The sequence below is a fragment of the Oryctolagus cuniculus genome, chromosome 10 (assembly GCF_051225735.1).
Source record: "Oryctolagus cuniculus isolate XC-2025 breed Fujian yellow rabbit chromosome 10, ASM5122573v1, whole genome shotgun sequence".
Taxonomy (NCBI): Eukaryota; Metazoa; Chordata; class Mammalia; order Lagomorpha; family Leporidae; genus Oryctolagus; species Oryctolagus cuniculus.
The window spans coordinates 36,980,088-37,052,176 of record NC_142876.1 but is presented as its reverse complement, the minus strand read 5'-3'; positions in this window follow the sequence as shown (position 1 = coordinate 37,052,176).

The window sequence follows — 72,089 nt, the reverse complement described above, 5'->3', positions numbered from 1 at the left end:
ATCCCATATGGGCACTGGGTTCTAGTTCCAGTTGCTCCTCTTCCAGTCCAGCTCTCTGCTGTGGCCCGGGAGTGCAGTGGAGGATGGCCCAAGTGCTTGGGCCCCTGCATGCACATGGAGACCAGGAGGAAACACCTGGCTCCTGGCTTCGGATTGGCTCAGGGCTGGCTGTAGCAGTCATTTGGGGCGTGAACCAACAGAAGGAAGACCTTTCTCTCTGTTTCTCTCTCTCTCACTGTCTAACTCTATCTGTCAAATAAATAAATAATAAAAAAAGAAGTTCCTGGAGAATGCAAACTATAAAAAAAAAAACTGTATGTGGATTTTAAGAGATTTTGCATAAAAAATTTAGTTCCATTTCTCCATAATCTCTTTTAAGTATCCTAGTATAATCAAAAAACTACAAAACCAAAGCTTTAAACTACAATGATAGCCATTGAGATTACCAAACAAAATATCATGCACATATGTGTAATATGAGGACATAAAACTGGTTACAAAACAAGATATTGCAAAAAATGATCAGAAACAAAATGAGTATTTAGCCCAATATTTAAGATGCCAGTGTGGATATCGACAACCCACATTCGGAGTGCCTGGATTTCAGTTTTCTGCTAATGCACACCCAGGGAAGCAGCAAATGCTAGCTTACATAGTTGGATCTGGGCCACTCATGTGGAAAACCAGGATTGAGTTTATAGAACCCAGCTTTGGCCTCTTTTTCTCTCTCTCTGGCTCACAGCCTACTAAATAAATGAAATAAATATTGTTTCAATGGTAAAGGGGATTCCAGATAGAATCAATTTCAACATCCAATAAAAATGTATAATTACAATTTGAAAATATGTAAATGCTTAAATACATTAGACACAGCCGAAGAGACAACTGGAAAACTGAATAATATCCTTGTAGACATCATCTAGAATGCAATCAATGGTATGTTTCTAATACCTTCCTTCTCAAAAATAATCTCTGATTTCTAATATTCACCAATTACAAATATTTTCAGTTTAAGTATATTCAAGTTAAATGGTTTAAAACTGGTCCACTATATATATATATAATATTAATTATACTGACAGCTGACTTCTCAAAACAATGCAGGAAACCAGATGGTGGTAAATAGTGCTTAAAACATAATGACTAGAGGTGGCATCATCCCCCTTGCCATCAAAAAAGGCAGAGATCCTTTTGTTGAGCCCTGTTGTCTAGCACTGCTCTTTTCCACTAAGGGAGAAATAATAGATAGTGAAAACTCTCTCACTCCCTTTAGAGTGAGATCAAATTATAGAGAGGAGGGATCTGGAAAAAGTGATCCTTTAAATATGTGCCTTGAATCCTAGCCAATCTCTTGAATAATAACTTGCAAAATTCATTGAAGAGCATAATGACTATATGGAGAGCTGAACTCTGAAGTGGAATATGACTAAGGCTTCACAGTGATTTCCTTGTAGTATTCAACTGAGGCAGACCAGAAGAACACTGCAGAAACTTGGAAAATGACACTAACATCCAAATCACAGCCTATAAAAATAGTCCAGGCTTTCTGTTCTGAACTTTAATGGATAAACAGTTTCCTAAAATATATGCTTATAGGAAACATACTATTATAATAGACAAAATGTCTAGAAAAAATAGTATTCATCATACCAAAAACTAAGTAGATATAAACTATAATGATAAAAGGCAATCAAAAGCAGTAATAGATAACACAGAAGGTGAAATTATCTTACAAGGATTTCAGCATAAGTGCCATGCAAAGACTTAATGTGCTTAAGTATTTACTTAATGTAAATACCACAAAAATAGTATAACTGGTAATTGTGGACAGCCTGAAAAATATGTTTCAACAAATAAATTCAAATAATATAAATAGATAAATGGAATAAACAGAAGACCAAAAATAAGAATCAAAATATATTTTAGAATTCACAATTCAATAGCTAAAACAATAATGGTTGATGGGTTTAATTATAAACTGAAGTGATAGAAGATTGAAGAAACTTAAATATAGATTGCTAGAAATTGTTCAACATGATCAACAGAGAGAAATAGATTTTTTTCAAAATGAGCAGAGTTCAGTAAAAATAGTCCAGGCTTTCTGTTCTGAACTTTAATGGATAAACAGTTTCCTAAAATATATGCTTATAGGAAACATACTCTTATAGGTTTGTAATAAATCTATACTATATATATAGTATATATACTATATATATATAGGTTTGTAATAAATCTATACTCATATTCATATCATGTAAGCCCCAAAAGACAGGAGAAAAAGTGCAAGGTAGAGAGAATAAAGTAACAAACAAATTTGAAAGTGAACAATAAACCTGGAGGAATTGTATTTTCCAATATTTTTTTTTTTTTTTTTTGACAGGCAGAGTGGACAGTGAGAGAGAGACAGAGAGAGAAAGGTCTTCCTTTGCCGCTGGTTCACCCTCCAATGGCCGCCGCTGCAGCCGGCGCACCGCGCTGATCCTGGCAGGAGCCAGGAGCCAGGTGCTTTTCCTGGTCTCCCATGGGGTGCAGGGCCCAAGCACCTGGGCCATCCTCCACTGCACTCCCTGGCCACAGCAGAGAGCTGGCCTGGAAGAGGGGCAATCGGGACAGAATCCGGCGCCCCAACCGGGACTAGAACCCGGTGTGCCGGCGCCGCAAGGTGGAGGATTAGCCTATTGAGCCACGGCGCCGGCTCGTATTTTCCAATATTAAGATGACTCTAGGTGATGGCGCTGTGGTGCAGTGGGTTAAAGCCCTGGCCTGCAGCTCCGGCATCCCTATGTGCTCCGGCATCCCTATGTTCAAGTCCTGGCTACTCCACTTGCAATCCAGCACCCTGCTAATGAGCCTGGGCCAGCAGTGGAGAACAGCCCAAGTCCTTGATGTTGGAGACCTGGAAGAAGCTCCTGGCTCCTGGTTTTGGATTGGCTGAACTCTGGCCATCGCTGCCATCTGATGAGTGAACCAGAGGATGGAAGTCCTCCCACTTGTACTTGTCACTGTAACTCTTTCTTTCAAATAAATAGAATAAATATATTTTTTTAAAAGTGACTAGGGGCTGGAGCCGTGGCTCAGTTGGTTAATCCTCCGCCTGTAGCGCTGGCATCCCATATAGGCGCCTGGTACTAGTCCCAGTTGCTCCTCTTCCAGTCCAGCTCTCTGCTGTGGCCCGGGAGTGCAGTGGAGGATGGCCCAAGTGCTTGGGCTCCTGCACCCCATGGGAAACCAGGAGAAGCACCTGGCTCCTGGCTTTGGGTCCACACAGCTCCGACCATAGTGGCCATTCGGGGGGTGAACCAACGGAAGGAAGACCTTTCTCTCTAACTCTATATGCCAAATAAAAAAAAAGTGACTATTTTGATGCATTAATTGAGAGAGTGTGGTAACAGCATAATGAAAGAAGGATAGTCTATGGAAAAGAACAAAGAATCCAGAAAAATGTTTGGTTTACAATACAACTATTGTCACACATGATTTTTTACATACATGTAAAAATAATTCAATGGAGATAGCATTTCAACAAGTGGGGTCGAAACAATGGAATATATATATATATCTATATATACATAATTTTTTATAAAAGCCAATCTAGACCTCATACCTGGTATGTAAATTAAATTGGCATTAGGTTGAAATGTAAAACCATAACACTTTTGAAACACACACATATACACTCATATGTACAAACAAGACTATCTGTGACTGAAGTTTAGGAAAAGATTTTTGTAAACATGTGTGTATGTATGTGTGTATTTGAAAGGCAGAGCAGCAGAAAGAAAGGGAGAGAGAGTGAGAGAGAGACCGAGACATAGGGAGACAGAGAGAGAGCACACACACTTCCATCCATTGGTTCACTCTCCGTATGCTCACAACTACTAGGGCTGGACCAGACTGAAGCAGGAACTACGTGCAGGTCTCCCACAAAGCTGTCAGAGGCCCAGGACTTCAAGCTATGATCTGCAACTTTCCCAAGCACATTAGCAGGCAGCTGGATCAGAAGCAAGATAGTCAGGACTCGAGCACATATTCTGATAAGGATGCATCATAAGAAAACCGGCTACTCCACAATGCTAGCCCCAAGAAAACATTTCTTGAATGTGGCAACAAAAATATGATACAGGCAAGGGGAAAAATAGAACTCATCAAAATTAAAGGCTTTTGTTCTGTTAATAGAGGGCAAGACAAGCCACAGACTAGGAGAAAATCATTGCAAATCATATATCTAATAAAGGACTTATATGCAGCATACACGAAGAACTTTCTTTTTTTTTAAGATTCATTTATTTATTTGAAAGAGTTAAACAGAGAGAGAAAGAGAGGCAGAGAGGTCTTCTATCCGCTGGTTCGATCCCCAGTTGGCAGTGACCATCAGAGCTGTGCTGATCCAAAGCCAGGAGCCAGGAGCTTCCTCTGGGTCTCCAATGTGGGTGCAGGGGCCCAAGGAGTTGGGCCATCCTCTACTGCCTTCCCAGGCCACAGCAGAGAGCTGGATCAGAAGAGGAGCTGCTGGGACAGGAACTGGCGCCCATATGGGATGCAGCACTGCAGGCAGTGGCCTCACCTGCTATGCCACAGGGGCCCCCACAAAGAACTTTCTAAACTCAATAATAAGAAAGAAAATAAGCTAGTTACAACCTGAAAGCCTGGATCTAATGTTTTTTGAAAATTACATACCAAATATCTCGTGATCTCTCTCTCTTATTCTCTCTTACTCCGTCTTACTCTCTCACCCTCTTCCCTCCACCGGCCTGCCAGGCTTCCCACACCCAACAACAAAACTTTCATCTAACTCCAGTGTTTGGTGTGTTTTGTGGCAGCCTTACATTGGTGCCATGACTCAGATCCAGGCTCCCTCACTGACCTTGCTTTCCCTTTGGGGATCTTTGAGATGCTTTGGGGTTTTGGATTTCTGCCAGTCACAAAACACGCCCCTAGACCTCCTTCCAGGCCACCAAACATTATGTGATCTCCATCCACACACCGGCCTCTCAGATTCCTGAGATTTCCAATGATGTAGCAATGGGTAATCAGTACTTGATGAAACAGCAATAGATAATCAGTACTTGTTATAGTCCTTAAGGTTCTGATAAACTTTTTCCCGTGACTTCTATTGTATTCAGTACTTTGGGATGGCTCTGTGAACAGTTGAGGCCAATAATGTACTACAGGTTCCAACTGAGAGAAAGTATGGTTAATCGAGGTTACTAAGAGCAAAAAGTAATTCAAATCAGTTGTGTTTACAGGAGATGATAACAGAATGAACCAAAGCCTTCACCAACCAGGCAGTTCACCAAATGCTGCTACAGGGACATACATGGCTCCCTATCCAGAAGACTATGGCTTGAGACATCGCCCATGTCAGCAGGAAGACAGATCATCATCTCTCCACCCCTCATGGGCTTATGAGGCTGATGTAATCGCATACATCACCTGCTTTATAAAAAACAAAGGGGGAAATGTTAGTAAAACAGTGCTATCTTAGCTATGGTGCCATCTATGCCTCAGACAGCTTTTTAGGCCCTGGCCCCCAGCGCCACCTTGCAAAGTAGGCTTAGGTCCCATGGCGAATCACTGTTGTCAGCTCCACCCCCACCCTAATGGAATTTGCTATTCCTACTTCCCTGCCCGCCCCCCAGCAGAGGTTTAAGAGAACCTTCTACATAACACATGCTCTTTCTTGATCTCTCTCTTTTACTCTCTCTTATCCTCTCTTACTCCCTCACCCTCTCCACTGGCCCGTTGGGCTTCCCCCACCTGACAATAAATATTTCCTCTGAAAAAAAAATGACATACCTGTAGGAAAAAACATAAAAATATTTGATGTCATTAGACATTTTTTTTAAAATTTATTTGACAGAGTTAGTGAGAGAGAGAGAGAGAGAGAGAGAGAGAAAGAAAGGTCTTCCTTCTGTTGGTTCATGCCCCAAATGGCCACTACAGCTGGAGCTACAATGATCAGAAGCCAGGAGCCAGGTGCTTCCTCCTGGTCTCCCATGCAGGTGCAGGGCCCAAGCACTTGGGCCATCCTCCACTGCACTCCTGGGCCACAGCAGAGAGCTGGACTGGAAGAGGAGCAACCGGGATTAGAACCTGGAGCCCATAATGGGATGCTAGTGCCACAGGTGGAGGATTAACCAAGTGAGCCACAGTGCTGGCCTAGACATTAAATTTTTACAACTTAAAGCCAAGGTGAGATATCACTCCATAACCGTTACAATTGCAAATATATATATATATATATATATATATATATATATATATAGCAGAACAATTGCTTCTATTATACATTTCTGGTGGGAATGTCTAATCGTATAGCCATGTCAGAAAACAGATAAAGTTAAGACACACTTATCAAATCAAATCCCTGGATATTTGCTCTAGAGAAATGTTTAAGCAAATTGTGGTACATTTACAACTCTGGAATTCTACTGAATATTAAAAAGAAACAGACTACTGTGCCACACAACATATTGGAGAGAATCTGGATCTGGATGCTAACTGAAAAAAAGTTGATTTCAAATGTTACATTCTGTTTAATTCCACGTATGTAACATCTCAAAATAAAGCATTTATGGCAATGCAGAAAGGATCTGTGATTTCTAGAGTTTAGTAATAATAATGAGGAGAGACTATAATTAAAATGTAGAAAACAAAGACCTTTTTTAGCAGAAAACACAATGGTTTCATTTCTGATGTCCATGGTGGTAATAAGAGAATAAATTTCATAAAATAGTATAGTAACAAATGATCACATTTTAAAAAGTGATGATATCTGAGTAAGATAAAAAAATTTAGTTAGAGTGTCATAACTTAGAGTGGGCATTTGGTACAGCAGATAAAACTCTGCTTGCTACATCTATGTCACATATTACAGTGTTTGGGTAGGACTCCTGGATCCCTTCAGATTACAGCTTCCTACTAATGTGTATCTTCAGAAGCAACAAGCGATGGCTCAAGAAACTGCCACCTGTATGGGAAATTGGGATCCAGTACTGGACTACTGGTTTTGGGGGTATAAGCAGGTGGAACTTCCCCCTCTCTCTTACTCTTGCTCTCTGTCTTTCAAACAGAACTAAATAAATAAACAAATTTTGTATAAAGTCATAATATACAAAATTTTGCTACCAAGTTAATATTTCTAGTATGGTTATGGAAAATGTTACCATTAATGTTATGTAGATGAAATATACATTAATTATCCTTGTACTACTTTCCAAAATACAAAATGAGTCTACAAGCATTTCTAAACAAAAAGTATTACTAAAAATATTTTTCTAATAAACCATAAATTTCTGGAATTCTGTTTTTAAGAAGCTGAGTGATTATTGTAAGCAATTTTTTAAAAGATTTATTTGTTTGAAAGACAGAATGATAAGTGGAAGGGAGAGAGGAAAAGAGAGCGCGCGTGCACAAGAGAGAAGGAGAAAGAGAAAGAGAATGTCTTCTATTTCAATCCCCAAATAGTCACAATGGCCAGGGCTTGGTCAGACTGACCAGGGGCCTAGAATTCCATCTTATTCTCCCACATGCGTAGCAGAGGCCCAAGTACTTTGATCATCATCCACTGCTTTCCCAGGCACCACAGGAGGGAGCTGGATCAGAATCAGAGCAGCAGGGACTTCAATATGGGTTGTTGGCCTCAAGCAGTGGATTAACCTGCTGTACTACAATGTTGATTCCTATAATTAATTTTCAGAAAGTATTTAGGTAGGAAAGATCTTTCTGCCAAGTCCTGAGAAACTCTCTGTCATCCCTATTATCTCTTGGTCATCCCATTCCCACACTCACATACACATGCACAGATCATTTTAAATTATTATCGTCCTTGCTCAATGGTTTAATGATTTCCCAAATATTAACTCATGGCTCTCCAAATTGTCAAAGGTAAAATCTCAACTTCTGAAAATCTCAATCAATTCACTCATCAGGATTTTGTAAGTATCAAGTCATTCTCCATGTTCATTACTTAGAATGTAGTATTCTAGAGTTATTTTTATATTTAAATATTGTAGTTCTCATGTGTTACTCTAAACACAAACTTTATTGATCAGAAGGTGTATTAGATTGCTTACTTTACTACCTGTTAGGCATCAGAGTACAGAAATTTGTCTGAATTTGAAGCAGAGATGTCTAACCCTTTGGAGAAACTCATCCAACTCTTGTCAAATTCTCTTGCCAAATGGATTTTTTCCTACCTCTCTCCCATGTACCTGCAATACGGACAAGTTTAGCAAAAAGATCCAGTCTTTTCCTAATTGTCCCTGTTTACTCTATGCAAAATGCCATTCTTTGGTAACATCAAACATCCCAAGATAGATTTCTTCCATATTAAAGGTCCATAATTCTTCTTAAAAAAAGAAGTAATTCCAGACTTTATCATACTCTCTGTCTCTCTCTCTCTTTCTCTCTCTCTCCCTCTCTCTCGCCCTTCCTCTTCCTTTTAGACTGCCAAGAATGAAGAAGGAAAACAACAGTATTATAAATGAAATGTAACGTGTCCTGTTACTATCAAGCAAATAGCAAATTTGGTCCCCAACCTACTTAGAAATGAAAACCAGAACCATTTGTGATTGAAAGGAAATCCAATTGAGTCCCATCATTATAAAAACATATTAGCATTTTGATGATTCTGTAATTTTCAAGCATTGTTGGAGCTATAGTATTATCAAATCTGCAGTTAAAAAATGAAAATATGGATTTTCATAAATATGGGATATAGACATATACTGAAAAGTGCATACATCCTATAAATGTGAATTTTTGAGTATCTTTCCTACATAATTTTGTAGATCTTTATGCTTCTACAGAATATGAAGAAGGATTTAAAAAGTGAAATAGAATAGTTAAATTGAACAAGAAGATCCTTTATCAAAAGCTTCCTTCATCAACCTCATGACACCATTTCCTATGCAGTGTGCATTTCATTACCTTCACTTACAAGTCCATGTTCCTTACTTAAAACAATCCCCATAAAAAATAATCACTTCCAGGAAGCCCTCAGAAATAATGTGCTGTTTTGGTGTGCTCACTGACCTTTTGTAATGCTTTTCACAAAGAGATTGTATGGCTCACCTTTCACACTTGTTCAGGAGGGATGGCTGCACTCTGCATCCATATGACCCATATCAGTCTATGCAAATAGCATATGTTAAAACATTTTTTAGACACAGGCGTTTAAGACCCAGGACTCGGCAGTGAGGCACAGTGAAGAAAGCCAATGCTGCCAATGCTGGCATCCATATGGGTTCTTGTGCATGTCCCGATGCTGTACTTCCATCCAGCTCCATGCTAATGGCTTGGAAAAAGAAGCAGAAAATGTCTCAAGTGCTAGGACCTCTGCATCCATGTAGGAGACTCAGAAGAAGCTACTGGTTCCTGGCTTCCACCTGGCTCTGCCTTGGCTGCTAAGGCTACTGGGAGAGTGAACCAGCAGATGGAAAATCTCACTCTCTGTCTTTCCCTTTGTCTGTAATTATGACTTTCAAATCATAAATAAATCTTAAAAAAAGAATTAGTCTTGAGAAACATAATTATGATTCTTGAAGAGAGGATTCATACAACAATCAGAGTGCGATGGTCCAGAGAAGCATGTATTCCAGGTTCTAATAGCACCTCTCCAAAGTTTACCTTAAAATTTTGACTCTTTATATGTCTTTGTGTGTGTGTGTGTGTATATGTATATTTTCCAGGTGTTTTATTCATTCATTAAATTCAATGTGCTATGCTGAGATATTTCACTTGGTTTTATCAATTATTATATATTATAAATTTTGTAAACTAGAAATTGGTATATAAAGAGAAAAGAGAGTAAGAGTACGGATATTAACAGTACCAGTCAAAGGGGAAAAAGTATTAAGTGGGTCAGAAAGACACTGAGAATACACATTTAAAATGTTTGGTGAAAAAATATAGAAACTATCAAAAGTGACTTTCATTTATACACAAATATCCTTTAAAATTTTTGAAACTGAACTCATAAAATTTTAAAGAATTTAATATAAAATGCCATTTGTCATTTTTACAGAAGGAGCCAAATTATGCTTATTCTCTTTCAAATCATCATCCATGGTAGAATGTGGAGTAGACAGCAAGATCATTTCATTTCTCCAGTGAATGATCAGAAATCCTTCAATAGAATCCCATTCAAAATACATTTAAACTTTCTTCATCTTCTTAAAGAAACCTGAAAAACAGGGAGAGATATGTGAGTATAGACGAGCTGGCTTCAGTATTCATTATAAAAATGAGCCTATAAGTTCTGTATCAGAAAATAATCAACATTGTCATAACAAAAACCATTTCTAGAGTTCAAAGTTCAAACTATCTAAGATTTCCTATATCCATAATACAATCATTAGTAGAAAGAAAATTTATTTGATAGTTTCATTAAAAGTGTCCATTTAGTTCTACGAAGGTCTCTCTAGTTCAGAGTAAGAAATATAAACACAAGCACTCTTGTGTTTATGTTATTTATATACATAATGATGAAGAGAAATGTATATAATAAACACTCTAAGCAGCCTTAGTAAGATGTAAAAAATCAGTCGAGTGACACAGAAAATGATTGTAAATCTCTTCCATACAGACTGTCTTCCTTCCTAAAAATATTGTTGTGTTTAATACATTTTTAATACAGAGTAATTTCTTTTATTTCCTTATTTTGAAATTTAAAGGCAAAAATAAAGAGACAGAGAAAGAGGGATCTTCATGTCTTAGGTCACACCCTAAATGCCCACAACAGTCAGGACTGGGCCAGGCTAAAGCTAGGAGTCAGGAACTCCACTTGAGTCTCCCACAAGTCTGTCAGGGACTCAAGTATTTGAGCTGTCACGTTGATGCCACACAAACCTCTGCATTAGCGGGAAGCTGGATCAGAAATTCAGCTGAGGCTCAAATCCAAAAACTCTGATGTTGGATGCTGGGCATGCTAACATAGAGCCGAATATCTGCCCCAGAAAAAAGATTTAAATATAGATATATAGCTCACATATAGCTATATATATACACACACATATATATATGACATTTACATATATGTACTTTCCTATATGTCACTGTGAATCTATGAACCTATATGATCTCTATTTAGTAAATTCTATATTGTTCAATGACCAAATAATTTTCATTATAATAAAATGTCATTGGTGGTAAAATAACATTATGGCAATATAAAAATAATTTACACTATAATAATAATATTTAACCAAAAATTCTTGTAGATATTGTTAGGTTTTATATATATATATATATATATGCATTTATTGTCTGTATGTATATATTGGACATAGACTCACTACAATCATGAATTAGTAACAAGAGTAAACATTTAAAGTTAACAATTCTTCCAAGATAACACAGCACAGATACAAACATTGTAACTGTGTCTGGTTATACAAAACACATTTCACTAATATTAACATATTAGAAAAATGCAGTTTGCATAGTTTGCATTACTATTTTTTATTAAAAGGCTTTAACCTCAACACTATGAGAATTATCTATCATAAAGAAGCATTACCAAAACAATCCAAGCTAGTGATTAATGTAAGTTTTATTTTCCCATAATATTTACAGACAAATTTTTTTTTTTTTTTTACTGAAATTCAAATAAAAGAGACACAGAGTTAGGGAGGCCCATGGGTCCCATGCACTGCTTCTGCTCAACTGAATGCTATGCTAAAATTTACAGATTCTCTGTGTATAAAGGTAGGAATTTTCCTTATGGTCAGAAAGTATTCTGATTTCCTTCTGAAATAAGAAAGATAAAATACACAGTGAAAAATGAAATTGAACATCTTCTATGCACTCCATTCTTTTTAGGACAAAGCAAGTTAAAAAGGGTTGATTAGAATAAAGTGTACTTCCTGCAAGATGTTTTAACTCAGCGCAACATATGACAGATATTATCCCTAATTCCTAGAGCAGTATGTTTCTTGTCTTCTTGGCAATCAAATTCTCTTGCGTTTTCCTTTTCATTTCTGTGACTAATCCTTACTACTCATCATTCTCTAACTAAACTAAAATAGTTGAATTAAAAGGACTAGAATCTAGGCATCTTTCTTATTCTGTCTCTCTTCTTGGATAGTTTCAGCCAAGACCACAACGGACACATTTGCATTGATAATCTCCAATATTTGTACAAGCCTATATGACTCCACTAGATCTAAAACACAAATATTGTCAAAATGTCTGCTTCACATCTTCACTAATTCTGAACCTGGGTAACTCCAGCTATACTAGTCAAAATCATGGGTGTCAGTTCTGGTATTTTTTGCTCCCTTTTTTATACAGCAATAGACTGAATGTACATGTTCCCCGTCCCGCCAAATTTTTATGTTGAAACCTCATGACCAAGGTGATGATTTAGGAGGTGAAAGTCCTTTGGAGGTAATTACAGGATGAAAGTATACCTTACGTTACAGGATTTTGTACCATTATAAAAGAGACTCCAGAGTGTAGAGTGCCTCTTCTGCTGTGTGAGGACACAGTGAGATGGCGTCATCTATGACCCAGAAGCCACACCCTCAATAGACATCAAATTAGCACCTGGATCTTTGACTTACCAGCCTCTGAGCTGTAAAGAATAAATTCTGTTGTTTATCAGTTACCCGGTTTATATTTTTTTGAGGCAGCTTAAGCAGACTAAGTCATATGCCACATTTCATTCATCATAATTCATTTCATTCTGTCTCCTAAACATTCTTAAAAGTAAGCACATCTTGGGGTCAGTGCTGTGGAGTAGTGGGCGAAGCCACCATCTGCAGAGCCGGCATCCCATATGGGTGCCGGTTCAAGTCCCAACTGCTCCACTTCCCATCCAGCTCTCTGCTATGGTCTGGGAAAGCAGTAGAAGATGGTCCAAGTCCTTAGGCCCTTGCACCCACATTGGAGACCTGGAAGAAGCTACTGGCTCCTGGATTCAGACTGGCACAGCTCCAGCCATTGCGGCCAATTTTGGAGTGAACCAACAGATAGACGACTTCTCTCTTTCTCTCTCTCTGCTTCTCCCTCTCTCTTTGTGTAACAATCACTTTCAAATAAATAAATAAATCTTTCAAAAAATAAGCACATCTTCTCTTTTCTACTACCACTCCAGGTTAAATTAGTATTAATTTCCTAATATTCATTCTTATTTTAAAGATTGTATACATTAAAATCTGTGTTATGTAAAAAAGATAAAGAAAAAGACAAATTATGCTACCCATCTGCTTAAAACTCTAATAGGTAGGCTGGCGCCCTGTCTCACTCAGCTAATCTTCCACCTGCGGTGCTGGCACCCCGGGTTCTAGTCCCCGGCTGGGGCGCCAGATTCTGACCCGGTTGCTCCTCTTCCAGTCCAGCTCTCTGCTGTGGCCTGGGAAGGCAGTGGAGGATGGCCCAAGTGCTTGGGCCTTGCACCTGCATGGGAGACCGGGAGAAGCACCTGGCTTCTGGCTTCAGATCTGTGCAGCACACCGGCCATAGCAGCCATTTGGGGGTGAACCAACGGAAAAGGAAGACCTTTCTCTCTGTCTCTCTCTCACTAACTCTGCCTGTCAAAAAAAAAAAAAAAAAACCTCTAATAGGTATATTTCTGTTGTTCTTAAAATATAAACAAAAAATATTTGTCTAAGCTACAAATACATACAGAATGTCAACCTGACAACCAACCGTACCTTCAACCGCTCTTACCTCCCCAAATTTCTCTCTGGTTTTAAAACTATTTTGTATTCTTTTCTGCTCCAGGACCTTCCTCACTCTGTTCCACTGCATATTCCGATCTTCCACACTACCTCCTTGCTTACTGAGTTCATTCCATCTCTCCTTTTAGAAAATTCTTAAAGGAAGCATCAAGAGAGAGGAGCAGATTGCCTTATTTATGTCTCTGTGACACCTTCTGCTTAACTTCTTTGCACACTTATTACAGCTGCATGTAAGTAATTGCACTATTGATACTCCTATGTTGGAATATAGGCTTTTTCCTTTTTGTTCACTGTTTTAACATCAAGGCTTTTCCTAATACTATATTCCCCAAAGCATGGAAAGAACAAGATCAATAAATGCTTTTTGAGTTAGTGATTAAAGGAATCAGGGAAAAAATATTTAGAACATTTACAGAAAACGGTAGTCTAGTTTATCTAAGATGCTATAAATATGTTGTTATCACAGGAAGAATAATCTGAATGATATTTTACAATGATCCCCAGCCTAGTTTATTGTTTTCTTAAGTTTTATTTATATATTTGAGAGGCGGAGTCTCTTTCTCTCCCTCCTTCTGTGTGTGTGAGTGTGTGTGTGTGTGTGTGTGTGTGTGTGAGAGAGAGAGAGAGAGAGAGAGAGAGAAATGTATCTACTGGTTCACTCCCAAAATTCCCACAACAACCAGGACTGGATTAGGCTCAATCCAAGACTGGATGGAGTCAAGAACTCCATCTTTATCACTCACATGGGTGGTAGACACACAAGTACTTGGACTAACATCTGCTGCTTCCCAGGTGCATTAATAGGAATTCTTGATTAGAAACTGAGTCAGGGACGGCGCCGTGGCTCACTAGGCTAATCCTTTGCCTGCGGTGCCGGCACCCTGGGTTCTAGTCTTGGTCAGGGTGCCAGATTCTGTCCTGGTTGCTGCTCTTCCAGTCCAGCTCTCTGCTGTGGCCCGGGAGGGCAGTGGAGGATGGCCCAAGTGCTTGGGCCCTGCACCCACATGGGACACTGGGAGGAAGCCCCTGGCTCCTGGCTTCGCCGGCCGTAGTGGCCACTTGGAGAGTGAACCAACGGAAGGAAGACCTTTCTCTCTGCCTTTCTATCTCACTAACTCTGCCTGACCAAAAAAAAAAAAAAAGAAAAGAAAAAAGAAAAGGACACTTTTTTAGGGACTCTAGTATAGAATATCAGTATCCCAAGCAGCAGCTAAATCTGCAGTGTCAAAACACCTGCCCCTCACTCTCTTTTAACATTTAACTGCCTATAATCTTAAAATCTCCTATGAAGAACTTTCTAAATATAAGTCCAAGCTTGTCACATCTTTTAGCATTTGTTCCAGTCAATGTGGCTCTCAGAACTCATCGGCATTCCAGAGTCCTTCAAGGAACTTATATTTGGAAGACCTAATTCAGGTAATTAGAAAATTGTCATAGACATTCATCTATCTAATTCAAATATATAAAATGCTACTCCAATTGATAACATTTGTTTCATGAATTTCTAGTGAAGCAGGATAGGACATAGTACCTAGTGCAATGCAATAGTAACCAAAGTCATCAAATACCACCCCAAAACTTTATTAACTTGGGTGTATTATTCAGAAAGCCTCCAGGAGTAGGCAGATGGCATTTTCCTATTTGCACTATTCCACTGCAGAGAGCTCAAGTTTAAACTATCAGCTACCTGCCATTTCTGGAATTGCTACAGATAAAAACTCTTTGATGATTTCAGTTTTCTGCTGTTTGCTTGCAGGCTTACAGAGAATAATTGCTACCATAAGAAACACTACTGAAATTGACAATAAACTGAATTTGGCTGGAAGTACATTGTAATTCTGTTCTATATTGGTGAGCTGCCCTGCTGGGGCAAGTGTTTGTTTAAAACCAAAACACCAAACGAAAACCCTAGCTTTAATGAAAATGTTGTAGAGAGAATCATCTTTGAGATATTTATGGCTACTTGGATTGAAATTGTTTATTAGAAAGATAATATTTGCTACTATTTACAGTCTATTATTTGGGGAGTGTGTAAGTTTCTCCCAATATAGTTGGACATGTTAGGAATGATACACAAAAGATAAAGATGTGTGACTGAGGTGCTTTGTGCAAAAGAAATTAAAGAGTGGGAAAAGGAATACAGTGGTTTTGTAGGGAAAAATGATAAGGAAACAAAATATGAGAATAAGAGAAATTAAGTTGAGAAATGTTATAAAAAGTGTAGAAAAAGGGGAAGAAGGATAGAGTGGATCAAAATTTTCATTCAAAATAAAACTATATGAGTCCAGTTGCCACTATTTATTATAACCTCTTCATATATATGTGTTTATCTTCTTTTTCTGCTAGAATAGCTTTTAAATATTATAGCTGTGTTTAGTTACTATACTTATATAAACATTTCTTATACATACAGAAGTATCTGTGTATTACAAATGCTTAACATCAGTAGCAAGCAGACAATAAAGATCCCCCAGTACCATACAAACAAGTAAGACACATTTCAAATATTGATTTTTGAATCTTTACCTTAGCTTGTTTGGGCCCCCAAAGTTGTACTAATTCCCAAAAATCCATGTCAGTAATTTCTTCGTGATTCTGTTCTGTTCTATTAGTCACCTGAATTTCACATGCGATTAAATCTATTAAATATGCTATGTACAAAATACGTCAATGATCACTCTCAAGCACACTGCATATGTAATCTTTCCAACAACCCAATGGAGAGTTATTAATCCCATTTCATAGAAGAGGAAAATTTAATGATGAAATTGCATAATTTCATCAGGAATAATATCTATGTGATGTGGCTCATGTCTTCCAGAAAGGCTAAATGACTAGGACAGAATTTCTTCCTCAAGTAAAGGCATTATAAAATCAGAAAAAGATTTTCAAAGCAACAATTTCTGAACTTTGGACATTGATAAAAGACAAATATCTAACTGAAAAATATTTTCTCAAGAAAAAGTATCTTGAACCTCCCTGAAAATAGAGAAAATCTTGTGTTTCAACCTGCAATATTCTCACACAAATGCCAGGTTTATGAGGGAGGGGGTGTAACACTATGCTCCTAAATCTGTATACATGAAGTACATGAAACATGTTCACCTTCTAGAAATAAAAAATTGTTAAAAAAAACAAATTGAATAAAAGATTGTTTTAGATTCATTTCATTTACTTGCATGACAAAGTTAGAGAGAGAGAGGGGGAGACACAGAGAGAAATCTTCTATCTGCTAGTTCACTCTCCAGATGTCTGCAACAGCAAGGGTTGGCCCAGGCTGGAACCAGCAGCTAGGAGCAAGTGCTGTCCCATATGGGTACAGGAGGAGCCCAAGTGCTTGGGCCATCATTTGCTGCTTTCCCAGGCATATTTAGCAGGGAGCTGGATCAGAAGTAGGGCATCCATTTGGGATAACAGCAATGCATCTGGAGGTTTAATCTACTATACCACAATGCCAGCCCTAGAAGATAATTTTTTGATTATATAATATTGTGGAAAAAGCATGTGGAAATTCAATATGCATTGGTGCTAAAAAATAAATTCCACCAACCAGAAATAAAAGAATATTCCCTCTACCTTATAAAAGACATATACAAAATCCTACAGCTGAAATTATATTTAAAGAGAAAGACTAGATATTTCCCTCTAGAATCAAGAGCACAGCAAAGATGTTGGTTCTCACCACCTCTGTTCAACATTATACTGGACATTCAACAATTGAGTAATCTAATGTAACTAGATCACAAAACAGAAGGTAAAACTTCCTTTATTCACAGACAACACAACCTTCTATCAAGGAAATCCTAAGGAAGCCATAAATAAATAAATAAATAAAGGAATATAGAAGTGCTATATGTGTTCAAAAAGGAGGCAGGATAAAAGATCAGTATAAAAAGCAATTGAGGGCCGGTGCCGTGGCTCACTAGGCTAATCCTCCGCCTTGCGGCACCAGCACACCGGGTTCTAGTCCCGGTCGGGGCGCCGGATTCTGTCCCGGTTGCCCCTCTTCCAGGCTAGCTCTCTGCTGTGGCCAGGGAGTGCAGTGGAGGATGGCCCAAGTACTTAGGCCCTGCAGCCCATGGGAGACCAGGATAAGTACCTGGCTCCTGCCTTCGGATCAGCGCAATTCACCGGCTGTAGTACGCCAGCCACGGCGGCCATTGGAGGGTGAACCAACGGCAAAGGAAGACCTTTCTCTCTGTCTCTCTCTCACTGTCCACTCTGCTTGTCAAAAAATAAAAAAAAGAAAAAGCTATTGAATTTTTATAAAACAGCAATGAATAACCCAAAAGTGAAATAAATATAATAATTTCACTCAAAATAGTACCCTGAAATTAAATTTGAGAAGTTCTACACTGTAAGCTACAAATATAACAGATGCAAAGGAAAGGTCTGAAAACATGGAATGTACATAGTGTACAGTGTACCATTAGTGTTTGTGCCTTTGAAGGTTCAGTAAAGACAGCAAGTCTCCCCCAAAACAGACCACCAGATTTAATGCAATCTGTATCAATAATCCCAGCAGATTTTTTTCATTAATAGACAAACTCATTTATATTTATATGGAAATACAAAGGATTTCTTTTTTTTTATTTTTTGACAGGTAGAGTTAGACAGAGAGACAGACAGAAAGGTCTTCCTTCCATTGATTCACCTTCCAAATGACTGCTATGGGCTGTGCTGCGCCTATCTGAAGCCAGGAGCCAGGTGCTTCCTCCTGGTTTCCCATGCGGGTGCAGGGCCTAGGGACCTAGGCCATCCTCCACTGCATTCCCTGGCCACAGCAGAGAGCTGGACTGGAAGAGGAGCAACCGGGACAGATTCTGGTGTCCCAACTGGAACTAGAACCCTGGGTGCTGGTGCCTCAGGTGGAGGATTAGCCTAGTGAGCCGTGGCGCCGGCCATACAAAGTATTTCAAACAAAACAAAGATGAAAAGGAATAACAAATTTGGAAGACTGATACTGTATAATTTTTAAAATATAAACCACAGGGGCTGGCACTGTGGCATAGTAGGTAAAGTTGCCACCTGCAGTGCCAGCATCCCATATGGACACCATTTCAAGACCCAGCTGCTCCACTTCTAATCCAACCCCCTGCTATGGCCTGGGAAAACAATAGAGTGTGGCTCAAGTGCTTAGGCCCCTGAACTTGAGTGGGAGACTTGAAAGTAGCTCCTGGCTCCTAGCTTCGTGTGGAATCAGCTCCAGTCATTGTGACCACCTGGGGAGTGAACCAGTGGATGGAAGATCTCTCTCTCTGCCTTTGCCTGCCTCTCTGTAACTCTGCCTTTCAAATAAATAAATAAATCTTTAAAAATACATAAACCACAGTAACCAATTCAGTATGTTGCTGTAATAAAATAGGAAAATAGATAAATAAATTGAATCAAAAGTTGAGAAATAAACTCATTATGATCAAGTGAGTTTTGTTTAAGGTGGCAAAGTAATTTGAGGAGGAAAATGCAACTTTTAATTATACTGAACAACTGGATATTTATATGTGAAAAGATGAACTTAAATCTTAATTCCACAACATATACAGCATTGACTCAAAATAGATTAATGTGAATATGAGTAAGAATTAAAAACTTTTATGACAGCAAGCATAAGAAAAAATTTTCATGGATTAAGCAAAGCTTTCTTAGGAATGCCAACAGAAACAAAATTTCTAAAGAAAAAATAAAACAACCAATTGACCATACTAAAAATTAAGCACTTCTGCACGTTAAAATATACCTTTAAGAAAAGAAAAAGAAAGCCATATATTGAAAAAATATCAATAATAATTTTTGATAAGACAAATATACATGGAATTTATAAAGAACCATTGCAAGTGAAGAGTAAGAATAGAAATAACTTATTTTTATAAAAATGGAAGATTTAGTCAGAAATTTCTCAGAGACATATGAATAATTGTCAGCACATTAAAGATGATCATTATCATTATTTTTAGTGTAATAAAATTAAAATTGAGATAGCACTTCACTTCTACTGGAATGGCTATAAGGTAGATAACTACTTTTATGAAGATACAGAGTATCTGGAACCCTTAAATTTTGTTGGTGATAATGCAAAATAGCAGTTATCTTGGTAAATAATTTGAAATTTTTATGTTAAACAATATCTATCATATAAATTTAATTTCACCTCTAGGAATATGTGCAAGAGAAATGTAAATTATATTATATCCACACGAAAACTTGTACATAAATGTTCATTGCAATATAATAGCCAAAATGTGGAAACACTCCTAATATTCATAAATAGATGACTGATGAAACAAAATGTCATACACATAAACATGGGATATTATTCACAAATAAAAAGAAAATAATGATTGGTGCTATAACATGGATAAACCTCAAATATGTTAATCTTTGTGACAATTTAAATACAAAAGAACATATATTACATTTGTCAATAAACAATAGTTTATTGTTTGAAGCTCGGAGTAGGAACAAGTTCTGACTTAAAAAAAAAAAAAAAAAAACTAATAGGGTCCAGCATTGTGGTTCAGCAGGTTAAGCTGCCAGTGGAATTCCTTATGAACCTGGGTTTGATTCCCCGGTGCTCCATTTCCAATCCAGCTTCCTGATAACGTGCTTGGGAAAGCAGTGGAGGATAGCTCAAGTTACATGGACCCAGATGGAGTTCAGGCTCCTGGCTTTGGGCTGGCCCACCAGTGGTCGGTCATTGTGGCCATTTAGAGAGTGAACTAATCAATGGAAGATTTATGTCTCTCCCTCTCTCTCACTGTAACTCTACCTTCCAAATAAATGAAATGCATCCTTAAAAAAAAAGTAAGTGATCTTTCCAGATTGATAGAAATTGTCTGAAACTTATCATAAGGATGTCTGCATTTTTTTAGATTTTAAAAAATCATTAAATTGTCACATATTATGATCAAATTTTATGGTACATAATTTAGACTTCCACAAGTATATGAGAAAATAACAGCTAAGTCCTAGCCACTTTGTTGTATCATGCAAGGATCTATATGCTTTAAACGCTTTGTTTAATAGTCACATCTTTAGAAATATTCATTGTTATTCAGATGAGGAAACTGGAGCTCAGTGAGGTTAAATAGCATGCTCTAGCTTTTTTAGATTCTAGATAAGGACTTTAGCATTTGAGCCTACTATGAATGCAAATTCCATGACTTTAATCACTACATTACTGCCTAAAGCCTCAGAATACTTCTTTACTTATGTCATTTAATAGCACTAAAAGATTCATAGTGCTCCTTGTAATATATCCAATATGACCCTGTGTTCTAGGTTAAATTCTGCATCCCACAACCACCACTCATGAGTTGAAGCCCCAACCTATACTTCCTCAGAAGATGGTATTATTTGACTAAAATGAGATGGTTGGAGTGTGCCCTAGTTCAATCTGATTAGAATTCTTATAAGAAGGTGAGAAAACACACAAAAACATCGGGGATGCACACACAGAGAAAAGAACCTGTGAAAAGAGGCAATGAGAAGGCAGCTATCTGCAAACTGAATAGAGAGTTATCGGGGGCAATCAAACATGTCTGCACCTTGAACTCAAATGTTCAGCCTCTGGAATTGAGACAAAATACACTTTTGGTGTTAAAGTTTCAGACTTTACTAATGGACCCCTTTGTTGGCAGGCAGAGCAGAAAAGCCAAGGACTAAATGTGTTATAAACATTTACCTCCACTGGTAATTGTTTAGGAAATCCATAGAAAATGAATACACTTTGTGAAGCCATAGGATAGTAGGTCAACAGCCAAAATAAACATTGAAAGTACTGTGTTAAAGGCAATTCAGTTGGCAATAATTTCATCCCACTGTACTTTTCCTTTAAATACACAATTTTTTCGCTACATAGATAGAATTTGATTATTATTATATAATGTCATATGTATTGTGATATGGGCATGTTTTCTGTAGGCCTAAATGAATGGAATGCTGGAAAAAAAATCACAATATCTTGTATCTTGCACTCAGCTATAAGCATTTCTAAATTTGTTTGCTTTTTCTCTCATATCTCAGATTTATTCTTTTTAAATTTTCATTTGTTTGTTTTACTGCCAAGGTACTACTGGGTGAAATTTGATTGTAGGTTATATCAGCAACCTAGAGAGTTACCTGAGTGTCCAGTATACCTCTGCTTAATTCATAGTGGAACTTAGCATTTGAAAATAGATATAGAAAACCCCAACAATAAATCTATCTTTCTTTCTTTCTTTCTTTCTTTCTTTCTTTCTTTCTTTCTCTCTCTCTCTCTCTCTCTCTCTGTGTGTGTGTGTGTGTGTGTGTCTTTCTCACTTCCCTTCTCCCTCTTTCTTAAAAGTAAGTCCTTTGCTGTATTGGTATTGATTTCTTCCAGATCTCATTTCAAAATATGTCCTGAAAATTAAATCATCTATTTAGTTCCAATATGACCTAAGAATTTAATTGGATTTGTAGGCAGTAATTTATGTAATATTAATGGATACTTTTTAAAAGTAGCTAATTAACAGCTGACTTCTAATTTTCCTTTTTAAAAAAAGGAAACAGCATATTTAAAAAAGAGAAAAGAGAGAAGAAAAGGAACCACAGAAGAAAGGAAGGAAGGAAAGAAGGAAGTGAAGGAAGACAAAAACCAAAACCAAAACGAACCTTAAACTCCTTTCTTCTCTCCTAGCAGTGGTGTAGATTTAATTAGCAGAAAGAGAGCATCCATTAGGGACATTTGAGGAGCTGCATGATACATTATGTATCTGATTGCCTTATGCCTATAAAAACGGCTAAATAATTGAAATGCAATTCAATAAAATGTATTTTCAATGGGAAACTTAGAAGTTGGGTGATAGATTAAAAGCTTCCTAAAACTTGAAGGTTTTATAAGATACTGCTATGAAAATTCAGAATAAAGATTATCTTTTGCTTCTCCCTTTATGAAGCTAGATTTCTTCATTTTGTGTTGTTTCCATAACAGCCACGAATAAAGATACACTGCATGATTTGGATTCTTTGTGCAACGGCATATAAGAATTCAGTATTAACATTGCAGTTTAACACAGAGTAAGATTGCCTTCTTTGTGGGACCACATTTCAGAAGTTGATTGTACTTCACCCAGGTCCCTATTCATACTGGCCAATCTTTGACTCATCCACAAAAGATAAATGGCATTGTTTTCTTCCAGCCCACAATCAGAATCTCCAGCCCCTCCTACAACTGATTTTTCATGTTATGCAAGGTATGTTGGTGGGAAGGGATTTGCCTCTGAAAAAGGGACTAAAACCATTTTTACTAATGGACCCCTTTGTTGGCAGGCAGAGCAGAAAAGCCAAGGACTAAATGTGCTATACAAATTTCCCTCGAACCTTCATGTAGTAGTTGTCCATTTAGGTCAGCATTGAGGCTAGTTAGTTTGATGTTATAGGCAAACACACTCTTCCTGCTCTAAAACAATCTGGTAGCCCAAACTAGTGCAAAATCTATTTAAGATCAGTTTTGCATGAGATGATGTCCCTGATTCATCTATGTCAGTTTTACTTTGGATGCCTATTTAAAGCAGATTATTGGGCCCTACCCTAAAATCAGATTCTGGATTTTCAGAAGATCCTTAGGGAACCACTAATTTGACAGTAAGATTTAAGTTGGTTGGGATCTTCAAATTTCTTCAGAGAGTAGCAGCATCTTCTGCCTTTTAAGCACCTAAATCTTACAGTCAAATGCCAAAAAGCTGTGGCTGAGAATTGCAAAATCAATATCATAAGGAGTTTTCCCTAGGACATCTTAATGGTCAGCCCCTTTGATTTTAGCCTTAAACCATCAAAGAGATTCTTGAAGGGAATTCTATGATTGCTTTCACCTTGTTAATGGCCCATTAACGCCAGCTTATTGATTTGAGAAAGCCTTAATTTTCTGAAAAATATTTGTTGGGGCCAAAGCATGTGTATTCTGTTCACGACTGGTTACAATGCTAAGTCTGTGAACAAGAAATTACTACAATGTACCTCAGTTCCCACATCTGTGAACTTAACTTTGACAATACCGCCTAACTTAGGTTACACAATTACTCTCTGTATATTGGGCTTATGCTAATGATATTTCCCAGGGCTATTATAAAGGTTTAATATAAGACTGCTACAAAACTAGTTATTTAATATTGTATTCAAATACAAGATAGAATTATTTTTTCCTCTGCACTTTGTTCTGCTAGTCCTAGATATCAGTATTACAGGAAACTGCTAGATTATTTTCCCATTGCTGTTTCTTGTTATTTTAATTTTTTGTTTTGTTTTATTTTTTTTTTTGTTTTTTTTTTTGTTTTTTTTTTGCTTTTGTCCTTGACAGTGGAAAGGCTCTGGTGATGCTTGTTAGTTTGAAGAAACAAACTCTTAATTATTAGTAATCTATGGTGGAGGAGAAGAAATTGAACTACTACAATATAATCACATTTACCTTCAAACATATCTGATCATATTTTGCTAGGAGAATTAGAACAACAATCTCCATTTTCTTAAAAGTTTGCTTTTTATCCAAAGAAATACTTTTATTGAGGTAAAGCTGCGAAGTGGTCATACTTTGCAAATATTAGTCCACAGGAAAATTCTGCAAGGGGAAACTTGAGAGTAGAATAAAGCATTTGGTTAGAAGGTGGGGTAGGGGAAACACTTTTCATGCATGTCAAAAGACTGTCTTATATAATTGGATTAAATTTCCAGTGACATTTAAAATGTAAAGTCTCCCAGCACATTCAATTAATATATTCTGTATTCTGTGGAGTGCCTTATAATACCATTGGTCATTGATATTGGTTAAAATTAAATGTTGAAAAAATTTATCTTACTTTACTCACTTTTGTTTGGTTCATTTCTTTTTACACAAACTTCCCAGATATGTTATATGGATTCAAAATGGAAAATTAATTCAATGGTGTCATAATATTCTTTCTTTTTTAACTTTAATTCTAGAGGAAGATGAATTCATAAAATCAGAGAGCTATTCAGTCAAGGTAAATGAATAATCTCCTCCAACCAAGTGAGTCCTTGGAGCCAAATCAAGAAATTCCATAAATGAACAGGAATATCCAATTATATTTAAGAGTGGCTTGTGTCAGATCTACATATCCACTTTTGGGTGTTTGGACTTTTTTTTTTCTTTTTCTTTTTTAAAGTGAATTTAATGATCCTAAGTACAAATATATAGCTGAAAATAGGAAAGAAGCAATTCGATCATAGGCCTGGTATTTTGCCAAATATAAACAATGGCTTATAATAATTCAATTAACAGAAATGAATTTAATGCTTTGAGGTCAGTTGTCACAACATATCTAATGATACTTCTCAAAGGTGTTTGTCTTTTTTTTTTTTTTTGAAGAAAATTGGAGTAGCCTGTGTTTTAAAAGTTACATAGGTTTGAAAACCAAAATAGAAAGTTTAGTAGAAAGTTTCTGAACAAAAAAAGCAGACTCTATGGATGCAGTTACTAACTACTTAACTTATTCATGGGCCTTGCTCCTCAACATGATATTGACTAATAGGTGTAATGACTTCTGTGAAAAACACATCAAAATTGAACTCACTTTAATACTTCTACATTTGTGTCATTTTTTAAAAGATTTATTTCTTTATTTGAAAGTCAGAGTTACACAGAGGATAGTCAGAGAGAGAGAGAGAGAGAGAGAGAGAGAGAGAGAAAGGTCTTCCATCCACTGGTTCACTCCCCAATTGGCCAAAACGGCCAGAGCTGCACCAATCCAAAGCCAGGAGCCAGGAGCTTCTTCCGGGTCTCCCACGTGGGTGCAGGGGCCCAAGCACTTGGGCCATCTTCTACTCCTTTCTCAGGCCATAGCAGAGAGCGGGATCAGAAGAGAAGCAGCCGGGACTAGAGCTAGCTCCCATATGGGATGCAAGCACTTCAGGCCAGGGCGTTAAGCTGCTGCGCCACAGCGCTGGCCCCTTGTGTCATGTTTTAATGTATTAACTAAATAGGGCAATTTTTTAAGATTTATTTATTTATTTGAGAGGCAAAGTTATAGAGAGAGGAGGAGAGGCAGAGAGAGAAGTCTTCCATCTACTGGTTCACTCCTCAAATGGCCGCAAAGGCCCTGGGTTGATCTGAAGTCAGTAGTTAGCAGCTTCATCTGTGTTTCCCACATTAGTGCAGGGACCCATGGACTTGGGTTGTCTTCCACTGGTTTCCCAGGCCATCAGCAGGGAGCTGTTTCAGAAGTGGAACAACCAGGATTTGAACCAGTGCCCATATGGGATGCTATAGCACCAGCCCTTACATAGGTTTGAAAAAACCAACAAGATGGGGACATAGAATTCAGAAAAGTACAATGGGACCCTTTTAGAGTAAATATGACTGGTCTCCTTTTCAGTAACTCTGCTAAATAAGTAAATCAACGTTTGCAACTATCATAAAGAGCAACATATGGGCCAATAATGTGGTTCCAGTAGACTGATTTTTTATGAGAATGAGCTTGGCTTCAATTGCCCAAATTTTCATTTGGTTTCTTAAGCACAAAGGTGGCTATCAGGAGTGAACAGCAATAAGCAATTTGTTCCCAAGCCAAAATAGAAATTTGGCAACTGAGTGCTCTCATCACTACTGTTGCAGTTCACCTTACACCTGCATACCAAAATGGCCACTGTCTCTGGATATTGATGATTGTTAATCTATTTTAAACTACAGAACTATAGCTCACCAATCATTGTTACTTTGCTAAATATATATATGACCTGTGTGTATATACACACATATATACATTATATATTAATACATATACACGTATCAATATATGCATATATAAATATATATATAAAATGTATGTATAAATATGCATATATTTATACATATATATGTATGTATTCACATATATGTATGTATGCACAACATATGTGCATACATACATATATATAGAGAGAGAGAGTGAGTGAGAGAGAGAGATGTCTGTAGCTAAAAAAAGCAAGTGTTATTATTTTGGAAATGGATAAAACATGGGACTAGGCTGTGTTTACAACCATAAATGTAGTAACTCTAATTATAAAGCTCTGGAGGAAAGACCAAACTTAGATTAACTGTGATCTACTCTGGGGAGTTTTTAATTACTAATCCCAGTGGGAAATAAGCGGTGACATTAAGAAAAAATCTGAAATGGACATAAGTTTGGGTATTAATAAGAGAATTTCCACCTAGGAACAGATGAGATGTATGATAGTGTTGCCATCTGTCGTCATTAGAATATGGATTAGCTTTCCTGCTCTCTTTCTGCCTGTCAGCCTGAGTGATCATGGAAATATTTGCTTCTAAGTTAAGTAAACTAGCTAATTACCATAGTAAAAATCTGATTCTCTAAAAACACAATTGAAAAATTCATCCCAGAAGTAGAGAGAAATTTGTAATGTAATATGGTTTTTTTCAGGATCGGGGAGAGGAACATGGTAAACTTTCTGGACAAACATATACTGTAAATTTCCTATTACCATCTCCAAATATTCAAGGGCTTCTAATGTGCAATAACGAATAATGAACATAAAACGACAGAGTCTTCTTTTCACTTCTTCCGTCTTGAAATTTCTTGCTTTATACAATTCTCTTTTGGTAGTCTATTGTAATAGTCAGTTCTTTGCCAGTTATGCATTGGCTTTCCTACATATATTTGAAACAGATTGAATATCATGGCCAATTTATGTATATTTCAATAGAGGTAACTATTTTTTGTGCATGGAAACACGCAGCACTAGTGTCACAGAACAGTAAGTATGCTTCACTCTTAATGCTCAAGCTCAGCCTCAGCAAAGGAGAAGTTGTTACAATATTTTTAAATTATTTATATTGTTGTTGAACTCCTTTACTTATTGTAGGGTTAACTATATGATCATTAAGTAAACTGAAAATAGATCTTTGTAAAAATTAAGAGTAGAATGGGAGAGGGAGGAGAAGAAAGAGTTGGAGCATATGAGGGAGGTAGAGGGTAAAGTGTCACTATGTTCCTAAATCTGTATATATAAAATACATGAAAACTGCATAACTTAAATAAAATTTAAAAAAAGATCTGCAGGAGATTATGCAATCATCCTTTACTCAACCAAAGAAAGGTGGCATTTAAGCCTAATTCTCCTGGGTGTCTTATTTCTTGGTTGAACAAAATTGAGTCCCATTTAGCTGTCTGTTATGCTGCTGCTCATAAATTGCTGTTCCTTCTCCGCCTCCTCCTTAATTTCCTCCTGTGTGTTCAGCTAATTGCTTGGGAATGCCATTATTAAAATCCAGATTAGAACTTACCTACTAACCCAACTCCCTCTCAATTCTCAAAACACCTGGGCTAAATGTTGCCTTCCTTTAGAAGTTCATTTCCAGATGAACTCTGAAGCAATTCTGCCACAAGTAACTGTGGGACAAGGAGAAGTGAGAGTTCAAAACAAGCATCATTTGGCCCCAAATAACTTTGGATTTCTTTTTTGAAATAAATATGCAATTAATTGAAAACATTGAACAGCTATGACTTCTGCATATCTCCTGAGGTTTACACTCTTTTTCTTAGGCTAGAGAATGTGCCAAGGAAGATAATGCATGTCAAAAGGACATGCATTTTATAGAACAAGTACTACCATGTGATTAGAATTGTATACTATTAAAGAAGGCAGGTACAACTCATAGAGTGGGCTGTAGCAATCTATACTTGATATATTTAAAATATAGTTTGTGGAAAATTTTTGATAAGTTAATGCTATGTTAAGTAATCATCTAGGTTAGAGATCTCGTCTACAAAAATCCTCATCACCAAATCTAGCAATCAACTAAGTTGACTCTAAAATATTATCTAAATTTATTTTCAATTACTTTTATTATGTGAGTTCAGAAATGATCAATATGACCAAAAACGTTTTCAAACAAATTAATAAACTGAAAATCAGCTTCATAAAATTTTCATCTTCCTGCAACATTTATTTATTTATTTATTTATTTATTTTTGACAGGCAGAGTTAGACAGTGAGAGAGAGGGAGACAGAGAGAAAGGCTTTCCTTTTTCCATTGGTTCACCCCCCAAATGGCTGCCATGGCCGGCACGCTGCACTGATCCGAAGCCAGGAGCCTCGTGCTTCCTCCTGGTCTCCCATGCCGGTGCAGGGCCCAAGCGTTTGGGCCATCCTCCACTGCCTTCCCGGGTCACAGTGGACAGCTGGACTGGAAGAGGAGCAACCGTGACAGAATCCAGGGTGCTAGCGCCGCAGGCAGAGGATTAGCCAAGTGAGCCATGGTGCTGAACTTCCTGCAACTTTTAAGGCATGCATATTTTATTCTTTAGCTTCTAACTTTAAAATAAAAATAATCACTATTGTATGGGAAGGAAATTGTTCTTGACATCTAGGTTTGTTTTCTTTTCACTGAGTGCATTTTGCAATCATTCATATATTTGAAATACATAGCTCTCAACCTCTCTGGACCCATTCATACTCATTAATACCCAAATACATCCCAACTAGACCATTCTGAAGCATCACCTGTGATAACAGGTGCTTAAGACTAAATGATTTCTGTCCACTGTGATGGTCCAAGAAGGTCTTTGAACTTCACAATTTCCTGGGATCAACAGATGACAGGAAAGTAAAGAGCTTAATGGAGATTTTTTGAAAGAGATTGGACTTTAGTTAGGAGAAAGGTAGGTGAACTCTAAACCAAAGGATAGCCCAGATTTATCTCTTAATCACAGAAATTTGAACCCAGACGAATTATTAACCTTATTTTCACAACAATACAGAATGGAACTTAAGGAAATAAATATGTTTTATTTATCTTTTCACCCGTGTCTTCAAATTGCATGGATACAGCATGCCTTTTCTTAGAAAATTTACAGGATCCTCCTTCTCAGAAGAACCAAATCCCAAATGTGAAATCAATTAAAGCTAATGTTGGTACTAGGATCTTCTTTCAAATATGCTTTTCATTGTTTCTTGTTGTCCTTTCTCTGCACCCCTATCGAATACCTCACAACACTTTCTTAAGACAATGTTATTTTATAAAGATGCTACAGAATGGATCTGACAACCACTTTTATCTTTATACTGTTTTTAAAAGACCTTTTTATTGGAGCTGGCACTGTGGCATAGTGGGTAAAGCCACCAAATGTTTGACACCAGCATCCCATATGGGCAGCAGTTTGAGCCCCAGTTGTTCCACTTCTGATACAGCTCAATGCTAATTCACCTGGGAAGACAATGAAGGGTGTTCCAAATGCTTGGGCCCCTGTACCCATGTGGGAGACCTGGAAAAAGCTCTTGGTTCCTGGATTCAGACAGGCCCCCCTCCAGCCATTGTGGTTGTTTGGGGAGTGAACCTGCAGATGGAAGATCTCTCTCTCTCTCTCTCTCTCTCTCTAACTCTTTCTAATAAATAATAATTTAAAATAATTTTAAAAAATGATATTTTATTCATCAAAAGAAGGGAGTTGATTATAGCAAGTATTTAAACCATGATTCTCACTTAATTGTATGAATATTTTAGAAAAACTAGGGAAATTTTTATCTTTTAAGATTTACTTACTCATTTGAAAGGCAAATGGACAGTGAGAGAGAGAGAGAGAGAGAAAGAGAGATATCTGCCATCTGCTGGTTCACTCTTCCAATGATAGCAATAGCTATGTACGGGCCATACCAATGTCAGGAGGCAGGAACTCCATCCTGTTCTCCCACATGATGGCAGGGATCCAAATACTTGGCCACCATCCACTGCCTTCCCAGATACATTAACAGGAAGCTTGGTCAGGATTTGATCTGGCACTGGAATAGGATGCAGTTGTCACAGGCAATTGATTGGCTGCACCACAATGCTCACTCTATTTGCAGAGCATTTAAAATCCTAGGCTTAATTTCATACCTCAGACCAATTAAACCCACGATGTGTGGTGAAACTCTGGCATCCAAATTTATAAAACACCCCCAATGATGTCAAAATACAAAGGTTGAGCATCACTGAATTACATGCTAGCCTATTGGGGAAAATAGGACACTTCTAACAGGTTTTGAGTACAAGCAGCACAAACAATTTAGCCTATCCTGAATTCTTGTGTGTGTGTGTGTGTGTGTGTGTGGTGTGTGTGTGTTTTATTTGACAGGCAGAGTTAGACAGTTAGAGAGAGAGACAGAGAGAAAGGTCTTCCTTTGGTTCACTCTCCAAATGGCCGCTACGACTGGCGCACCACGCAGATCTGAAGCCAGGAATCAGGTGCTTCTTCCCGGTCTCCCATGTGGGTGCAGCAACCCAAGCACATGGGCCATACTTCCGGGCCACAGCAGAGAGCTGGACTGGAAGAGGAGCAACTGGGACTAGAACCCAGCACCCATATGGGATGCTGGCACCACAGGTGAAGGATTAACCAGATGAGCCACGGCACCGGCCCAGCCTATCCTGAATTCTAAATATGCAGGTAAATATGATTTTTCACCCGTGAAATAATTTAACATAGCAAAATTGAAAATGGGTTCCACTTTATTTCACCTTTAGAATCTCTACATATCTTAAAGAATTCTATTTTGATAAGGGTAACACTAATTTTACCTGAGTGTTTTTGACCCAAGTCTGGACACTATCTGGGAGAAAGAGGATTCGATTCCATCAAAACAAGATAGTTTTCAAGTTTACCTCAAGATTCCATGCTCTTTTTTGCTAATTTACCTCCTGTCAGTATAACATTGGGCAATTTTGACTCCTAAAGACATTCCTTGGAATTTTAATTGGTTTACTCGTAACCTAAATATCATATGGGAACATAGCTTACTGTTGTTTATCAAGATGCTGAAGCCAAATAGTATATTTTTGTTTGTATTTAGTTCAAACCCTGCTGCTTCAGCATATGTTTTATAAACAAATGGTACCCTACACAGTCTCATAGGTAAATAGAAATTCTTGGGTGTCAGCTGCACATGAAACCATCCACTTTAAGGCAGTCATTTCCTGAACCATGAATCCCAAACAATGAACAGGTTTGAGTTTATCAGCATGCAGCCTTGCCAAAAGGTCTGCAAGAATAACCAAATGGAAACCAGCAGACGATTCAGGAACACCTGCCTGATGCTTCTGTTGTTGGTTGCTTGCCCAAGTCAACCAATTCAAAACAGTGAGCGTGAGCTACAATTAGATCTCAAGATTTGACACGGTTGTTGAATTGTAATGGAAAGCCATATGCCCACTCAATTTGGGGAGAAAATCATGCTGTGTTGAATTATATAGTGCTGATTTTGTCTTGATTTTCATCGAAATAGTAAACCAGGTTCATTTTAACATGTTTTCCAAATATTTTTGAGGACAAGTTTATGGATATTATGATTTACCCTTTAAATTATATCCCTTCCTCTCTGTTTAAACAAAATCTATGACATATTACTGGAAATATCTACTTAATATAGATTATATTTTGAATAATATTTGAGAAATGACTAATGGGGCATTTGGGCAAAACTGTTTTAGAGATCAGAAATTCCACATAGGCATCCTGCACAGGTGACTTATAAATAATTTTTAGTACACCTAGTTGTCTTGTCTACTTCCTATTTTTGCATCTAACTCAATAACTGTCTCTAAGGAAGAATTCTAATATAAAGTATAATTGCTTTCTTATTCCTGAAAAGACAGGTTTCCTAGCTCACTTTCAACCACTATTCTTTCCAGCAAATTTGGTTGTAAACACATGCTTAGTGATCTTTCTGTGGAAGAGATGGGACTTGCCAAACATTTCATTTGCATTTCTACATTTCTCAGGCTCTTTGCCTTTGAGTAGAGGCCATTTCACTTCTGGTCATGGAGCAGTGAGTGAAATTGATGCATATCACTTCTGACTAAGGCAGAGTCAAGGACATGTGGTTGAATCTCATCTTTTCTCCTGCAACAGCAATCTGGGGTGACATATGCTCTGGATGATAAAGTTACAGGATAGGGACAACTCTCCTATCAAAATCACACTGAAATGAAGGAAGAGTAAAGCTTACTGTGTTGCTGTAATTCCATGAATTAGGGCAAACAATATTAAGTATCTCTATTACTATAACTTTTCATCTCAAAAAGGAAAAAGAACAGTGGCATAGTTTACTGCTTTCTTAATGCTGCTGATATTTTTACTCCTCTATACGATGAAATTCAACCTCATTCTGCGACTTATGTTTTGGTCTACTTTTTAATATATGAAGTAGGAAGAAGATTTAGCATGTGCACATGGTCTAATTAATCGAACATTAGAGATGTCACTGGTCTCTTTGAACACCAAAGAGAGTATCGGTCACATAGTAGATTCTCAATAAATGTCTGAGAATAAGATGGATGGATGGAGAAATGGAAAAACATTCTCATTTTAATACAAAATTTCTAGTGGAATTAGAACAATAATTCATCGCATTTGCAATAAAAAAAGACCCCACACACTGAGTACTGAAAGAGCTTCCCCTTTCAAATAACTGTACTTTTGATAATTTAGACACAAAGGACAACAGGCAGGATTGATCCTGAAAGTGATTTTAAGTATCAGAACATTTTGAGACACTTAAAAATCTAATGTGAGTCATTCAAAGTTTCTGTGGAGTCCCAGGCATAAATGTTCAATTGGTGAAATTAAATGAAAAATAGAAATAATGGGTAATTTTGAAAGGACAACATTCAAGGTTTAATGCTAGAAGGTGGAGAAAACCAAGAGAGAGGTCTGAGAACTTCATGAAGAATGTGAATTGGCAGTGCCCGCATTCTTGCACAAGGTCACAGCTCTTACAGTGTTGTGCTTACCTTCTGGGAGCAGCTGTGTCTACAGTGAAAGCCATTGCTACAATACTCTGAGTTCTGATAATGATTCCTTCCTTCCCTTTGTTCCTTTGGGCTTAGTCTTTGAGTGCTTTGCTATCCCTTATTGATTTCTCTTAACCCCACCAATCCTTTGTGAATAGTCCATTAATCTCTCCTCAATTACTCCTGTTTCCTACTCTGACTGATACATTTACTATTTCTGCCCATTGGAACTTCCTGTGCTACTCCAGAGTCCCCACTTGCTTATTGCAATCATGTTTTACACAAGGGAGTTCAGCTGAGGAAGTGAGTGAACATTGAGCCCCTGCTTCTCTTTCCTTCTGTGGGCAGAGGTGCACAGCTCCCTGCATCTGGAATGCTGACTTCAACTCACTCACGAAGAGTTCCATGAAAGCTAGTTAGAGTGCTGATAATCCTGCTCAGCAAACAGAAATACTGAGATGTAGATGCCTTATACCAGGTCCTAGAATGCTCACTGGTAAGTTTTCCTGAGGGAAAAAGAAAAATTGCTGGATATCTGAAGGCTGACTGAGAAGTTTGTTTTTCTTTAACAATATTTATTGATTTATTTTAAAGGGAAAGTCCCAGAGACAGAGGGAGAGAGAAATGTTTTCCATCCTCTAGTTCACTCCCTAAATGGCTAAATAGCCACTGGGACAGGGTTAAACATGGAGCCAGGAACTCCATTCAATCTCCCATGTGGGCAGCAGGAACTTGACTGCTTGAGCTATCATGTGCTGTTTCATAGGTACAGTAGCAAGGATCTGGATCAGAAACATGGTAGCCTGGACTCTAACTGGCACTCTGATATTACATACAGGCATCTCAAGCAATGGCTTAAGCCACTATGCCACACAGTCTGTCCTAAGTTGGAAGTATTGTTAACAGTGTAAACAACAACAAGGTGGAGATTCTGCAGGAAGCAGAAAGAAGACCTTGTAAGAGTTAAGTGTGGGGCCAGTGCTGTGGTATGACGGATAAAGCTACTGCCTGCAGTGCTGGCATCCCATATGGGCGCCCGTTCCAGTCCTGCCTGCTCCACTTCTGATCCAGCTCTCTGCTATGACCTGGGAAAGCAGTAGAAAACAGCCCATGTCCTTGGGCCCCTGCACCCGCATGAGAGTACCAGAAGAAGCTCCTGGCTTCTGACTTCAGATTGGCACAGCTCTGGCCGTTGTGGCCAATTGGGAATGAACCAGCGGAAGGAGGACCTCTCTCTTTCTCTCTCTCTCTCTCTGTCTCTCTCTCTCTGCCTCTCTTTCTCTCTCTGTGTAATTCTGACTTTCAAGTAAATAAATAAATAATAAAAAAGAGCTATGTGTGTTCCTCTTCTTAAAGAACAAGTCATACTCTTCTGGGTACTTAATTCTCTTCAAACCCAATGATATATTATCCAGATTTAAGTAATTATCAAACTGGTGACAAATCATCTACTACTAGATCTTCCAGTCTTTTCTTCCAAAACTCAATGAATAGGATTGATGTTGTGGTGCAGTAGGTTAAGCTATTGCCATGTTAGAGTGCCAGTTAAGTCCCTATTACTCTACTTACACTCCAGCTTCCTGCTAATGTACCGAGGAAGCAGTAGATGACGGCTCTACTGTTTGGGCCTCAGCCACCAGCATGAGAGACCTACATGGAATTCCTGATTATCACTTCAACCTGGCCTGGCCTGGCTGTTGCAAGCATTTGGGGAGTGAATCAGCAGTTAGAAAATTTGCTAATCAGTCTCTCTTCCTCTCTCTCTCTCTCTCTCTCTCTCTCAGCTTTTCAACTAGATGAAAATAAATAAATAAATAATCTGAAAAGAAAACTCAATGAGCTCTAGGTAATTTGTAAAGCTTGTGCTCTAAATTTCCCAGGCTTTTACTATAATAAATCCACTATAAAATATTTTTTATCTGAGGGACAGGTACCACAAAGCCAAATGTTTTATGTCATCTAAAAGTTTCTATACAGAGTATTACTTAAATGAAAATTATTATTTTAAATTCTTCTCTTCTTTTCTTACCATAATTTTATTTTTTAATTTTTTATTTATTTATTTTTTACTTCTTATTTTTTTTTGACAGAGTGGACAGTGAGAGAGAGAGACAGAGAGAAAGGTCTTCCTTTGCCGTTGGTTCACCCTCCAATGGCCACTGCGGCTGGCGCGCTGCAGCTGGTGCACCACACTGATCTGAAGCCAGGAGCCGGGTGCTTTTCCTGGTCTCCCATGCGGGGGTATAGGGCCCAAGCACTTGGGCCATCCTCCACTGCACTCCCGGGCCCCAGCAGAGAGCTGGACTGCAAGAGGGGCAACCGGAACAGAATCTGGTGCCCCGAGCGGGACTAGAACCCGGTGTGCCGGCGCCACAGTTGGAAGATTAGCCTATTGAGCCGTGGTGTGGGCTAAATTCTTCTAATACCAAACAGGCATCATATCATGTGATTTTGAGAAAAAAAAAAAAAAAACACAAACCTTGGTTAAAGCTGAGGTTTAGAATGCTAATTTCTCAGTACCTCAGTCATTGTTTTAACATACAAAAGCCTAAAATACAAAGTATTGCACATTTGTCATTTCATAACCTATATGTATTTTAAAATAATACACTCTAAAGTTTCCATTCTATTTCCCAAAGTAGAGTACCGGCTTGATAAGTTTTAGAGTTATGTATTTTCTTATTTTAAAATAGAATTGCTTAAGTTTTCAGAATTTTGATGCATTGATTTGAAAACTTTGATGTGAGCACCTGTTATTTTTTAAATCCCTTGATGCAATCTTGACTTATATGAAAATTTATAAAAATTGTTTTTCTCTAAGACACAGCATGCTTTTTTCCTAAGGCCTTGTCACAAATCTAATAGTTACTCAAGATTCAAAACCGATTTTTTTACTAAAATCATCAAAAAAACTGATAGCAAAATCAATCATCTCTTCCACCTTAGAATTTATTGAATGTACTGTTTGCATTTTCATTTCATTTTATTTTTTAAATTATATTATTTATTTATATAAATATATTTAAGAAGGGAAGAAATCTAAAGGGCTATGCATGCCACATAATCTTTTCTATAAGAAGTTGCACAAAATTTGCTGTAAAATAACCTAAAGCACACCACTGAAAAGGAATCTTTGCAACTCTAAGGCCATTCACTTTTCGTGCCATTCTTCTTTGTTTTTTCTTATCTTTCATGATATATTTATTAGCAACTATTCACTGAGTTCTCCATTCCTCCTTCTTCTCTGAATATCTAGAGGTCTAACACCATGAATCATAGTCCTAAATACAAAGTTTAATAATATCCAGTACATTGTGCTGGACTCATCAGAGCCCAGAGATCATAGGAAAAGAGTATAGAAAGTTTTTTCTTAATGCTTTAAAATTAAAGAGGAGATTCTAGTAGTAGACCAATTTCAAAATAAAGAATATCCTCAGGATATTTACAGATTCAATTTATAGTGGCAGCATATTCAGACAAGTTAGAGGTTATTCTAACATGTGGATACTTCACTGAACAGAACCTCAAAATCTTTACAGCTTTGCCATCAATAAGGTAGCCTCCCTAGGAAATTTTATTTTTAACTGTTATCTCTTTGAAGCTGTCTACTTGATTTTTCTAAAGTTGTAGATACATCATAAAATTGAGCTGTTTGCAACATATTTCCCCAGTGAAAGTCAATTACTGATTTTGTAGCTCTTGAGGAAATTGTTTTATGTTTGAAAAGCATTCAAGCGAAAGAAAAAAAAAATTCAAAGTTTCCTGTTAAGTTAATGCAGGTATTTTCATAATTTGCTAAACAAATCTCTGGGCTTTTTCTAATAATGAGTTCAACTGGATCTATGTGAGGTTTTATGGTAAAGTATTCACATGTATTTTATATCAGAGATATTTCTAAATATAGGAAACTTTGTGCTGTTTTTTTTTTTTTCAGTGCAATTGCGAGTACAGTCTTTTAGTGTTAGTATTATTTTATAATCTACCTGTAGATTGTACCAAATCTTAAGTGTTTATAGAAAGGACAGTCAATAAATTAAGAAAAGCACTGTTCTAGTCACCATGATAAACAAAAGTAAGGGATTTTGAAATGGATTTTCATTCGATTTCATTATTATACTTTTTATATTCTATATTAACTACTACATATCAGAAAAAGCATATAATATTTGTCTTTTGGGGACTGGTTTACTTCACTAAGCATAATGGTCTCCAGTTGCATCCATTTTGTTGCAAGAGAGAATGAAACAGATATTTTTAAGTTAGTAATTTTCTCAAGATTGTCTTCAGCCCTCAAAACCTTATGACTCAGAAACAGCGGGCGCCCAAAACAATGAAATTGCAAACGCAAGAAAATAAATAGCATGCAGAGCACTAACCTGGCAACACAGCTGAGGTCTTAGCACACTAAAACATTTGGAATATCTACATAGCGAAATCATAAATCTCCCTTATTCTTAATTAAATTGTGCTATAACCAGCATTATCCAGATTTTATTTGTCATATAACGTGAATTGTTCACTATATAGTAACTTCTTAAGGCTTAGGGTGTTGAGGCCATGCTTGCTTCTGTCATAAAGTTCAACATCCAGTTACATCTGGCTAGGGTCTACATCAGAGAAGCAGAAACCCCTCTCAGTAGTTACAACAGAGGGAATTTAATTCAGGGAATTTACTACATTTTACTAATTTGAGAAAACACATGGAAATAGTGAAACAACCTTTAGCCTCAATGTAGGAAGAAATTGTCATCAAAAAAGAGATCTAGCCGGCGCCGTGGCTCAATAGGCTAATCCTCCACCTTGCGGCGCCGGCACACCGGGTTCTAGTCCCGGTTGGGGCGCCGGATTCTGTCCCGGTTGCCCCTCTTCCAGGCCAGCTCTCTGCTATGGCCAGGGAGTGCAGTGGAGGATGGCCCAGGTGCTTGGGCCCTGCACCCCATGGGAGACCAGGAAAAGCACCTGGCTCCTGGCTCCTGCCAGGATCAGCGCGGTGCGCCGGCTGCAGCGGCGGCCATTGGAGGGTGAACCAGCGGCAAAGGAAGACCTTTCTCTCTCTGTCTCTCTCTCTCACTGTCCACTCTGCCTGTCAAAAAAAAAAAAAAAAAAAAAAAAAAAAAAAAAAAAAAAAAAGAGATCCAAAAAGAGTGAAAATGTCTTATTGAAATCCAGACACCAGTGCAGGGCACATGGATCCAAGAGGCCATGCGGCCAGTTCACGGTCCTTTAATGCAGCCGGGAAGCAGGAGCCCCTTGGTTTCGTTCTTCCTCATGTCCTCCAGGTTTTCACTTAATGTCTCCTCTTGGCCAAACCCAGCTGGAATCCAGCTGCCAGGAGAGCCCAGGAAACCAATCCTAGCAGATTCATATGCAAAGACACCTAGATTAGTTCACGTATGTGACTTAGTGGTACACCAGGTCTGGAAAGATGTTTGGGTTTTAGGCAAGATCATGCACATCTTAACACTGCACTGTTCTTTTTCTGGATGATATTGTCTTAGGTCCAACAGAAGAGATTTTAGTCATTCCTGGTTTCCTACCCATAACCTTAATGTTTGTGCTGTTCAATGTTCCTCAGACAGATACTCATTCCAAGTAAAGCCTGCATCATTGCAATTTACACCTTCTAGTTCAACAGCGGAAACTTAGACGCTCCTTTCAAGTAGACGGTTGCCTGTTATTTACTTTTTTTTTTATTTGAAAGGCAGGGTTACAGAGAGATGGGTGTGTGTGTTGGGAGGGGAGAGAGAGAGAGAGAGAGAGAGAGAGAGAGAGAGAGAAAGAAAGCAAGAAAGAAAAAGAAAGAGAGAGGTTTTCCATCTGTTGGTTCACTCCCCAGATGGCTACACAAATGGCTGAAGCCATACCAATCCAGAGCCAGGAGCTTTTTCTGGGTCTCCCATGTGGGTGCAGGGGCCCAAGTACTTGACCATCATCTACTGCTTTCCCAGGCCATAGCAGAGAGCTGGATTGGAAGTTGAGCAACCGGGACTCGAATGGTCACCCATGTGGAATGCCAGCACTGCAGGCGGTGGCTTTACACTCTATGCCACAATGCCAGTCCCGATTACTGACTTTTGTGAGAACTTCTAGGACTGTCCTTGCCATGTTCTCTGGTTATGCAATAGCTACCAGAACTCTGTGACTTCTTTTGTATGCATATTTTTGCACAAAATATTTAATGTGTCTTACTCTGATTCAGCTTTCCTCAGTATTCTTCAGTTCATCATGACCGGGGTTCAGAATATCTGCACCCCAGCTATGGATAGTAGTCAAATTCTTCCCCATAGAGCAACCAAGTCATCAATAATTCAATATATCCTGAACTAATGTTCAATGTCTCTGAACATTCCTATTAGAGTAGCAAACTTCTTGGGATATTTTTAACACACTTGGGAAACTGATCATGTGTGTGTGTGTTTGTGTTTAAATATAAATATATACAAATGTTTATATATAAATGAAGAGGACCGAGATTGCTTCCCTCACTCTCTAATCTAACCCTTAGTGGTAGTCCTTCCAAAATAACCTATCACAGAGCTTTAAGAGTTATAATCTTTTGGGAAGAATCAGGCTTCATGGGTCTTTTGCTGCCCAGAGCTCACAGTAGAACCCAGGTAAACATTGCCACATATAGTCATGTAGTTTTTACACTTGTGTCTCCAAGGTGCCACTCTGAGGTGGTGGTGATGCCCCAGGAATTATACATCAGGGTGACCCTGTTCATGTACATATCAGGTGTTAATAGAAATTCATTAAAAGGTAAAAGAACAAGTCCAGTTGGCAAAGCCTTATAAAATAAAGGAAATTGAATATCATTATGTGGAAATAGGTTTCATGAAGAAATGGATATTGGTAAATTATCCTAAGAATTTTTCTGGTTAAAAAATTGCATTTTGCTTGAATAATAATAGGATATGAAATTGCCAGAGGAATGCTATTAATGAATTAGGGTCCACATATTCTACTCAATTAAATTATATAAAAAAGCATGTTAAACATAATGAAGCATCATCTAATTAGAAGGTTCAAAAAGGTCTTTGAAAATCAGGGATATCATGAACTTTTTGCCTTAGGACACTGTCATCAGAAGTGTCCTTTCAGCCCAAAATGATCATTATTTTTTGCCCTAAATTGCAGACATGTGGGTATATTAAACATTTCTTTCCATTCCTCTTAAGCTTTAACAGAATTTCTTTTAATTTTCTTTATTCTCTGGTGGTGCAATATCAATGACCATTGCACATGGTCTTATTACATTGCATTGAATCTGGCAAAGTTTATCTTCCCAAGCTTTGGTTTATTTCTCATATAACTCATGTCCTTAGAGATTCTAGTCTCTGTTCAGTCCACCTTTATCTTCCTTCTCCCCTTTTTTATTATGCTATCCCTAATTATTGAACATGGCAACATTGACACATATTTATGTGGATTTTCAAATAGAGGGGTTCAGGGAATTTGTAAGGTTGCCACAGAGATGTCAATTCTTGAACAACCAAGAGATGTTGTGGATCACATAGTATGTATTTAAACAATGCATGTCTAGCTAATACAAGGAAAGTTGTCTAGGGTAAAATTTTTGCCTTGAGAGGAGCAAGACCTTACACAGTAGCCCAGAGCTATAGAGTCACCATAGTACAAACTCACATTTCTGTATTCTTCTCTAGAGATAATTGATATTAAGTAAAATAACTACCTAAAATTGTATATAAATATATGGTCTAACCACCAGTTTCTGCAGAAATGCTACATAAAAATGATAATAATAATAAATAATGAAGCTGAAAACAGCAAATGTTAACATTACTAACATGAGGAAGAACAAGTTTTACCTATGAACCAGTACATCTTTTATTGTGGGACAGGTTTAAATGACTATTTATAATTGACTTTTATTTTATCTAAAATCCTGATATTGATCATTGAACACCCTTTCTGTGTCCCGGACACATAATCTTTCATTAGAGCTATGATTTGGTCATACCAGCTCTACAAATGGTATCCTCACCTTCCAAGCTCAGAACTCCCACCTTCCTTTTAGCTGCTCTGTTTTTAACAGCACCTCTTGTAAAATCACCCCAATGTTCTACTGTTTTTGCTTTCATATATTCCTATTTCCCCTATTCTTTGTCCAGCAGATTCCACCTTTTTTATAAAAAAGAAGAAATTCCTTTCTTAGACATTCCAAATTATCTTAAACACACTGCAATATGATTTAAAAACACAAGTATAACAAAATGGCCATGATATAATCATGCAAACATTTCTAAGCAGATATATGATACACATAAAGAAAGAGAGCAGATTTTTACAGATTAACTTTCTGTATGTACAGAATTATGAGTCATAAACTAAGGCATTCCTTTCATCTTTTCCCACATTTTTAGATGTTTTTTATGCTTTCAATATCAAAAGTAAAAAAAAAAAAATACTTTTTCCCCTTTACAGCATGTGAATGTGTGTGAATGTCCCCATGTATGTGTGTGTATGGAAATACACTCCCTCTCTCAATCACTTCAGCTCAGTTTATTTAGTATCTTAAGACTACCTTCCATAAAGTTCTGGGGCAATGATCTGATTGCAAAAGCTGTGCCAATCCTCTTTTTGTAGAATTCTGAAGACCACAGATTTTCAAAAGCTAAATAGCTTTACACTATAGTGTCTCTTGTACAATTTGTGCCTTCTCTACTATCAGTCTTTTCTTCAATATATTTCTCAAACATTAAAAGAAAGATATACTAACTGTCGCTCCCCGTCTTCGTGGAGGAACGACACAGGACACTGCGTTGTTCTTTTGTCTGCTCGGCCCTCCCCGGGTTTGCTGCTGGTTCTTCCTGGGTTGGCTACCGACCCTTCCACCTCCGTGGAAGGGCGGTTCCCCCTGCCACTTTCCCCACTTCCGCGGGGGAGCGGCACACCGCCGGCCGGCTCTCTCAGGGGCTGCTCAGGTGTTCCTTCAGATAGATGTTCCTGGTGCATGTTGTCTCTCTCCTCCTTTATAGTCCTCTTCCACCAGTCCCAACTCTGCTACCCACACGCCGAGTACGCTGCTCTCCTCCAATCAGGAGCAGGTCCTGCTGTTTATTGGTTGAACTGGAGGCAGCTGAGTAGAAGCTGTTTCCTCCTCTCCCAGCGCCATATTGTGGGAGAGCAGATGCATAGAATAAGTCTTAATTCCAGTAACAGTCTAGTCCGAGTTGCTCCCCACACTAACAACTTTATGTTTATTGTAAGACATATTTCTAGTTTCGTTAGCATCTTATTCAAAGATAAATTTTTTGGTGTGTGCCTTTAAGAATTTGATGGATTCTGAAGTGTGATTATATTAAATCTTAGGGCTAGGTTTTGTTTTTCTTTGTTTCTTGTTATGTTTTGAAAACCAGTCCACAAGGCCAGCGCTGTGGCTCACTAGGCTAATCCTCCTCCTGTGGCGCCAGCATTCCATATGGGTGCCAGTTCTAGTTCCTCTTCCAGTCCAGCTCTCTGCTGTGGCCCGGGAAGGCAGTGGAGGATGGTGCAAGTGCTTGGGCCCTGCACCCGCATGGGAGATCAGGAGGAAGCGCCTGGCTCCTGGCTTTGGATCAGCTCAGCGCGCCGGCCATCGTGGCCATTTTGGGGGCGAACCAATGGAAGGAAGACCTTTCTCTCTGTCTCTCTGTCTAACTTTGCCTGTCAAAAAAAAAAAAAAAAAAAAAAAAAAAAAAAAAAAAAAAAACACAGTCCACAAAAGAGCCATGTGTTAGTGTTGATCCCCAGAGTCCTATGTTAATCTATTAAGGAAAGAGATTAAGCAAATTATAGTCTCTGATGGTAGGGCCCTGGAACATCATTAGACTGTTGGGTAGGGTTGCTGTGATCGAGTTCCTGGGGCTATATAAAAGGAGATACATAAATATGAAGGAAAATTGTGCTTCCTACTTCTCTCTGCTTCCTGGCTCATCATGTGATCCTCCTTCCATGCATGTTTTGCACTTATCGAATGCAAAACTAATTAGGTCCACATAATCTTGGACTACAAAACTCCAAAACTGCAAACCAAAATAAACCTTCTTCCTTCCTAGGAAGTTCCTCCCAGATATTTTAGTTAAAGTGGTGAAAACCTTACTAACAACAATTCTCAAACAAGAAATAGCAGGCTTAATTTCACAACAGAGACCAGCAAAAAGTTAAAATTTGCTACACATAACTGAAAGTATTGACATCTTTACCCTCCATGTTTGTGTATGGGCATGTGTGCATTATTTTCTCTACATATAAACATTCAATTTGGTAAAGTAAGGAATAACAGTATTCTTTGATAATTATATTTTTCAAATAAGAATAAGGGATGCAACAGGCTGACTAAAATAGGAATAAAATACCTACTATAGGGAACTGATCTACCTTAGACTAAGACCAAGAAATATGTTACAATATGTGTTATATTAATGGTAAATCTTCAAGGTAGTCTTCCTTCACAGAAATTTGTTCTTCAATGAAATATCTTTTGTTTTCTCATTCCAAATTAATAAATTCATAAAAAAATTCCCAAAGTATAGTTTTTTTGATTTTTACCACCATAGTTTTCATTGTATTTATAACTAAAATTCTCTAGGTTTCTTCTGTAAAATGTTTGTTTTGGAAAACATGTTTGATCAACAGTTTTGAGGTACTGGAATTTGTCTGAAGGAGGGTGTGGTACACTGTATATTATTTGGCTGCATAACTTGTCAATGGGTGTCCCCTGGCAATTTGAACACTGGCAATAACTTCTCAACAAGTGTCCTCAGGACAAAATTTGATCACATTCCAACAGGTAAGTAAAATAAGAGAACGGTGTGATGATAAAGGTCTGCAGAATAGAGTCTCTGATTTTAGACAACTTGGGTTCAAATTTTTGTTCTAATTTCTAGCTAAATACTCCTGTTACTATTATGTAGACAAGTGTCGATTTACTTATCTTCCAAATGAAACAATATTAGATTTAAATAGTTGATATCAGGATTAAAAGGAATAATTCGTTTAAAATGCAGGATATAGGACCTGGGATAGAAATATATTCCTAATATGTTAATTTTTTTGTTTGTAGCGGTAATACAATATGGCTCTGTATCTAAGTGGCTGATCTGACATTGAATAGAGGGAAGAGACTAACAAATAAATATTTAAGACTTTAAATCTATAACTATTTCTCATCACCCAATATGATATAACATGATATGTTGCTGTTTTCCTTAAAATTTTAAATTATACTGTGGTATAGCGGGTAAGGCAGCCGCCTGCGGTGCTAGCATCCCATATGGATGCCAGTTCAAGACCCACTTCCTATCCAGCTCTCTTCTATGGCCTGGGAAAGTAGTAGAATATGGCACAAGTCCTTGGGCACCTGCACCCACATGGGAAATCTGAAAGAAGATCTGGCTCCTGGCTTCGGATAGGTGCAGCTCCAGCTGTTGTGGCCAATTGGGGAGTGAACCAGCAGATGGAAGATGTCTTTCTCTCGGTCTCTCTCTCTGTCCTTCTCTGTGTAACTCTGACTTTCAAATAAATAAATATTTGAACAAAATTTAAATTATGAAATTTGAATGTGAGCATTTAAACCACTGGATATTAAAAAAATTCAAGTATGGAATAGGAATTATTTAACAGAATTCTGTTTTGGGGTGTTAATTAGATCAAGATGCCTTTTGTATTCATATTTTATCCTCAGTATCAAACATTCTATTAGTAAATGCATTTTACTTTCATTAGGACCTTTTCCCACTTGTTCCTGAACATCCTCACCTCATCTGTATTGTTGTTTGCCAGCATACTCTATTAACGTTTGGTCAGAATTCATAAGGGACTATTGTGAAGCAGTTTTCTTTGTCATCTTAAGATTTATTGACAGTCTATTTTATGTACAGCTGTGAACTCAATATTTTTTTCTTATTTGCCCCTTATGAAAATTCACCACCGTTAATACAGCTGCATTGCCTTATTGCCTTGACAGTGCTGGTGTAATTCCCCCCCCCCCTTTTTTTTTTTTTGACCCCTCCCAATCAACTGATCCTGACAGTGAAATTCCTTCCTGGGCGTTGAGATGTTCATCTGAATTGAAGTTTGATGTTCACCCATCACTTCCCTGAAGGCACTGACAGCCTCAGACTTTCATCTGCCTGTCCATTCTTCCTCCTAGCAGACACAAGCAGATTAACATATCCCCAAGAGGCTGATGTCTTTAGTTGCTGAAGCCACTCAATACTTACTACCTGACAGTGTTCGATAGTGAGCCTTATTTATTTATTTTCAAATGCTCCTTGCTAGGATATCTTCATGGGATACATGTGTCATTTCTGAGGGAGCCCCCGGGGGCGACAACAGCTCCAGGCTTCTCAGGTTTCCAGAAGCTGTCAAGACTTACCAAGTGTAATTTGGTGGTGGCCCTTCTCCCTCTTCAAACTCCCAAGTTCAGACCCAGTTTACTCTAAGATAAAGTAATGTAAACCATAGGGAGTGATATTACAGGAGTTTGGGACAGTCATTGGGGAGCTCTAACAATGTGAAATTTGTGGTCCTGAATGATATAAGGTGACTGTCTACACAGACTTAAATCTCAGGATAATTGTGCGTGTTCACTTCTTCATGACAAGAGTCCTGGCCTCAGCAGCGGAGCGTGTCACTCTAGCAACTTCTGCCACTTTGTTGTGGTGATTGGGAATTGAGGCTTGACACTGATGAGGTCTAATTTCCCAGTGGACTTTGGAAAGGGTCTGACAGTTATGTGGTTCACTGTTACTGCATACAGGAGCTATTTATATCATATTTCTCTGTTCAATGAGGACACTACTGGCAGCAGTTGCTATCCGTGTGTTTGTGTGTACACATGCACATGTAAGTGTAAAAATTCTGATCTGTGCTCCCAGAATTCCCTTTTATTTCATACCAGAAAAACTTAGGAGTATCTTGCAACATGGAAAAAGTATAGTTCAAGAAGACTGAAATGGGGAGGGGAAATGCGTTTCCAGGTGAAAAATCCTATGTGCAGCGCTAGAACACCTTGTTTACAAAGCACACTCATTTGATTTGCAAACATCTCTATGAGATATAAAAAATAGGATTTTATGATCTTTTCCATATTTCAGATGAGGGAAGTGAGGATTAGAAGGACTGGGTCACATACTGCAGAGATTTAAAGAAGCCTAGACACAATATCAGCTTTTCCTGATTCCAAGATTCATCTACAAAACCATACAATCTTCAGATATTTTGCCATTCAGTGGGAGAATAAACACATATAGAATAACAATAATAATAAGCCCTAAGCATTATATGTATAACAATAGAGTTATGTAGGAGAGTTAGTGGAGGTATAGAAGAGTGAGAGATAATTCAGCTGAGGGTGGAGAAATGGTGATCAAGGAAAATTCAAATAACCCAACACTCACTGAGAAGTTTTTTGATCCATAAGAAAATTGTTGGCATTCGACAAGCTTCATAAAACTATACACCAACATAAAAAATTGCTTTGGTTAAAGACCAAGGGAGAAGCTGTATTTAACATTATTGTAATAAACTTTGTGAGAGCTTTCCTATAATGATTGAATGTAATTGTTGCAATGGATTGTGAGGCATTATGATGGATTCTAACAAAAATGAGAATTTGCACATCCATTATGACTTTCAAGTATGATGAATTTTTAGACTACATAGAAACGGGGCAGTCGATTGAGAGAAGATTGCCAGGCAACATTATAGATATTCATGCTGTAGGAATTTGATGGAAGTGGTGAAGAAGCAGATTTCAGCAGAGAGAAGGTAGGCTCAGCTGATGTATATTGCCCTGTGTCTATGCTTGAAGCACCTGATCACTCAAAGAAAAATTGCTGCAGATTCATAGTTTTTTTTTTTTTTTTTTTTTTTTTTTTTTTTTTTTTTTTTTTTTTTTTTTTTGACAGGCAGAGTGGACAGTAAAAGAGAGAGACAGAGATAAAGGTCTTTCTTTGCCGTTGGTTCACCCTCCAATGGCCACCACAGCTGGTGCGCTGTGGCAGTGCATCATGCTGATCTGAAGCCAGGAGCCAGGTGCTTTTCCTGGTCTCCCATGCGGGTGCAGGGCCCAAGCACTTGGGCCATCCTCCACTGCCTTCCTGGACCACAGCAGAGAGCTGGCCTGGAAGAGGGGCAACCGGGACAGAATCCGGCGCCCCGACCGGGACTAGAACCCAGAGTGCCAGCGCCACAGGCGGAGGATTAGCCTATTGAGCTGCGGCGTTGGCCCCATAGGTTTTAATATTGGGATTTTAGATAAACAAATTTTTACAGGTATTTGGGGCTTATGCTACTGTAGTGAATGGGTAAGAGTGGTGGTCAATGTGAAACTGTCCACATATAGATCTTTAGGATTCAGAGTTCATACAGATGTCCTGAATATATCTGAGGGTGGTAGGGAATTCTGGTTCTGTTGGATATTATATGGTTGAATCTTATCACCAAGTAGGGCTGCTACTATGACTTCTTTTTTTTTTTTTTTTTTTTTTTGTCAGAAGGTACTCATATCAATGAGTAAAGCAATCACAAATTGAAACTGTGGGCATAACAAGATAGTAGGGTAGGTGAGCTTAAGGCAATTGAAGGAGTATCTAAGAATCAAAGTGCTATCCTGGGGATGGTTTTCTGATGTAAGTATCATTACAATCATTGAAATTTAGGCTGCCAGTTTCAAAGTGGAAGCCTCATTGAAGGACTTTGCAAAGTAACTAAAATCAAATGACAAAATGACAAAACAGGTCTTTATTATTTTGGGGCTTTATATACTTCACACAAAGCTAATTCCTACAGTCACAATGGATTCCTCCAAACTAACTTCATTATCCTCTGCTCTCAAGCAAACCGAAGAATATTCCTGAATGTCCCTGACATCTAGTCTCAAATGATTTAAACATTGTTGCTCCACTTTGAGAGTTGCCAGTCAGTACTATCTCATTATTATTTCTTACCTCTGAAACGCTCTTCTAATTCCTGGAGCCATTTCCCTTGTTCAGATATCCAGCACCCTTCATTTGTGATACCATAATAGTCTTTTCCATGAACTCCACATCTCAGTGCCTCTACTATGTTTCTATTTCAAATAAACCAATCCTCCTTAACCTACCTAACATAGAAATTCGGGTTGCTTCACATTTTTTCTCAAGATTTAAAGAATAGCACAATTAACAAACACTAAAGATTTTCTATTAATAACAGAATAGAAAATAAATTTATTATGCTGGAGTTTAAAACCTCCAATACAATCCTAAATACCCCTCTAGTTTCATTTTACATTGTAATGTTTATTTGTAATTTTTAAACTTTTATATAGTAAATATAAATTTCCAAATTACAGTTTATGGATTACAATGGCTTTCCCCCCCATAACTTCCCTCCCATCCGCACCCTTCCCATCTCCCATTCCCTCTCCCATTCCATTCACATCAAGATTCATTTTCAATTATCTTTATACAAAGAAGATTGATTTAGTATATATTAAGTAAAGATTTCATCAGTTTGCACCCACACAGAAACATAAAGTGTAAAATACTGTTTCAGTACTAGTTATAGCATTACTTCACTTTGGACAACACATTAAGGATAGATCCCACATGAGAAGTAAGTACACAGTGACTCCTGCTGTTGACTTAACAATTTGACACTCTTGTTTATGGCGTCAGTAATCTCCCTAGGCTCTAGTTAGGAGTTGCCAAGGCTATGGAAGCCTTTTGAGTTTGCCGACTTCAATCTTATTCTGACAGGGTCATAGTCAAAGTGGAAGTTCTCTCCTCCCTTCAGAGAAAGGTACCTCCTTCTTTGATGGCCTGTTTTTTCCACTGGGATCTCACTCGCAGAGATCTTTCATTTAGTTTTTGTTTTGTTTTGTTTTGTTTTGTTTTGTTTGTTTGTTTGTTTTTGCCAGAGTGTCTTGGCTTTCCATGTCTAAAATACTCTCATGGGCTCTTCAGCCATATCCAAATGCCTTAAGGGCTGATTCTGAGGCCAGAGTGCTATTTAGGACATCTGCCATTCTATGAGTCTGCTGTGTTTCCCGCTTCCCATGTTGGATCGTTTTCTCCCTCTTTGATTCTATCAGTTAGTATTAGCAAACACTAGTCTTATTTGTGTGATCCCTTTGACTCTTAGACTTACCAGTGTGATCAATTATGAACTGAAATTGATCACTTGGACTAGCGAGATGGCATTGGTACATGCCACCTTGATGGGATTGTATTGGAATCCCCTGGCACATTTCTAACTCCACCATATTTTATTTTTAAAATTAATTTTTGTGTGTTTATTTAGAATGTGGGGAGACAGATGGACAGATAGAGATTTTCCATCCACTGTTTTACTTCCTAAATGTTAATAGCAGTCAGGGCTGGGCCAAGCTGAAGCTAGGAGCCAATAATTAACCAGGTTCTCCCATGTGAAGTGACCCAACTCCTTGTGCCATCACCTGTTGCCTCCCAGGTTGTACATTAGCAGGAAACTGGAATCAGAAGTGGAGCCTGATCTGAGTGGAACTGAAGCATTCCAATATAAGATGCAGCCATCTGAAGTGATATCTTAACCACTACAACCAAACAACTGTCTCCATTATAATTTTTTATATCCATTAGACAGAATCCATAGCAAAGCAGTGTCTCTGACCTTCATTTGTTTCTATACAGTCCCCTCACTCTAGTATATTCTTACCTCAATCTTCACATGGACCAATAAGTAAAACCTATTAATGCTCAGATCCAGAAATGCCTAGTAATAGTGGCATTTGGAAGTAACAGTTATGTTTGATGTGGAATATGTCTTCATGATTAACATTCTATCCTGACTCTACTTCTTCCTAGCTGTGTGACTTTGAAACAAGCTGCCTTTCCTCTCTGTGCCTATTTGGATTGCAGAACCACTAAGCAGAAATAACAAATGTAGATTCCTCATAGGATTAGTGTAAAAACCAAAGTAGATAATGTGCATATTTCTTAGAATAATGCACACAGTAAGAATTATGCTACTATAATTATTACTGTAGGATTAGAGTACTTTCCAAATTTTCTTTGTGATACCTCATTAACAACCACTTATTACTTTTCTATTTATACTGTTTCTCACAGACATAAGTGAAAGTATGAAGCTAAGATTACAATAATATATAGCATGATAATTGCTAATGTCATGATTTTTAATTGTATTTTCTGAAACTAATTCATGAGCTTTAGTTCTCCCAGCCATTATTCATAATTTGGACTGACAGTAAATGATAGGAGCTGACTTGCATTGGTTGATTCCCCCATTCCATTATTTACTAAACAGGCAATATATGTCACTTACTATATTAATTTCCCTTTTTAAATTGACACAGACTTAGTTTCTTAAACCAACACAAATATATTATCTTACAATTTTGGAGGTCAGGAGTCTAAAATGAGTCTCATATGGCTGGAATCACAATGTCTGTAGGACTACATCGTTTTTTAGAGGCTCTGGGTTCCACTTTCTTAACTTTTCCAACTCCCAGATGCTGCCCGCATCCCTTGGCTGATGGAAAGCCAAAACTACCACTGGCTGGCTGTGTCTTTACCATGACATTGATTCTTCTTCTCCTCTTTTCTATATTTAAAGAACCCTTTTGACTATATTGACCTGACAGATTTATGTGTGGATTATGATCTCTGATCTCTGTATTTATTTAGTTGATAATCAGTCTTAATTTCATCTACAACCTAAAATCCATTTTATATGTAATTTTAACAACTTACGTTACATTTAACATTACTCATTATACATATAATGCAGAGGTTATGAAGAATAGGATATAGACACTCTGGGGGCTATGATTCTGTGTGTCTTACAAAATTAACAGATTTCTTGCTTTTCTGATGAGTTAAAATTGAAATAGAATGAGAAGATCATGGCACAACTGTTCTAAACTAGAAGAAAACTGAAGAATTGAGAATTATCCTTTGTATTTACAAATATTTCAAAACTCTTGATAGAAAGGCTTCAGTTTCTTTCTCTTACAGAATTCTACTCTACACCTAAGATTACATACATTCAGGAAATAAATATCACTTTACAGAGCATACAATGGATACTCAACTTGTCCTAGTTGTTAACATGGGTAAAAGTGAAAATTATAAATGTTATGATATGCAGAAGGAAAGGACTGTATCTGAACCAGAGAGGTAAATAAAGAATAAGTGTTAAAAGATTAAAATTTATTTTAATCAAAAGCTACAATGCAATATATATATATATATATAAACATATATACTCGTTATTTCAAGCCTTGATTTTTCTCCATTTCAATAGGTGGGTTATAAGAAGACAATAGGAGCACATAAGGGATTTAGTATCCATATATTAGACTTCTATCCTCTTTTATTTTTCTTCCCAGATATGGCTGAATGCTTCAGATTCCACAGCATACCTTATTAAAAATTTCTTTGGAAAAAAGGTGCAGTGTATTCAGAAACCTTCAGACACATCTGCTGCCTGTGAAATAAGGATGTGAGTATCTATATCTCTCATTTTTGAGACATGAGGATGGATAGAGAAAATCATTTGTAAAATACTTTAGAAGTCTTGGAAAAGGAGCCCATCAAAATGAAAATTATTATCACTGGATGAGTCATAACAGTCTTCCGACTGTCATTGTTGGATGAAAAGTGGTGATGCATTCTCCTTTCCTTCTCTTTTGTCCCAGTGGATGGAAATCAGCTTATTAGTTCTTTAGTGTAAATGACAGTCTCTCCTTTATAAAACTCATCCTCATTTCACATTTCCACTGAAATTTTAACCCAGTGAATTATATTTTCTCCCCTGTATTGCCAATTCAAAGTCATTCTTTGATAATTGTACTCACTGCCTCCTACTTCTCCTTCAGGAAGTTGTATTACTTTGAGAAAAGATTAAGCACAGCTCTCCTATTGACTCCAGTCCTGTGTGCTGAGAAATGGCAGCAGGAGGGTTCCTGATCTAGAGGTCTACAACACTCATGGTTCCAAAGAACAAGAGTTCATATCAGGGCTAGACAGAGAGAAGGATGCTCTTCCTATTAGGTATATGTCTGCTTTCCAGTCACTGCTTTCCCATGTGTATAGAGTCCAAGTGTTAGAGTCATCACAATGAGACTAAGGAGATATGAAGCTCTTTGTTAAAATTAGAAATTGTCATTAAGAAGAGTTTTTCATGTACTCTGTGCCATTCCTTCAGCGATGGCTAGTTGACTCAAATTGTTTCATATAGGTCAGTGTGATGTAGGTCTCATCCAAAATTTCCCAAACTTTCAAAGAGAACAGAAGTGTCTGAGAACAGTCCTAGGAACCTGAAGTTTCTTAGGGACCAGAGTGGAAAGGATACAAGGAGACATACCTAAGGAAGCAGAAAGGGATATAGACATCCCATGTACAAGCTATCAAAGTTGAAGCTAATGATCACCATGGACTCCTCATAAGTAAAATAGGAAATAACTACACATCTCATCATATGGATGTGAAAACAAAAAGAATTAATACAGAAAAGTGATTTACAGTGGAAAATAAAATATAATAGATGTTCAGTAAGTTAATTTTATTGTGTTTAATGTTTTATTTTTAACTTTTTTTCTTTTTAAAAGATCTCTTTGAAAAGCACAAAGCCAGAGAGATCTTTCATCCACTGGCTCCCTCCCCAAATCCTTCCAGCAACCAGAATTGGGATAGACCAAATCAAGAGCCAGGAACTCCATCCAGATCTCCTACCTGAGTGGCAGGGATCTAAGCACTTTGGTCATCATCTGCTCCTTTTCTAAGTGGATTAGAAGGAAGCTGGCTTGGAAACAGGGCAGCTGGGACTTGAACTGGCACTCTGATATGAGATGCCAGTGTTACAAGTGGTAGCTTTACTCACTGTGTCACAACACCAACCCATGCATAACACATTTTACTTATTGATTTATCTACTAATTGTCATCTTGTTAGATTCCATATCCTGGTCATTGTGAATAATACTGTAACAAACATGGAAGTGCAGATGTCTATTTGATATGCTTTAGAATCTTAATACTGATTCTTCTCATGCATGAACATGAGCGATCTTTATAGTTTTTGTGTAATCTTCAATTCATTTCATCAGTGTTTTATAATTGCCATGGTTAATGTTTGTATTATGGAACTTTACTGTCAATATCTGTCAAGTAGACTTTGGTTCCAGGTGGGCCACATATTGTGAACTTGTTTAAGATTGCTTTGGTTATTTGGGGGGTGGGGGGTTGCTTCGATATGAATTTTAGGATTTTTCTAGTTCCACGGAGATTGCCACTGATATTTTGATGGAGATTGCATTGAATATGTAAAATTCTTTAGATAACATGAATATTTGAATAACATTCCTCTAACACGTGGACATAGGATGTTTTTCAGTTGTTGCTTTTTTGGGGAGAGTATCTTGTTCAATTTCTTACATTAGTATTTTGTAACTTACATCATAGAGGTCTTTCAAAAAATTGACTAAATTTATTTCTAGGGTTTGTTTTTGTGTTGTTAATTTTTCATCTCGGAAGAAATGGAAATGATGCTTCTATTATAATTCGTTTCCAACTGGTGCCCTTGTAATTTACTTCATTTCATGGAAGGTGGGTGGATAGCCTTCATAATCCATGAGATTTTTTACCTCAAAGTGATTGCCATCACAGAGAAATAACTGAGTTTTCTTTGAATGGACAAGACTGTTTTCTATCATCATTAGAATTGTGGGCTTTGAAAGTTATTTCTACTTTGTAAATCTGAACTTTATAACCTATGAAATTCAAACCCCTTACATGAACTTTCTTCTTGCATTTGTTCATTTTCTTAGCCTTATACTCTTATTATTTAAAATTTTGATGATTATATTTTTATTATTTATTTATTTATTTAAGGGGAAAGAGGGAGAGAGAGAGAACAAGAGAAGATAAAGTTAGAGGCAGAGACAGATACTGAAAGAAAACATATTTAAGCTCACCCTCAACTGCCTGCAATGGCTGGGCCTCGTTGTAGCCAAGGGCTGTGAACTCAATCTGCATCTCCCATGTGGATGGCAGGAATTCATGCTCCTGAGACATTAGCTGCTGTCTCCCAGGGTTTACAATCATTACATTACTATTACTACTATTAGGATTACTATTATTAAATGCTTATAGTTTTAGACTTAAATGCTTTGGGAGTGATTTTCTTGCTATTTTCCTGTCTCCTGGTATAGTACCCTAAATACTATAAAGAAAGAAGTAAGGAGAAAACAGAAGGAATGACAGAAAAATGAGAAAAAAATATTAGTCAACAATGCAATCCATGATTGTTATTACATTTTTGTGAGTTATATCTCATTGTAGATCATACTGTATATTTATGTTATTATATTTGTTAGATGTTTTCACTTTCAGGTAGGGAACTGAAGTGAATTGGGAAGGCTCTCACAAATAATAAAAAGCAGCAAACAGGTAACTTTAGCCTCTTTGAGGTCAAAGCCCTGTGCGGTGCTGGAGCGGTAGTCACCACCTCTGACACATGCATCCTGTGGACACCAGTTTGTGTCCCAGCTGGGACTTCTGATCCAGGTCCCTTCTAATGGCCTGGAGATTCAGAGAAAGATGTCCCATATGTTGAGTCCCTGCACCCATCTGAGAGACCAGGATGAAGCTCCTGGCTGCTGACTTCAGCCTGACCAAGACCCGGACATTGCAGCCATTTGGGTAGTGAACCAGAAAATGGAAGATTCTGTCTGTGTGTTTCTCTGTGTATCTTTGACTTTTAAATGAATAAATACATATTTTAAAAGCCCATGCACAGAGCCAGCACTGTGGCATAGTAGGTCAAGCATCCCATATGGGTACTAATTGGAGTCCTGACTTCTCCACTTCTGATCCAACTCCCTGCTGATGGCCCGGGAAGGCAATAGAAGGTGGTTCAAGTGCTTGGGCCCTTACACCTGCATGGCAGACCCAGAAGAAATTCCTGGCTGCTAGATTAGGATATGCCCAGCTCTGGCCTTTGAAGCCATTTTGGGGGATGAACCAGTGGATGGAAAACCTCTCTTTCTCCCTGTCTCTCCTTCTGTCTGTAACTATGCCTCTCAAGTAAATAAATAAATCTTTAATAAAAGCTCATGCTACTAAGCACAACATACTAAATATTGCATTCTCTTTCAAATCTATTAGTAATAGATGATGACCCACCACCCCCAACCACCCTCACTCAGAAACAGAATAGAACTATAGAGCCACGTGTTTGAATATATGTTCTTATAAACAGCTGAACTTCAGCTAAGTTATCCTAAGTTTTGGTTTCTTCAAAATTAAAATTTTTTACTTTTTTGAAAAAAGATCTTATTTGTTTGCTTGTTTATAATGAAGAGGGAGAGAGAGAATCTTCTACCTGTTGGTTCTGTACCCAAATGTCAGCAACAATTAGATTTGAACCAGGCTAAATCCAGGATCACAGAACACAATCATTGTTTCCCACAGGAGTGGTAGGAGCCTAAGAACTTGGGACATCTTCCACTGCCTTCCCAGGTGCATTAGCAGGAAACTGGATGGAAAATCAAGCAGTCAGAAATTGGACCAGTGCTCTTACTTGGGATTCTGACCTTGCAAGTGGTGGCTTTTCCTGCTACATCACAATGCTGGCCAACTTCAGTTTTAATTAGGTAGAAACTTTTCATTTCAGTTGACCAAATATATCATTGCCTTTTATTATGGTTTGTATTTTTATGTCTTATATAAAAACATCCTTCTCAATTAAATGGTCATGAAGATATCCTCCATTTTCTTTCAATAATTTGTAATTTTACCCTACAAATTTAGATCATTCATTTACCCAGATTTCTTTTCTTTTTTTTTCAGATTTATTTATTTACTTGAGAGGCAAAGTTACAGAGAGAGGGAGAGGCAGAGGGAGAGGTCTTCCATCTGCTGCTTTTCTCCAGGCCACCAGCAGAGAGCTGAATTGGAAGTAGAGCATCCACTCCAAAAGGCCATTGCCCATATGGGGTGCCAGAATCACAGGCAGATGCTTCACCTACTATGCCACAGCACCAGCCCCATTGACCCAGATGGCTTTATGCAGTGGAAGATAGAATTTATCTTCCCCACACAGCAAATCAATTATTCCAAAAACCTTTGATGAAAAGTTGTTTTCTACACACTGATTACTGATATAACATAAACTATACACTAATTTGATGACAGTAATATTTCTCACTCCTTAATTTACTCTCCTGGTTCATTTACAGGTTCACAAGCAGTATGATTTTAACTGTACTTATTTTTAAGCATGTCAATATTTGAATGTTAAAGCATCCTCCCATATTTTCATTTTTGACTTTTCTGTGTATGAGTAGTTTTCACTCTCTAAATTTTTTCTTTTTTTGAAATTTATTTAACATTTTATTTCTGAACAGTTTCTTTTATTTTATTTATTTATTTATTTATTTATTTTTGACAGGCAGAGTGGACAGTGAGAGAGAGACAGAGAGAAAGGTCTTCCTTTGCCATTGGTTCACCCTCCAATGGCTGCCACGGCCAGCGCTGTGGCCAGCGCACCATGCTGATCTGAAGGCAGGAGCCAGGTGCTACTCCTTGTCTCCCATGGGGTGCAGGGCCCAAGCACTTGGGCCATCCTCCACTGCACTCCCTGGCCACAGCAGAGAGCTGGCCTGGAAGAGGGGCAACCGGGACAGAATCTAGCGCCCTGACCGGGAGTAGAACCTGGTGTGCCAGCGCCACAAGGCAGAGGATTAGGCTAGTGAGCCACAGGGCTGGCCTCTGAACAGTTTTAAATTTACAAAACAAAGATTGTGAAGTAGTATGTCAAGAGTTGCCATATACCCTTCACCTCATCCTCCTCTTTAACTTCTTGTATATTTTAGAGTGAAATTATTAAATTCCTTTCACTTTGATCTTGTTAGAGTATGTTCAGGAATCACATTGAGTTTATATGGATTGGTGCATTATTGATACATTAATACATGTATCCTAACCATTATTTACATGCAGTCTTCCTTTATGTTCTTTAATGGTATTAAAAACACTAATCCTAAAGTACTGCATATTGTTACTATGATTAAATCCCAAATACTTTATAATTTTCCCTTTTATAAATTTTTATATATTTCAATAGGTTATTGTAGATAACATAGAGAAATTTTGCAAAATTCTCTGGTTAGCATACACCCACCTCTGACTAATTTTTATAGTTTTGCTTTATTGGATTTTCTAATTATACAGTTATTTCACTTAAATAATGTTTTTTCTGCCTTTGTAATTGCTGTATATTTTATCTCTTTTGTACTTTTAAAAACATTATGCTGGACAGTGACTGTGTTAAATAGTGATATTGGTAGTTGGTATACAATGATAATGCAGGTTTTAAAATAATTGGGCCTAAAATACCTGCCTCAGTGTACTTGAGAATTTTTAGTTTTGGTATATTTTATTAATATTAAGAAGGTTTCCTTCCTATTGTATTATCACAAATGTAATGTTTTTATGTATCTATTGATATATTTTACCTCTCCCCATGATCTCTTATATTCCTAGAATATGTCACATTTTATTTTTAATCATAATCTACTATTATTATTTTGGGGAACATGGTCAATTAATATTCTGGTTAAATTATGCCCATATTCAAAGTGGAATATTCATATAGTATTTTCTTTTGCTGCACTTTACTTTTTAATAAATGAATATTAAACCAGTCTTAGAAAAGAAAAAAATGTTAATAAAATAATGCCATTTGCTTGTGAAGTTTTGATAAAATTTAATGTAGGATCAGGCTTTCTAGAAACTTTTGGTAGAATATTTTTTTTTCCATTTTCAATTTTTAAGTGACAATTGGTCTATTAAAATGCTGTTTATTTTCTCTTGGCATTTTATATATTTCAGAAATTAATATCTTCCAGAACATTAGACTTGTAACTCTATGGCTAATCTGTCAACTATCTTCTAATGAACAAATCAATCTCTTTCCATCTTCAAAATAATTTCCCAATTGACTCAAATGAACGTTTATGTTTCTCCTCTTCTCCCTATCTCCAATTCTTTTAATAGGATAGAGACTGTGTTGCATAATCCTCCATTTCAATATATGCCTAATATTATTTTTAAATTTGTTCCTGAGTAGAGGCTTGTATACATCTTTGACAGGTCTCCAGAAAGCAGTATCACATTTCTTCTGCCTTCAACCCATAATGGTAGGTGAATCATCTTTATTAATGACACTTACTAACCTGAGTGCCTCTTTTTTTTAAAAAAAAGATTTATTTACTTATAGAAAAGCAGCATTACAGAGAGATACTGAAGGAGAGAAAGAGAGAGAGAGAGAGAGAAGAAGAGAGAGAGAGACAAAGGTCTTTCATCCACTGGTTCACTCTCTAAATGGTCTCATCAACTAAGGCTGTGTCAGGCAGAATTCAGGAGCCTGGAATTCCATCCAGGTTTCCAAGATGGCTGGCAGTGTCCAAGAATTTGGGTCATTTTCTGCTGCCTTATCAGGTCCATTGGGGAGGACTGGACCAGAAGCAGAACAGTCAGAACCAGTGGTCAATGGGATGCCAGTATCACAGGTGGAGGCTTAACGCATTGTGCCACAATGCCAAGAGTACTTCCATATTCATTTTCCAATTAAAATCCCTTCCTCTCCTCTCATTTGGTTGAGGTGTGTTCTTCATTAATTCATTAATTTTTCCCCATCTTCTACCTAAAAACCTCTTAAAAGATGTTATAAGTACACCCCATATGCCTTTCTGGTCTTAGCCTCTCTGTGGCTCTGACAGAATACAAACTACCTCTATGTGTCTGGGGGATTTTCTTTATGGAATTCTGGAAGAAAGACTCTGACCAGAAGTTCCCAGGAATTAACACCTACCCAGCAGCCTTCAATCAGACCTATACACAGCCTGCCACTGCTTTGAGGGAAAGATAATTCGGAAGCACATTTCTCTGAGTTTCCTGGTGGACTTGAGCTCTTGTCATCTCGCAGGTTTAGGAGCTTCTCTTTGCTATGTCAGTTCTTCACTGGCAACTCCAAAATAAACTCCACATACATGGATCCTTGTCTCTGGATGTACTTCTGGGGAGATTCCACCTGAGACATTGATCAATTTCCTACATCTGAGGATCTATGCCTGGTATAAATTTTAAAGCTGAAGTCAAATCACAATTTTCCTTTAAACATTTCTTCCATCATCTAAGACACGTTGATATCTTCCTTCTGATTCACTAAAGTATATCACTCTTTTACTACATAATTCATTATGTCATAATAATAACATTGGTTTGAATTGTATAATGTTACATGCTTTGTCACAGTAATTTGAACTATGGGATCCATTAACCCCTTATTTTTTTATGTACAAAATCTCTATTTACCCATAAAAATTTCAAAGTTTTTGATGGAAAGCATGCAAAGAAATAACTGCATCAAACACTTGATTGCTGTCAATTGAACATGTAATGAACTGATTAAAACTGAATTGGACAATATTAAATGTATACTAACAATTGAAGAACACAATTTTTGTATAAAGCTCCTATCAGAAGTCACATACCACTATTCTTTTCAACTGCAAAGTATACTTTGTTCCCATATATTATGTTTTCCTTTGCCATAACTTGTGATATATTTAGGTTTTACACATATTTTTATTGAATAAAAAGTAGTGATAGCAGTAGTAAAAAGTGGTTCTTACATGCAACTTTGGGAACATAGCTATATACCTCTTTGGCTCTTTTCACATTCTGTTCCATAAATGTTTCCTTTAATAAAGTTTCAGCTTCCTCACACCAAAATACAAACTCCATTTGTTGACCTCTGAGAATGATATTCTAAGACATCTAAGCAACAAATGCCTGTTTGTGTTATAAAATGAAGTATCTGGCATTTCTGGGAGGAATCGCTGAAAACAGAATGAGGAGTACGTATTGAAAGGAGCATAGAGTTCATAACAGGGTAAGGAAATTACTTTTTAAATAGTCAAAATGGGAGACTCATCCATTGCATTTTATATATGTTTCTGTGTTCCTCCCCCCCCCCCAAAATGAGAAAACTTAAATGAGTATCTATATGAAAGCAGTAGATACATATTTGAAGTTAATTGTGAGCAGTTCTGTTGTAAGAATGTAGAAATCTAAAAGAATATATCGTATGAGATTATCTTGGGAAGTACAGATTAAATATTTTAACTGTAAATATTTCTTATAAAGGGTAAAGAGAAATGGAATGTTATTAGTGAAATTAATTCTTTTTGCAGGAAGAGATGTTTAAATCATTAAGTCTAGAGAAGAACTACATCTCTCTGCCTGCTTGAATTTTCCCATCAAGTATACCTGATGGTGATATCACAGGATTGTGAATAATGTGTGAGTTTAGTGTTGATGCTACTAAAATACTATTCATTGTGGGGTAATATAGCAATGTGTTGAGTATGAAAGGAAATAGAAGCAAGAGAATGGATCCAATTTCCAATAACCAGTCCCCTGAGACATACGTTTCTTCTGTTCAGTCAGTTAAAAAAAAAAAAAGTGAGGGATGTCAACAGCACTAATATTGAGATACATTAACAGTACAATTGTGCTGGTGCACATAATGACAGTCATAGGACCAATAACAGTTTGCAATTAAATAGCACTTATCTTCTTCGGAGTTCAAAGTGCTTCCCAATACAATATTGAACAGCCTTGTAATACAAAGAGGAAAAAAATGTTCTCAATACTCATAGAGAAAAAAAAGAAACTGTGTCACTAGCATGTGGCATCTTATACAAGAAATGTCATACTTATCAGAACCATGACCCATCTAGCAAAATTTTCCCTGAAAGGGAGTATACAATGTAAAGAAATGTGGTTATCCTTTTTTACCTCAGCTTCAAAGCATCAAGCAATCTATTCCCCCCTTCCACACTGAATGCCTAAGCAACCAAATCTGCTTAGCCATGTGTCTTTGCCTCCTCATCTTTAAATTGAGATAGCACCCATTTCATGCTTATGTGCACAGGGACCATGATTCAGGTGGACAATATACTTGTTGTTGTTTGAAAGTAGATTATTGGCCAACACCATGGCTCACTTGGCTAATCCTCCACCTGCGGTGCCAGCACCGTGGGTTCTAGTCCCAGTCGGGGCACCGGATTCTGTCCCGGTTGCTCCTTTTCCAGTCCAGCTCTCTGCTGTGGCCCGAGAGTGCAGTGGAGGATGGCCCAAGTGCTTGGGCACTGCACCCGCATGGGAGACCGGGGGAAGCACCTGGCTCCTAGCTTCGGATTAGCAGGGTACACCGGCCACAGCGCGCTGGCCACAGCAGCCATTGGAGGGTGAACCAATGGAAAAGGAAGACCTTTCTCTCTGTCTCTCTCTCTCTCTCTCACTATCCACTCTGCCTGTCAAAAAAAAAAAAAAAAGTAGATTATCATTATTCTTTAACTAAATCTTCAAAAATTTCATAGAAGATTTATATTATGAGAAAAGCTTGCATGTATTTTTTTTTCACTAAAATAAACCTATATTTTAATTCTATCTTCTCTTTTCTTTGGAGTCCCTTCTTACAAGGGATATGTTATTCAGAAGATTTTCAGTTTTAAATGATGTCATTAATCTAGTGTTCTTGCCAAAACACTGCAAATCTGCCTTGCCAACCTTACTAGGACATTTCAGAAAATACCACTGATTATGGAAAGCATATTAAAAATATAGAGCATTAAATAAATAAGACGTATTTATAATAACCTAATTTCCCTTTTTTACCTATTATGGATCCATCATCCCTGAATTTATTGCATAGATGAGATAATAAACCAAAGTTTGGTTGCAATAGAAAAGAAAACACATTTCGATATGAAATCCTCTGAATATCGGTCATTTGTGGAGAAGTCTCTCCTATCTCAAATGTCTTCACCTTCTACTCCAGAGCTTTGTAGTCCAGAACAGAGACTTCCATGCTCTGTGATAGAGGTGAAGACTAATCAGTTGTGGTGGAATATAATTTGCCTCACCAGTGACAGGATGGGTGAGTCCAACCTTCTTGATTGAACATGTCTTGTTTCTACTACTGCTTTATCAATATCTACCTGTGTGGTTATAGCAAATCATTTCAGCTTTCTTCAAACTTGGTGTAGGGCCAGCACTGTGGTGTAGTGGGCAAAGCTACAGCCTGCAGTGCTGGCATCCCATATGAACACTGGTTCCTGTGCCAGCTACTCCACTTCTGATTCAGTTCTATACTATGGTCTGGGAAAGCAGTAAAAGTTGGCCCAAGTCCTAGGCCCCTGCAACCACATGGAAGACCTGAAAGAAGCTCCTGGTTCCTGGCTTTGGATCGGTCCAGCTCCAGTTGTTGCAGCCCTTTGGGGAGATAACCAGCAGATGGAAGACCTCTCTCTCTCTCTCTCTGTCCCCACCTCTGCTTCTTGTGTAACTCTGACTTTCAAATAAATAAATAAATCTTAAAAAAAATTTGATGACCTCTTTCAGATAGTAGAGGTAACACTAACATAAAAGGCTATTTGATAAATAAATTAGGTATAAAATAATTGACCCACTGTAAATGTTTATGAAAATGATTGCCCTTTTAATGTTCAGATTGTTTCATAATCATCTCCTGAGAAGATCTGTGTTGCAACTAAAAGTCTATGATTTAATTATATCTAAATCTGCTTAGGATATTAGGCTAGCTGTAGTAGAACATTTCCAAAGAAAACCAGAAAACATGTTAGAATGACAAGGAGTTTTAAATTGCCATTATCCTGATTATTGCATGAGCCTATACAAGGAAAATATATATGGGAAAATTTGTTAAAGTGGTTTGGAATTTATAAGAGGTATTCTATAATTTTTATTTTATGTATATATGGCAGTGTGTGCAACTAACAACCCAAATGGATTTTCATGTTGGCAAATGGCCACCCATAGGAAATTGTATCCACTAATATTACTTCATTGACATTTTCTGAGTAACTACCAAGCACTGAGAATTGGAGAACTTGGCTCATTGTTTATTTTCATTTATTCAGAGCCCAGTCAAATCCATCGATAAGCTGTTGGATGTCTTCTTCCCTTCATTATGTTCTTCAGAAACATTTCTCTTGGAAATAACATTCTATAAGAAAAGAAGAACTATGACATTTATTTTCCTTTGGATACTTTGGACATCAGGGGGTTAAAAGATGATGCTAATTTGAAAAAGCCCAACAAGGTAACATGGAATGCTTTATTTTAGTAGAGTTTTTAAAAGCTTAGAAAATTCTCTTAACATTATATGGATTTTTTTCTTTTTATAGTCAGTCAAAAATTATATTTTAAAACTCTACAGTTAAAGAGGAAAAGCAATTATCAAAATGCAATAAACTTCTAAATAAAGTACAAATTGCTTCTGTGGCCTTACCTATCAAAATAGAAAGCTTCTGGTAATGTCTTTCATGAGTCAATCAGCAGGATTCTTCCTCCACATTCTGATACCCAGGGGAGGGGGAGAGGTCAGCATAGAACTTTAAGAAGATGCTCAGGAACAGCGGACTTGAGAAGATGGTGAGAAATTAACATTTGACATTTTTGTTGTTAGTCATTTGCCTTTTTTTTTTCTCTTGGTTACATCTGTCTTAACTCTGAGCCTGACTTACACTTTCAGAAAAATGGGAGTAAGCAGAAAAATCAGCTGTCTTCATGGTGTGAGATGAGAACCACGTGCCTCGTTCACTGTAGGAACAGAGTAAAAATCTGCTGGTTGATCGCTTCTCTTAATTTATTTCGTTTACATTCTGTACCACACTACAAACATTTAGGGCTCTAGAGGCATAGAATAGGGGATTTATAAGGGATTTTAACTGATGTCTAATCCCACTTCAGACAAGAAAAAGAGTCTGTTCTGCCATATCCCAGGATGATTGTCATCTATCTTCCCTTCGAATCTTTTCAGAAGAGCCAAAGAAGCTACTTCTGAAGCAACCTGTTCCATTATTGGAGCATTATATTTGGAAACGTTGTAATAGTATCTTCATCTTCTTAAACTTCACCCAGGATTTTAGATCAGCCTTGGAGCACAAAATAGACTAAATATTCCCAATGATTAAAGTAGAATGAGAAATGATCTTCAGAATCTAACTATCATGGGCTGCCGTCTGGATTCAGCCACTTACCAGTCATGTGCATGTTTCTTATTCCTCACTTCATTTTTTATTATAATGTTGGTCTTCTATATAAAAAATGGATGATAAAATGCCTACACCACCTGTTCACAGGTATTTATGAATTTCACATGTGATTAACTGCAAAATGCTCCACAGTAGGCAGGAAGACACCACTCTTCTACTTCCAAGATTCTAGTTGATCCTTAAAAATAGTTCATTCATCATAGTAGTTTTATTAGCTGTCCTTGTATTATGTTTTCTCAAGTCAAAAGATCAGGCTGACTTACCTGTCATAGTGCGTATAATATCACTCTTAAAGATTCATATGCTGTCATTGGTAATTCATGAGTTTCCCAATATGAAAGAGGAAGGAGAAACAAAAAAACACCATCAATAGTCAAGAAAAAAAGATTATGAAAAACAATAGAAATTGGAGTCTATTTTAATGAAGTAGTATTTAACACATGTTTGTCCTGAGCATAAAAGCAAATGAGATTTGTGGGTTTAGAGACGATTGTAAGCAGAAGTTTGCAGGGGAGTTGAGTAGGCCAAAAAAAAAAAAAAAAAAAAAAAAAAAAAGAATGGTTTTCTCTTCCTTCAACTATGCAAGGTCTTTGTACTAAATTATTGCTATTTATTAATATTTTCAAGTTCTTAGAGCGGAAGTCTCACATACTTATCTATACACTACAAGCACACATATTTACAAACATGTAAACAAATTCAGACACACATATGTGGGTAGTTAATAAATTTCTATTAAAGGTTATATGGAATATGTATAAATTATTAAGAATGGGTATTAGCAATCCTTTTAAACATCTTTCACCCAACAAGTTGTTCTCTGTCATCCAGTTTTCTATAATTTTTCTTGACTTTTCCCTATGTGTTTCTTGTATACTGTCAAACTACCTTGATTTCTCCACCCTTGGATTCATCTCTTCATTCTCTTTTTGTTTTGTAGAGTTGCTCCTCTTGGGTTCATAACAATTATTTCCAAAATAATTCCCTATATCTATATCTATATCTATATACACAGACAAGCTCTTTATTTTCAAATAAATTTCTATGTCTACATTTTTATATCCTAAAATTTAATAACATGCTAAATGAAATGAGTCAATCTGCATTAGATCTCACCTCTCATGCACACAAAAGTACCAGAAACATTTTTCACATTTCTCATTCTCTAAGAAGCACTTGTCATTTGGCCCAGGAAATGCCCTACTACTCTGTACCTAGAATGTCAGTTGCGCCAATGGCTACCAAATTTAGCAGAGATCATGAAACTGAGTAATGATTCTGATCTATGCTTCACATCATGAACTCTAGTCATGCTAACACAATATCTTTCCTTTTTTTTTTAAAGATTTATTTATTTATTTGAAAGTCAGAGTAACACAGAGATAGGAGAGGCAGAGAGAGAGAGAGAGAAGTCTTCCATCTGATGGTTCACTCCCCAATTGGCCTCAACGGCCAGAGTTGTGCTGATCTGAAGCTAGGAGCCAGGAGCCTCTTCTGGGTCTGCCTTCCCAGGCCACAGCAGAGAGCTGGATTGGAAGAGGAGCAGCCGGGACTAGAACTGGCGCCCATATGGGATGCTGGCGCTTCAGGCCAGGGCGTTAACCCACTGCGCCACAGCGCTGGCCCCCAACACAATATCTTTCAATATGAGATGATGCTTACTCACTCTCTAACTTGCTGTGATGAACACAGTAAAATATTATATCAGAATTTCCCAACCTGAAAATGTGTAAGAATCATCTGAGAAGAATTGAGAAGTGCAAATCCTAGTCCACATCACCAGTGAGTGTGATTTGTTAGGAAAACAGTAAGGCATTTTGTGAAAAGTCACCTTGATCTATAACTTGATTTGGAAAACATTGATTTAATCAACCTGCAGTATTGTGTCTTTCTCATCTGTAAAAGTGATGTTAGAATTCACTGCCTAGTGTGATAAAACCTGAGCTTCTCAACATAATAGAGCCTACTGAACTCTTTTGCTATAAAACAAGATTCAATATTTAGAACTTCAAGTCTTGGCACTCAAATTGTGGTGAATGAAACAACAGCTTCATCTAACATTAAAACTGGAATAATCTCCAACTCAGGAGGACTCAGGAAGCTATTTGAGCACACCAGGGAATTTAGGGAATAAAAAGTTTGGGAACCTTAACCAAACAATCTTTATATAACTAACATATGTATAATTAATAAAATATATAATGAGATTTTTTTTCTCTAATATTAAGCTACAAATACATTTAAGGACAGGGAGAGCACACAATCTGATATCCATGTCTAGGATTCTTTGCTTTTGCACTCATACAGAATAGTGTAATAAGAATGGTCAACACTGAACAAGTACATGTAGATTAGAATGTAGATAGGGATTATGACAAAACATTAGGGTTTTGTCAATATGTGATAATTTCAAAATATGAATAATATTAAAAAGATATACAGAAGGACAGAGGTGCCTCATATGTCCTGAGAAAGAATAAATCCATCTTGAAACATATTGTGATTTTATTCCAAACCAAACAATGGATTTATCTATAGCAGCAATTATTAAATAAATATTTTCTGAGTTAATTTTGATTGTAAGAAATAGAGACAAGGGAAAAAGAATTTATCATGCTGTGGGCATTTTGTTTATTTGGGATATTTTGCATTACTTTTGATAGTTTCTTTTCAAAGATAAATCAAGATCTAGTCTCAAATTCTTGTCAGACAGTGAAGAAGATGGTGGGGGAGGAAACCCTAAACTTTTGTTTGCATCAGAAGATTAAGTAGGCACAGTGTTAGAATATTCAATAGAGGAAGCATGATAGATAAGTTGTCAAAGAAAACTTCAGAAAGTACTCAGTGATTGAAAAAACATAAATAAATATACAGCCTTATCTTCTGATGTGTAGTCTCTTGCAACTTATTTTTAAATATGCATGACTACAGCTTTACTGCATTATCCAAGTCTTCAAAACACAGTAAAAGATCTTTATAGGGAATTGGTAAACTAAGAGACCGAGAATGAAAATGAAGTCAACATTAATTGGTGTCAGAAGGGATGTGAGGAAGGATACTGAGCTTAACAGCATCATTCTTCACAGGAAGATTTCCATGTCTCCCTTTTAAATATCCAAAGGTGATAGATATGCTAATTATTTAGATTTTACTATGACACAATGCATATGTGTATCATAATATCACATTATATCCTTAAAGTTTCTTCAATTATATAATATCCATCATTTAAACTTTTCTTCTTTGTCAATGCTGCCTTGTATTTCTAATATATATAATTCAATTTCAAGAATATTGCTCATTTTCAAGTAACTCAAGGAAAACAAAAAACTAAAATGTCACCATTTAATAAAACTCATTTTGAATTATTCATGTAGAATCATTTGAAGAATGGTGAAAAACTGGAAACTTGAAGGTCTTTATTTTATCTTTATAAAAATAATATTATTTATTTATTTATTATTGGGAAGCCAAGTTACAGAGATAGAAGGATGGGGGGGAGGGTGAGATTGAGATGGAGATGGGGATGGGGATGGGGATGGGGAGGGAAAGGGAGAGGGAGAGGGAGAGGAGGAGGGAAGGGGGAAGAAGAGGGAGGGAGAAGGAGGGGAAGCGGGAGGGGGGTAGAGAGAGAGAGAGAGAGAAATCTATATCCTAGTTCATTCCCCCAAATATTTGCAATGGTGGGCCAAGTCAAAACCAGAAGCCTGGAACTCCATTCAGGTCTCCACGTGGGTGCAGGGGCCCAAGCAATTGAACCATATTCCACTGCTTTCCCAGGCACATTACCAGGGAGTTGGATCAGAAGTGGATTAGCCATATGGCATGTCAGTGTTGCAGGCAACAGCTTAAACCAATGCACTACAATGCCGGCCCCATTATTTCATTCTTGTTTGGATGTTTGCTATAAGGTAGGTAATCAAAGACGGCAGAACTAACTAAAGGTAAAAGGGTTAAAATTTTTTTTCAATACTTGCTAGTCCAGTGTCATTATTTTCAGGGCTAATTTTAACATTCTAAAGTGAGCAACCTACAGAACAGTGTAAGTGCAAAAATGGTATTCCCCCTTTATAAAGTCTCTAAATTGAGAAACTAAACATTCTATGAAAATCAGGGAAATTGTATGTTCTGGAAAATATTAATGTCTTCTACTGAAATTGCATTCAGAAGCCACATAGATCAAACTCCCTTACACTCAAATTTAGCATCTTCTTTCTATGTTCCCAGGGAAATGTACCATGAGAGGTTTTAGAATGCACAAATGGCCACAAGAGCGCATTTTGGTTAAGAAAAAAAAAAAAACCTTCTGTGTATTCATCTCTATTTTTTGAAACCTTTTTATTGATGTATGATTACATATAATATGTGCAGCTATTTGCTAATAGCTGTACATATTTAATGTGTGCATTTTGATGAGTTTGGTGATAAGAATACCCCTGTGAAACTATCACCATCATCAAAACTATGAATATCTCCATAACCTCCCAAAGTTTCTTTCTACCCCCTTTATTAGATGGAGCATTAGTGTCTGTATATGCATGATAGGATACACATAGGATTAGGAAATTTCAGGCATACAACTCAGTATTTGTTATGATAGGTACTAGGCTTAACAGTAAATCTCCAGAACTTATTTATCTTGCATAACTACAACTTTATATTTGATCATAAATTCTTTCCCCAAACCCTTCACCATTCTACTCTCTCTTCTTTGAATTTTAGACTTCACACAGAACTGAAGCGTAGTATTTGTATGGCTTATTTGACTTAATATAATGCCATTGAGATCTATCCATATTGTGACAAGAGGCAGAATTTCATTATTTTTCATGCTAAATAATATTCAAATGTGTGTATATACCGCAATTTCCAGCAATCCTATCCATACAGCCAAGGAAATCAAAATCAGAATCTCTGGGAGAATCTGAACTTCCACAAACATTGCAGCAGTATTCACAAAAGCTGCAACATGAAAAAGATCTCACTTCTATTCTAAAATATTTATTTCTGTGAAAGGCAGGGAGAGAAAGAGAGAGAGAAAGAGAGGGAGATCTTCTATTTGCTGGTCCATTCCTGCAATTGCTGGGGTTGGGCCAGGTCAAACTCAAGATCTGGGAACTCAGGGTCTGTGGGTGGCAGGGACCCAACTACTTGGACCTTTACACCTATTTCCCTGGGTGCACAGGAATTTGAAATTGGGAGCAGAGTTGGGATTCAAACCCAGGTATTGTTAGATATCCCAACTGGCAACTTAACCAGTAGGCCAAATTCTGCCTCTCTATCTCTTAATGAGGAATGAGTATCTCTGAACTCAAGGGTTGAAAAGTAGAATCTAACCACATTCAAAGAGTTGTTTTAACCAGTGAACTCGAACTAATATAGTTTTTCTACTTTCTTATTTAATCTTTACTTTATTTGTTTTTAATCTGTAACAAAAGCACAATGTTCCTACTATTCTTTTCTTTCATTTCTGTTCATTATAAACTGATCATTTTAATGCTTTGACTTGGTATAGGAAGTGCTAATACATTAAAAATATTGTTTAATTTCTGAGTAAAATACACTATGTGGAGAAACAAGACGCAGTTTGATTTTAGGAGTTTCTCAGCTATTAATATCCACAAGCATTTATTGTTCACAACATAACATTTGCCCTTAATCATATGCTTCATTTTTAATGTTAATAGTTTAATGAAAGTGGATGCTCTTTTCTTAACTAAGGGATATATTTCATAAGGACTGATGAGAAATGTGATACTTTTTATTATAATTTCCCATAAGGGGCTATTATATAAGGTAAGGTTAAAAAATTTCTTGTGTTTTGCTCAATTACCACACCATTTTTTAAACACATAAAGAAATATACATGTTAAATGTTTGATTTAATAAAATCAGAGCTTATTTTTATGGTATAGAAGTAACTTTTGTTTTCTATTTTTTTGACAGGCAGAGTGGACAGTGAGAGAGAGAGAGAGAGAGAGAAAGGTCTTCCTTTGCCATTGGCTCACCCTCCAATGTCCGTGGCGGCCGGGGCGCTGCGGCCGGTGCACTGCACTGATCCGATGGCAGGAGCCAGGTGCTTCTCCTGGTCTCCCATGGGGTGCAGGGCCCAAGCACTTGGGCCATCCTCCACTGCACTCCCTGGCCACAGCAGAGAGCTGGCCTGGAAGAGGAGCAACCGGGACAGAATCCGGCGCCCCAACCGGGACTAGAACCTGGTGTGCCGGCGCCGCAAGTTGGAGGATTAGCCTAGTGAGCCACGGCGCCGGCTAGAAGTAACTTTAATTCATAACAAATGTCAATTAAAACTAGCTTATTTGTTTCTTCATTACATCAGAAATCTTCAGGTAAAATAGAACTTTAAAAAAAGTGAGTACAGATTATTGTAGGTTGATTGATTGTTCAGCATAGAAATAAGAGTGCTTATAAAATAACAGAGCAAGGATTGTAGAATAAAAGAAGATAATCAATTTCAATTTCAGGATAAACAGGTGGATCTTTTAGTGAAAATTATGAGCAACTCTGCTTTTACAAAAGAACATTTTGACTAAGAATGTTTGGTTGTGGCTTATGGGGAAACAGAATAGACAAATCAGAGTCTAAACTTGTTGGGGCATCATTTCATTTACAGAGGGCAAAGCACTATCAGGAGTTGGTCTATAGGCTGCACCTTAAAGCAACTTGAATTCCTGGCAAAAACTTCCAACTTCAGTTCTGGGAGGTGGTCAGCCATGAAGCATTTAATCCTTAATAAACTGAAATTATTTGTACCTGCAATTGAAGGCCACTAATAGTCATGGTTAAAACCTAGCTGGTAGATGTTTCCAGCACAAAAAGAATATTTTACAAATGATTACTTGTAGCCTACTATCCATTCTCTAGTTAATTTATACTTTATATAATTTATAATTGAATTTTCTGGGCACATGGCCACCCAACTGAAAACTACATTCCCCACTCCTCACTGCTACCTTTTATGGCCATGAGATCAAGTTCCTGCCAAGAGATAGGGAAGCTCATGAAACTGTCATATCTCACCCAGAAAACAACTGGTAGTATGCTCACCTGTTTCCTTTCTCCTACCAGTTGCTTATAAATTATGAGAACTGAAGAACTCCTATATGTTGAAACTCAAATTAAGAATGGCAGCATTGGGGCCTGCACTGTGCTGTAGCGGGTTAAGCCACCTCCTGTGGTTCTGGCATCCCATATGGTTGCTGATTCAAGTCCAGGCTGCTCTACTTCAGATCCAGCTCGCTGCTGATGGCCTAAAAAAGCAGTAGAGGAGGGCCCAAGTGCATGGACTCCTGTATCCATGTGAGAGACCTGAAAGAAGCTCCTGGCTTCTAGCTCCTTGGTTTAGATCAGCCCAGTTCCAGCCATTGTGGCCATTTGGAGAGTGAACCTGCAGATGAAAGACCTCTCTCTCTACCTCTCCCTTTCTCTTTGTAACTCTGCTTCTCAAATAATAAGCAAATTTTTTAAAACAATGAATGGTAGTATTGTCTTCAGCCCTTGATTTCTGG